Below are 71,230 nucleotides of genomic sequence, written 5' to 3'. Positions count from 1 at the left end.
GGTTTTTCTTATTTTTATTTATTTATTTTATTCTCTAAAAAATTTTTTGGCTGTGCCACGCAGCATGTGGAATCATAGTTCCCCAACTAGGGATCAAACTTGCTCCTCCTGCATTGGAAGCACCGAGTCTTAACTGCTGGACCACTCCAGAAGTCTTGAAAATAATTATTAAAAAATAAAATAATCTCAGGAGAAAAAGTATAATAACTTGGTGGTATTACCAGACACTGGCATCCCTTGACATTTTAAGATCATATGAGGACTAATTAACCATTTAAGGCTAAATGGGAGAAGCTAATTTGAAATGATCATATACTGTATGGTTCTAACTGTATGACATTCTGGAAAAGGCAAAATTATGGAGACAGTAAAATGATCAATTGATGCCAGGGGCTTGGGAGGAGAGAGAGGTGAATTGGTGTAGCATGGAGATTTAGGGGGCAGTGAAACAATTATTCTGTATGATTCCATAATAGTAGATATATTTCATTATACATTTGTCAAACCCATAAAATGTACAATGCTGAAAGTGAACCCTAATGTAAACTATGGGCTTTAGTTAATAATGATGCACCAATATCCAATTATTGGGTCATCAATTATGACAAATGTACCACCAAAATGGAAAATGTTAAAAACGGGGAAAATTAGGAGAAAGGGTGAGGGAGTATATAAGACTCTGTAATATTTGCTCTTTTTTTTTTCCCTGTAAACCTAAAACAGTTTTATTTATTTATTTTTGGTTGCACTGGGTCTTATTTGTGGCATGCAGGGTCTTTCTGGTCTTTCTGGTTCCAGAGTGCAAGAGTTCAGTTGACCCTCAGCATGTGGGGTCTTAGTTTCCTGACCAGGGATTGAACCTTTGTTACCTGCATGCGAAGGTGGATTCTTAACCAATGGACCATCAAAGAAGTCCCTAAAACTATTTTAGACCTATTAATTTTTTAAAAAGTGATGCAGAAGAGTTGAACTTTAGTTGTGAAGTTTTAGGAGTAATTAATTTTACTTCACTTGAAATTTATTCAAGTGAATAAATTTCACTTGAACACACATTAAGAAAAAGATACACATTACACATTAAAATAGTGATAGTTCAATGATCACACATTAAAAAAAAGATACACGTTAAAAATGTGTAAGATACATTTTACACATTAAAAGATACACATTAAAGAAATACAAACCTCTGAATCAGGACACATCTTAAGATAGATGGTACTTTAGATTTGATGAAACATGGTTTGCTAAAACATATATGCCAAAGAATGCTCAAACTACCACACAGTTGCACTCATCTCACATGCTAGTAAAGTAATGCTCAAAATTCTCCAAGCCAGGCTTCAGCAACACATGAACCGTGAACTTCCTGATGTTCAAGCTGGTTTTAGAAAAGGCAGAGGAACCAGAGATCAAATTGCCAACATCTGCTGGATCATGGAAAAGGTAAGAGAGTTCCAGAAAAATATCTATTTCTGCTTTATTGACTATACCAAAGCCTTTGACTGTGTGGATCACAATAAACTGTGGAAAATTCTGAGAGAGATGGGAATACCAGACCACCTAACCTGCCTCTTGAGAAACCTGTATGCAGGTCAGGAAGCAATAGTTAGAACTGAACATGGAACAGCAGACTGGTTCCAAATAGGAAAAGGAGTATGTCAAGGCTATATATTGTCACCCCACTTATTTAACTTCTATGCAGAGTACATCTTGAGAAACGCTGGGCTGGAGGAAGCACAGCTGGAATCAAGACTGCTGGGAGAAATATCAATAACCTCAGATACGCAGATGACACCACCCCTATGGCAGAAAGTGAAGAGGAACTCAAAAGCCTCTTGATGAAAGTGAAAGTGGAGAGTGAAAAAGTTGGCTTAAAGCTCAACATTCAGAAAACGAAGATCATGGCATCCAGTCCCATCACTTCATGGGAAATAGATGGGGAAACAGTGGAAACAGTGTCAGACTTTATTTGTTTGGGCTCCAAAATCACTGCAGATGGTGACTGCAGCCATGAAATTAAAAGATGCTTACTCCTTGGAAGGAAAGTTATGACCAACCTAGATAGCATATTCAAAAGCAGAGACATTACTCTGCCGACTAAGGTCCGTCTAGTCAAGGCTATGATTTTTCCTGTGGTCATTCATGGATGTGAGAGTTGGGCTGTGAAGAAAGTTGAGCCGAAGAATTGATGCTTTTGAACTGTGGTGTTGGAGAAGACTCTTGAGAGTCCCTTGGACTGCAAGGAGATCCAACCAGTCCATTCTGAAGGAGATCAGCCCTGGGTGTTCTTTGAAAAGAATGATGCTAAAGCTGAAACTCCAGTACTTTGGCCACCTCATGCGAAGAGCTGATTCATTGGAAAAGACTCTGATGCTAGGAGGGATTGGGGGCAAGAGGAGAAGAGGACAACCGAGGATGAGATGGCTGGATGGCATCACTGACTCGATGGACGTGAGTCTGAGTGAACTCCGGGAGTTGGTGATGGACAGGGAGGCCTGGCATGCTTCGATTCATGGGGTCACAAAGAGTCGGACACAACTGAGTGACTGAACTGAACTGAATGAACTGAAATATGTCTAAAGGTATTCTTTCAATACATTTAATAAAATAAAATCTAAGATTAAAACATATTGGTTCATAGTTTAATTGGTGTTGTTTTTCTTTTTAAAGTGGGACTTACAGCTGATAATGTCTCAGATTAGGTGAAATATAGTATAGGTGTACACTATAAAAACTGGATAAATAATTCATACTTAATTTATCTATTGTTGACTTTGGTGGAAGGATTAAGAGGGGATTATAATTTGAGTTATAATGTTTTATTTCTTATATTTAAAAATGCTAAAGCAACTGGCAAAATATTTACGATGATTAAACTGAGAAGTAGAAGCATGGTGTTATGTCTTTCCTGGCTATTTTTCATATTTAAAATGTTTAAACAACAAAAGTACCTGAAAAACTAAAGTTGAAGGACAACAAAAAGCTCAGAAACTTATATTATTTACTCTTAAGTGTTGGACAACTGGGGATAGTAGAGCTTGAAGGAAAAAGTTGGGCATGCAGACACAAATATTGCATGATTTCTCTTAGATATCTGCTGTTGCTTCTAAGATCCTTTAGTCGTGTGTGACTCTTTGTGATCCCATGGACTGAAGCCCGCCCAGCTCCTCTGTCCATGGGGATTCTCCAGGCAAAAATACTGGAGTGAGCTACCATGCCCTCCTCCAGGGGAAATTCCTGACTCGGGGATTGAACCTGCCTGCATCTCTTGCATTGGCAGGTGGGTTCTTTGCCACTAGTGCCCCCTGGGAAGCCCATATCAGATATCTGCTGTTACTGCTGCTAAGTTGGTTCAGTTGAGTCCAGCTCTGTGTGACCCCATAAACAGCAGCCCACCAGGCTCCCCCGTCCCTGAGATTCTCCAGGCAAGAACACTGGAGTGGGTTGCCATTGCCTTCTCCTATATCAGACATCTAACAATAGTTAAATTCATAGAAAGAGCAGAATAGTGATTAAGAACTGTACAAAAGAGATCTTCACGACCCAGATAATCATGATGATGTGATCACTCATCTAGAGCCAGATATCCTGGAATGTGAAGTCAAGTGGGCCTTAGAAAGCATCAGTACGAACAAAGCTAGTGGAGGTGATGGAATTCCAGTTGAGCTATTTCAAATCCTGAAAGATGATGCTGTGAAAGTGCTGCACTCAATATGCCAACGAATTTGGAAAACTCAGCAGTGGCCACAGGACTGGAAAAGGTCAGTTTTCATTCCAATCCCAAAGAAAGGCAATGCCAAAGAATGCTCAAACTACCACACAGTTGCACTCATCTCACATGCTAGTAAAGTAATGTTCAAAATTCTCCAAGCCAGGCTTCAGCAATACGTGAACCGTGAACTTCCTGATGTTCAAGCTGGTTTTAGAAAAGGCAGAGGAACCAGAGATCAAATTGCCAACATCTGCTGGATCATCGAAAAAGCAAGAAATTTCCAGAAAAACATCTATTTCTGCTTTATTGACTATGCCAAAACCTTTGATTGTGTGGATCACAATAAACTGTGGAAAATTCTGAGAGAGATGGGAATACCAGACCACCTGACCTGCCTCTTGAGAAATCTGTATGCAGGTCAGGAAGCAACAGTTAGAACTGGACATGGAACAACAGACTGGTTCCAAATAGGAAAAGGTGTACGTCAAGGCTGTATATTGTCACCCTGCTTATTTAACTTATATGCAGAGTACATCTTGAGAAATGCTGGACTGGAAGAAAGCTGGAACCAAGATTGCTGGGAGAAATATCAATCATCTCAGATATGCAGATGACACCACCCTTGTGGCAGAAAGTGAAGAGGAGCTAAAAAGCCTCTTGATGAAAGTGAAAGTGGAGAGTGAAAAAGTTGGCTTAAAGCTCAACATTCAGAAAACGAAGATCATGGTATCCGGTCCCATCACTTCATGGGAAATAGATGGGGAAACAGTGTCAGACTTTATTTTGGGGGGCTCCAAAATCACTGCAGATGGTGATTGCAGCCATGAAATTAAAAGACGCTTGCTCCTTGGAAGAAAAGTTATGACCAACCTAGACAGCATATTCAAAAGCAGGGACATTACTTTGCAGACTAAGGTCCGTCTAGTCAAGGCTATGGTTTTTCCTGTGGTCATGTATGGATGTGAGAGTTCGACTGTGAAGAAGGCTGAGCACCGAAGAATTGCTGCTTTTGATCTGTGGTGTTGGAGAAGACTCTTGAGAGTCCCTTGGACTGCAAGGAGATCCAACCAGTCCATTCTGAAGGAGATCAACCCTGGGATTTCTTTGGAAGGAATGATGGTAAAGCTGAAACTCCAGTACTTTGGCCACCTCTTGTGAAGAGTTGACTCATTGGAAAAGACTCTGATGCTGGGAGGGATTGGGGGCAGTAGGAGAAAGGGACGACCGAGGATGAGATGGCTGGATGGCATCACTGACTCAATGGACGTGAGTCTGAGTGAACTCCGGGAGTTGGTGATGAACAGGGAGGCCTGGCGTGCTGCGATTCATGGGGTCGCAGAGTCGGACACGACTGAGCGACTTAACTGCACTGAAGTGACTGAGTGATTACCAAGGCTGAGGCCAGAGTAGGAAGATAGGGTGGGGGGAAGGGAAGTTTTTACTGAACAGTTTGGGATGATAAAAAGTTCTGGAAATACGTAGTGATGCGGCTGTACAACGTAACATATGTATTAATACTTAATGCCACTGAATTGTACACTTGAAGTGGTAAATTTTATGTTATATGTATTTTCACACCCCAAAGCCTCCCCACTGACCACCCCCCACCCCCACCCCACTCACACACACACTAGTTAGGCAGGGGAAATCAAGAAGTTTATTTTAGCATTTTGAGTTTGAGATGCTCAAAGGTAGTTAGACAAAATTCCAGGCACAGGGGAAGTGACCATGGGCTATAGATGCAGATTTAACAGTCAGCCTGTTATAGCCGTGGGCTAGAGGGAGTGTAGGGAAGGGAAGATGGTCAATTCCAAGGCTAGAGCCCTTCATTATTCAGGAGGCACATCCAGTGAGGTAGGTGGAGAAGCAGAAGAGGGTGAGACCAAAGAAACCTAGAGTCAAAAATCTTATCAGCAGGACTGCTGGGAATGAGGGAGTGGTTGGGGATTCAGCAGAGTGTGAAGGAAGGAAGGCAGACTAAAGCGGATTGAGAAGGGAGGAAGTAGTGACGGGAACTGTCCATAATACTTTAAAGAAGGTATTTAAAAAAAATTATTTATATTTACTTATTTGGCTGACCCAGGTCTTAGTGGCAGCACATGGAATCTTTGATCTTTATTGCGTCTTGCAGGCTCTTTAGCGGCCTCATGGGGGATCTAGTTTCCTGACCAGGGATTGGATCTAGGCCTTCTGTGCTGGGAGCTCAGAGTCTTAGCCCCTGGACCACCAGAGAAGTCCCTTGAAGTTTTGCTTTCAATATTAGGTGAGGAATAGTGTAGTATCCAGAGGCAGTTATGGAGGTCTAGGGAAACTCTTCACCCTCTCTTTTTTTAAAAAGATGAGAAATGCTGGAAGATGTTTGTTTGCTTGTGGTAATGATCCAGTATTCTCATAAGAGAGAAAGTAAGGGAAGAAATAGGGGAAGAGGGAGAATGAAAAGAGGAAGGACATGAGTGACATGAATGGTTTTTGATGGACACAGGTTCTCCTCTGTCTCTGAGCAGGGTGGGCAGAGAGAGTGGGGCCTGAGGAGGAGAGTCTGATGATTTAGTGCTGGGAAGAGGATGGCGTCTGTTTCCTCAATAAAGAGTGAAACTGTGGAGAGGATGGTGTCTGTTTCCTCACTAGCTGGGCTGGACACATGAAGAGATTTGAAGACGAAGACGTGAGCCAGTCACGGCAGAGAGTGGGAGAGGCAACACCCACAGGAAGTGCAGTGTGCCCAGCAGGCAACACAGACAGCCCTGTAGCCCAGGATGTAAAGAGACCAGTGCTTAGGTGGAGTGACTCTCCCAGAAGCACTAGTTTTCCAAGTTTTCTGGGGTGTGTGCGGAGAGTGCTAGCAGGCGCAGCTAACTCAATCAATTATTCTTAAAGTGTACCTTATCTATCAGCAGAATGAGACTCACCTGGGAACTTGTTGAAAATACAAACAATTGGGTACTACCCCAAACCTATTGAATCAGAAACTCTGAGGTTCAGCCCAGGCACCTCTGTTTTTAACAGGCTTTCCAGTTTATTTGGAAAGTTTGAGAGGCTCTGAACTAGAGTTGGGGCTTCCCAGGTGGTACCAGTGGTAAGGAACCTGCCTGCCACTGCCAGAGACTTAAGAGATGTAAGTTCAATCCCTGGTCCAGAAGATTCCCTGGAGCAGGGCATGGCAATCTACTCCAGCATTCTTACCTGGAGAATCCCATGCACAGAGGACCCTGGCAGGCTACAGTCCATAGGGTCACAAAGTAGGACACGATTGAAGCAACTTAGCAGCAGCAGCAGTGAACTAGAGTTGAGGGCATGAGGGATGATCTTCAACTTGCAGGTGAGAATTACCATTCTCTGGGGCAGAAGTTTCTAGTGGTGTGAGCTCTAGAGTGCATGTGTTTCTGCTCAGTCATGTCCAACTCTTTGGGACCCTATGTACTATAGCCCGCCAGGTTCCTCTGTCCATGGGATTCTCCAGGCAAGAATACTGGAGTGGGTTGCCATGCCTCTTCTAGGGGAACTTCCCATCCCAGGGGTAGAAACTGCATCTCCTCTGTTGCCTGCATTGAAGGCAGATTCTTTACCCACTGAGTCACCTGGGAAGCCCAAGCTCCAGGGTGTCTTCTCTCTTAACTAGTGACAGATCTATAAGCAAACCTTGGAAATTACCAAGGTCAGAATGCTATATAAAGTTAAGAGCTCTGATCTTTATGATAAAAGATGATTTCACAAGGCAAACATAGCCTTCAAATACACTTTTTATTTTTCTGAGTCTGAATTTGACTGAGTTTTTATATCTTGATCTTTTGCTCCTGCCATTGTATTTTGAAAGGACCCCAGAACTCCTTTCTCTCCCCAGGTCATGTCTTCCAGGGTTGTCACAGGGATGTTCTTGAAGCCTGTGTCATCTTTCCTTATGACTCAAATCCAGCTTTCAAGTCTGTGGAGAAACAACGATGAACTGGCCATTTTCCTTTGTATGAGGACTTTTCCTTCTCCACTGAAATATAAAGACAAGGATGAGTCAGCCTCTGCCAACCTCCAGAATCTCCTAGTCTTCCCAGTGACTCAGTGGATGGTCTGTTTAGGGTAAGTGCTCCTCCCAGGAAGTTGGCAGCTCCAGCCTCCCCCTACCTGAGTCACCAGCCTTGAATGCTCCTATTAAGACACAGTTACCACTGAGACCCAGGGTTGGTGCTGCTTAGTTGCTTCAGTCGTGTCCGACTCTGTGTGACCCCATGGACTGTAGCCCACTAGGCTCCTCTGTCTATGGGGATTCTCCAGGTAAGAATACTGGAATGGGTTGCCATACCCTCTTCCAGGGGATCTTCCCAATCCAGGGATTGAACCCAAGTCTCCCACATTGCAGGTGGATTCTTTTTTAAAAATTAATTAATTTATTTTAATTGGAGGATAATTACTTTACAATATTGTGGTGGTTTTTGCCATACATCAACATGAATAAGCCATGGGAGCCCATGTGTCCCCCCATCGTGAACTCCCCTCCCCCTCCCTCTGGGTTGTCCCAGAGCACTGACTTTGAGTGTCCTGCTTCGTGTAGGCAGATTCTTCACCGTCTCACCAGAGGTGCTCCTATTAAGACACAATTACCGCTGAGACCCAGGGAGGCAAGCCAAGAAGGGTCAAGGATAAGCGGAAAAGGATAGATGAGAGATGAAAGGCTAAGATGTAGGAGGCTAAATTTGTTCTGCATTTGCTGGTGACCCTGGATGGACCAATGAAAGGTTCACTGTCCCTATACTGAATACCCTACAATATTAATAGACTCAGTAGAGGGCCCCAAATAAGAGAAGATGAATCTTCCAGGACTTTATCTGGCTGGAGACAGACACACTTTGGACCTTTCTGTACAAATAAGGGGGAGCCCTGGAGATGGCTTATCCTTGAGGACTTCTAGGACAAGCTATAGCCTGATCAGGGCCTGCAGGAGGATAGGGGGGCCTGCATGGAAGGAGGGACAGGAGGTATGATGTGGGGAGGCAGGCCCGAGGCAAGGGAGCTTGGCAAGTAGGGGCATCTCTGGGGGCACAGAGCAGCTGGTGAAAACACAGTAGCCCAAGACCTTTGTTTTGGTACTGCCTACAATGCTGGCCCTGGTTTTCTTTTCTCTGTCTCCTTCACTGCTTCCCTGTCCATTTTTGTTTTTCTCTATCCATTTCTTCCCTCTTTCCTACAATACAGAGTTGTGAAGTTTCCCCTCCCAATGGGTTGAGTTCTTCCTGGGTTAGATGGTGACTGGTATTTGCTTACCAAGGCAGCAATAAACCCATCCTGTTTACTTATTGACACAGTGGGTTGTGGTCAGCTAGGCTGTCTGCCAGCGAGGGTGGTGTGGGTGGGGGCCAGGATGCTGACACACACAGGTAGACACACACTCAGCCATGACCAGGTCAGCCTGCTCCACCAGAGCTGCGAGGTCCTGGGCTGTCCCACTCTGATGTCTGGGATCTTGTGAGACAGTCAGCTGGTCTGAGCTTGGTGTGGACTCAGAGCTCAGAAAAGATATCCTGACTGAAGTTGAGTGTGTAGTGCACAGCTCCTTGGAGGGAAGTGAAGGTCTCAGAAGCCAGAAGGGCAGCATTCAAAGGGGATAATGTAGTAGGGATCTTGCTCAGAGATCCCACTTCTGCCTCAGTTCAGTTCAGTTGCTCAGTTGTGTCCGACTTTGCGACCCCATGAATCGCTGCACGCCAGGCCTCCCTGTCCATCACCATCTCCCGGAGTTCACTCAGACCCACGTCCATCGAGTCCGTGACGCCATCCAGCCATCTCAGCCTGGGTCGTCCCCTTCACCTCCTGCCCCCAATCCCTCCCAGCATCAGAGTCTTTTCCAATGAGTCAACTCTTCGCATGAGGTGGCCAAAGTACTGGAGTTTCAGCTTTAGCATCATTCCTTCCAAAGAAATCCCAGGGTTGATCTCCTTCAGAATGGACTGGTTGGATCTCCTTGCAGTCCAAGGGACTCTCAAGAGTCTTCTCCAACACCACAGTTCAAAAGCAGAAATTCTTCGGTGCTCAGCCTTCTTCACAGTCCAACTCTCACATCCATACATGACCACAGGAAAAACCATAGCCTTGACTAGACGGACTTTAGTCGGCAAAGTAATGTCTCTGCTTTTGAATATACTATTTAGGTTGGTCATCACTTTTCTTCCAAGGATTAAGAGTCTTTTAATTTCATGGCTGCAGTCACCATCTGCAGTGATTTTGGAGCCCCAAAAAATAAAGTCTGACACTGTTCCCACTGTTTCCCTATCTATTTCCTATGAAGTGATGGGACCGGATGCCTGAGGAGGGCATTAAGACCAGAGACAAAAGAAAAAAAAAAAAAAGAGACCAGAGACAGCAAAGAGCTTGGAGAATGGATCACCCTAAACCACGTCCTCTTTATGCTCTGCCTTTCTTGACTTGTTCATGTGATTTGAGATACACGTTTTTGTTTTTCTTGGTTTCCCCAAATCCTATGCCATGGCTAATATACAGGGGTAGGCTGGGGATTGACAAGGTCTTCAGGTGTTGGTGGTATGAGTGGGGAAAGGGTGGGAGTAAGGCTAGACACGTAGGGGATAAATGTTTTGTGAAGGCATGGAGGAATCCAGGCCAAAAAGATGGTGCTCTGTTTTCAAGATGCTTGCCTGGGAACTGACTTGTAAGCTGTGAATGTGAAAGCCCAAGGAGACAAACACTGTCAAACAAAAAAAGCCAAGGAACAAAAAAAAAACACATGTAAACTGAGAGTCTAGGTGGATGCCCTATGATACTTTGAGGGTGTTGTCAGAATTCCTGAAGTCATCTGGAGCTTGCCAGCGTCCGTATCCAGGCCTGATTGCACACCAACTATGATGGTGAAGAACCAGACAGAGGGTTCAGGGGTCCAACTCCAACACTCACTACTGTGTGACTGGGGCCCATGCTTCTACTAAGAAATGACTCATTGTCTGAAACTGAGATTGAACTGGGAGTCTCACTTGATCTGGCAACACTTCCAAATCCTTCAAAAGCCAGCCTCTACCTCCAACCTGAGACAGACCCTGAATTATTTTGAAGTCTGGGATTTCATCAAAAAACTCACATAAATTTAAGTTAATCTCCATGTTTCTATCCTTGGTTTGATATAAAATATGTATTAAACTATTTGGGTTAGAAAGCAAACATATTCCACTTATTTACACCTGGTTGTGGACTAGTTAAGGCCTTGTTTTCTCCTGCACTAGCAGGCAGATTCTTCACCACTTGAGCCACCTAGGAAGCAAAGCCTTGTCATCTCAATGACCAATTTTTCAGGTGGACAGAAGGAGGCCCTGGGCTGCAAGGGGGGCCCTGGAATTCTTTGCACCAGGCACCAGTGAACTAGGAAAGGAAGAGCAGGCGAGTGGGACTTTCACAAGGTCATATTAGTTCAGTTTTAAGGACTTCATTTTTGTCTTCCTATTTTACCTTTGTGATAAATGATTGTCTCTTCTTTCACAAAATGGGAATTATTTTAGGTGAAAAATATTATATTCTCTTACTTGGTAAAATAAAGGATAGTCAGGCAAACTGAGAGCCAGAGCCTCCAGAAAACAGGGAGGAGGCAAGAGGGCACAAACCCCCTGGAAACAGCAGAGGGTGCTCTCAAAGCAGTGGCTATACATTGGAATAGCCAGGATGCCCAAGTAGCATCCCAGACCTCCTGCATCAAAATCTTTAGGGGTGGGACCCAGGGGTGGTTAATGTTTTTAAAGCTTCTTAGGTTATTGTGCAGCCAAGATTGTACAACCAAGGTTGATACCCTTGCTTTGGAGCTTTGCTACTCAAAGTCTGGCATGAAGATCAGAGGCATCAGTTTCACCTGGTAAACGGTTAGAAATGCAGAATCTCAGGTGCTATCCCAGACCTGCTGAGTCAGAATATGCACTTAACAAAGTTCCTGGGTGCTTTGTGTGCAGTCTGAGAGGACCTGCGTTAGTGGATCTGTCAGGAGCCTAGTCTTGATGGGGTGGTCTTGGCAGCAGCTGGCTTCCTTCAATGGGAACCTGAAAGCCATAGGTCCCTCCATCAGTCTGCTCAGAGTCTCCTGTTTTTGGGCATACGAAGTTGGAGACTTAAGTAATGAAACTTATGTTTGTCTGGGTCTGTTAGTGTCTTTTCATTAATGCATCACTATTACGTCAGAATAACCATACAGTGACCAAGGATGTTAGCTGAAAATCAGGGAATCCTGTCCTGGAAGAGAAACCTAAGGATTCCAAGTCAGGGTGTGTGGAGAGGACAAGCAAAGCATACAGTTTGGTTTTGACTTCAGATGCACTGTTCATTTATACCATGCCTGGTGCTGAGCCAAGTAATCTCTTATTTTCTAACTCTTTCTTCAATCAGGTGGAATGGACATCACTTGGGCTTCCCAGGTGGCACAGTGGTAAAGAATCTGCCTGCCAATGCAAGAGATACAGGTTTGATCCCTGGGTCGGGAAGATACCCTGGAGTAGGAAACCCACTACAGTATTTTTGCCGGGAAAATTCCATGGACAGAGGAGCCTGGTGGGCTATAATCCATGGGTTTGCAAAGAATAGGACACAACTGAGCACTTACAAAAGGCTAGGGGGAATGAGGATACTCTTTATTTGTCCGTCTGTATCAGCAGCTATTGCCACAATAGTGTTGTGTAACAACCATGAAACCTCAGTGGCATATAAAAACTAGTATTTATTTCTCATGTGTATGTGGGTTGACTGAGATTACTTTGTTGATCTCATGTATCTACAAGTTGGCTGGGTGCTGGGAGATCTAAACTTGCATTAGTCAGGCATTTCAAGACGATGGCCTTAGTGAGCTGGGCTTTAAGTGCTGGGTTGATCTCTGGTCTGCTTCTCTTGTCTTCACTCTGCAGCCCCAGGCTGAAGGGCAGTGATTATCCAGGCAGAATTTCTAGTGGAGATGGTGAAAGCATAAGAAAAGTAGAAACACGCAGAAACTCTTAAGACTGAAGCTCAAAACTGACACACTACCACTTCTACCTGATTTCAGTGACCAGAGAAAGTCATATAGTCAAGTCCAGTATCAGTGGGTGGGAAAATATACTCCACCTCCCTTTGTCCATGGCAATATTATGGGTACACAGTACTACATAGGAAAGTGAAGAATTATGGCCCATAGATCAACTCACTGCATCCTCTAATCAGAAACTATACTTCCTTGGGAATATGTGATCCATCCCTTCTAGAACTTTATAAACTCTCCCATGGAAGAGATTACTGGCTGTTCACCAAAAGTCACTTTCCTACCTTTCCTGGTCTTCTACCTAGAACACATTTCCCAGCCTTCTTTTAAGTTAGGTGACTATGTGACTCATTTTCATCGATGGTATATGAGTTGAAGTAGTGCCATTTGTCAAGCTAAGGCTTTCCTAAGCTGCAGGCTTTGTGCAGATAACTATAAGACTCTAATAGTCGCTGAAGGTACAAGATAGAATGGGCCTAGATCCCTGAATCACTGTGTGGATAAAGACCATTATGAGACGGGAACATTTCTTTGTCATGTGAGTAAGATATACATTTCTATTATGTTTGAACCACTGTGTTCTTGGGTCTCTTTGTTATAGAAGGCAGTATTATTGTTACTAATATACTTATTTATTTTTCATTAATATACTTCTTAAAGTCGTTTTTTCGAGGTCTCTGTTCTTTTTAAAAAACTTTGTATTTTGTATTGGGGTATAACTGATTAACAATGTTTTGATAGTTTCAGGTGAACAGCAAAAGAACTTGGTCATATACATACATGTATCCATTCTCCCCCAAATTTCCCTCCCATCCAGGCTGCCACATAACATTGAGCAAAGCTCCATATAGGTCCTTGTTGGTTATCTGTTTTAAATATAGCAGTATGTACATGTCCATCCCAAACTTCCTGACTATCCCTTCTCCCGCTTTCTTCCCCCATCCCACCACCAGCGCCCAAAAGTTCATTTTCAGTCTGTGAGTCTCTTTCTGTTTTGTAAGGAAGTTCATTTGTATAATTTCTTTTTATATTCCACTATAAGGGATGAGGGAGAAGGCGATGGCACCCCACTCCAGTACTCTTGCCTGGAAAATCCCATGGACAGAGGAGCCTGGTGGGCTGCGGTCCATGGGGTTGCAAAGAGTCAGACACGACTGAGCTACTTCCTTTTCACTTTTCACTTTCATGCACTGGAGAAGGAAATGGCAACCCACTCCAGTATTCTTGCCTGGAGAATCCCAGGGACGGGGGAGCCTGGTGCGCTGTCGTCTATGGGGTCACACAGAGTCGGACACGACTGAAGTGACTTAGCAGCAACAGCAGCATAAGGGATGAGAAACGGAGTATTTCCTGGCATGTCAGTAAATAAGTATGTCACAGTCATCAGTTATTCCAGCCCTTCAATGTGAGTTCCTGAGGGCACTCAGGAAGGAGAAGAATACCTGTGATTTAGCAGCCATCAGGCTGCAGTCACTCCCTGCCATGAGCCCTTAAGAACTAAGATGTGAAAAATACAGGATAATTGAGATACATATGAAAGGAATGATTTCTGTGAGCCCAGACCCTTCCATTCTCCCATACATAGAAAATCACTAAATTCCTTAACTTGGGATATCTGGTTTCCTTTCAGTGACAATAACCTTTTGATGTTCAGGCTACCTGACCTTTGTTGCAAAACTTCTATATTATTTGGCTCCTTCCCTCACCTCCTTGGAGGATTTCTCTCAGGTTTACTTGAGATGCTGTCTCCTGGGCTTAAGTCCTAAAAATTCTGAATAAAAACATAATTCTCAACTTTTAGGTTGTGACTATTTTTTAAGTCAACAGGGATGTCATACAATATTTCTCTTTCTCTGTCTGACTTGCTTTGCTCAGTGTGACTACCTCTAGGTCCACCTATATTGCTACAAATGGCATTATTTCATTCTTTTTAATGGCTTAGTGATATTCCATTGTATATAGGTACCATATCTTCTTTATCTATTCCTCTGTCAGTGGATATTTAAGTTGTTTCCATGTCTTGGCTATTGTAAACAGTGCTACAATGAACATTGGGGTGCATGTATTCTTTTGGATCATGTTTTTCTCCAGATATATGAAGGACTCTGTTCTCATAAAACAGAGAGATCTGACTCCCTATGATGGTGGGTGTGAAAGTGCTTAGTAAACTGTGTAGTTCTCCACACAAATGAAGTCTTACTATGATTAATGCTTTACTAATGTTTCAACTCAAAATGTAGTCTAAGTCAGCTGTATTGATGTGGTAGAGACTGATGCCATTAATTATGGTCATCTAGAAGGCTTCCCTGGAGGAGGCGATGGCACCCCACTACAGTACTCTTGCTTGGAAAATCCCATGGATAGAGGAGCCTGGTGGGCTGCAATCCACGGGGTCGCTAAGAGTCGGACACGACTGAACGACTTCACTTTCACTTTTCACTTCATGCATTGGAAAAGGAAATGGCAACCCATTCCAGTGTTCTTGTCTGGAGAATCCCAGGGACGGGGGAGCCTGGTGGGCTGCCGTCTATGGGGTCGCAGAGTCGGACACGACTGAAGCGACTTAGCAGCAGTAGCAGAAGGCTTCCCTGGTGGCTCAGATGGTAAAGAATCTGCCTGCTCTGTGAGAGACTTGGGTTTGACCCCTGAGTTAGAAAAATTCTCTGGAGAAGGGAATGGCTATCCATTCCAGTATTCTTGCCTGGAGAATTCCATGAATAGAGGAGCCTGGAGAGCTACCATCCATAAGGCCGCAAAGAGTTGGACATGACAGAGTGAATAACACACACACACACACACACAAATCCTGATAGTTTAGACATTAGTTTTTACATACTTTGTTCTTGTAAATTTTCACCCCCATCCTGAGAGACAGTCTTTTATAACTACTCCCGTTTAAAGAATGGCAAACGGGAATCTGGCAAAGCTGCTCAAAATCTCATAGAGGGTCAGGTGCCTGAACCTGACCTTTTCCTCTTGTAGTTCTGGGAGAAAACAATGAGGGAATGTCTTAGCTCCAGGTCACATTGCACCAATCAGACTCCAAAGTCTCCCTTCGGAGGAGAGAAAAACAGGTTATACCCAAGGCTGATGTGGTGGCTAGATTTGTAAGGAGCATTTAAAGTTCCAGGCACCAGTTAAAATGGCCTACCTGAAGAATCTGTTCTTGAAGATAAGAGAGAGGTATTTCTTGCACCTTCTGCTTTGTGGTAGATATCTGCAAAGATGGTTACTAAGGACTCCTGTTCCTGTATTGTATATTTGTTACAAGCTGGTTTTAGAAAAGGCAGAGGAACCAGAGATCAAATTGCCAACATCTGCTAGATCATTGAAAAAGCAAGAGAGTTCCAGAAAAACATCTATTTCTGCTTTATTGACTATATCAAAGCCTTTGACTGTGTGGATCACAATAAACTGTGGAAAATTCTGAGAGATGGGAATACCAGACCACCTGACCTGCCTCTTGAGAAATCTGTATGCAGGTCAGGTCAGGAAGCAACAGTTAGAACTGGATATGGAACAACAGACTGGTTCTAAATAGGAAAAGGAGTACGTCAAGGCTGTATATTGTCACCCTGCTTATTTAACTTCTATGCAGAGTACATCTTGAGAAACGCTGGACTGGAAGAAACACAAGCTGTAATCAAGATTTCCGGGAGAAATACCAATAACCTCAGATATGCAGATGACACCACCCTTATGGCAGAAAGTGAAGAGGAACTCAAAAGCCTCTTGATGAAAGTGAAAGAGGAGAGTGAAAAAGTTGGCTTAAAGCTGAACATTCAGAAAACGAAGATCATGGCATCTGGTCCCATCACTTCATGGGAAATAGATGGGGAAACAGTGGAAACAGTGTCAGACTTTATTTTGGGGGGCTCCAAAATCACTGCAGATTGCAGCCATGAAATTAAAAGACGCTTACTCCTTGGAAGAAAAGTTATGACCAACCTAGATAGCATATTCAAAAGCAGAGACATTACTTTGCCGACTAAGGTCAGTCTAGTCAAGGCTATGGTTTTTCCAGTGGTCATGTATGGATGTGAGAGTTGGACTGGGAAGAAGGCTGAGCGCCGAAGAATTGATGCTTTTGAACTGTGGTATTGGAGAAGACTCTTGAGAGTCCCTTGGACTGCAAGGAGATCCAACCAGTCCATTCTAAAGGAGATCAGCCCTGGGATTTCTTTGGAAGGAATGATGGTAAAGCTGAAACTCCAGTACTTTGGCCACCTCATGTGAAGAGTTGACTCATTGGAAAAGACTCTGATGCTGGGAGGGATTGGGGTCAGGAGGTGAAGGGGACGACAGAGGATGAGATGGCTGGATGGCATCACCGACTCGATGGACATGAGTCTGGGTGAACTCCGGGAGATGGTGATGGACAGGGAGGCCTGGTGTGCTGCGATTCATGGGGTCGCAAAGAATCGGACATGACTGAGAGACTGAACTGAACTGAACTGAACTGATGGGTTGGATTATATCCCTCCTAATAGATAGCTTGGATATGTTGGAGTCCTAATCCACAGGACCTCAGAATGTGACCTTATTTGGAGGCAGTGTCTTTATAGAGGTAATCAAGTTAAAATGAAGTCATCAGGGAAGGCCCTAGTCAACTGGTGTCTTTATAAGGGGGATTTGTGCACAGGGACAGGCATAGGCACACCGAGAGAATGCATGTGAAGATAAAGGGATGGAGGGGGTAATTGCCAGAGAATAGTCAGAAGCCAGGAGAGAGGAATGGAACATATTCTCTCTGTCTGATGAAAGGAGTCAACCCCTTGACACCTTGATCTCAGACTTTTAACCTCCAGAATTATGAAACTATATATTAATTAAGCCACCCAGTTTGTGTGACTTTGTTGCAGCAGCCCTAGCAAACTAATCTAACATCGTAATCCTCCCTTCAAGAGGTAGAATAAACTTATTCTTCCCTTTAATCTGAGTTGGCTTTGTGACTTTCTGTAGCCAATACAATGTGACAGAGATAATGAATTGGCAGTTCTGGGCTTAGGTTTTGTGTTTTTTATCAGCTTTTTCCTGTAGTTGATATCTATCTTATAGCTTTGTCATCAGAAAAGATGCTTGAAATGAGTTCAATTTTTAAAAATTTGCCAGGGATTGACTTATGGCCCAAGAGGTGATCTATCTTGGAGAATGTTCAATGTGCACTTGAGAAAAAAGTGTAATCTATTGTTTTGGGGTGAAATACCTGTATATATCAATTAGGTCCAACTGGTCCAATATATCATTTAGACCTTGTGTTTCCCTACTTATTTTCTGTCTGGTTGATCTGTCCATTGGTGTGAATATAGGATTGAAGTCCCCTACTATTACTGTGTTACTGTTGATTTCCTCTTTGATAGCTGTTAGCATTTGCCTTACATATTGTGGTGCTTGTATGTTGAGTGCATATATATTTATAATTGTTATATCTTCTTCTTGAATTGATCCCTTGATCATTATGTAGTATCCTTCTTTGTTTCTTGTTAACAGTCTTTAAGTCTATTTTATCTGATGTGAGAATTGCTACTACTTTTCTTTTGAGTTCTGTTGCATGGATTATCTTTTTCCAGCCCCTCACTTTCAGTCTGCATGTGTCCCTAGGTCTGAGGTGGTTCTTTTGTAGACAGAATATATGTTTTTGCATTCATTCAGCCAATCTGTGTCTTTTGGTTGGAACATTTAGCCCATTTACATTTAAGGTAATTTAATTATTGATATGTATGATCCTGTTACCATTTACTTTGCGTTTTGGGTTTGTTTTATATGCCTTTTCTTTTTGTGTTTCCTGTCTGGAGGTATTCCTTTAGTGTTTGTGTAGATGTGGTTTGGTGGTGCTGAATTCTCTTAACTTTTGCTTGTCTGTGAAGCTTTTGATTTCCCTTTTGAATATGAATGAGATCCTTGCTCAATAATCTTTGTTGTAGGCTTTTCCCTTTTAATCTCTTTAACTGTATTCTCCCATTCCCTTCTGGCTTGCAGAGTTTTTGTTGAAAGATCAGCTGTTAGCTTTGTTCGCTGTTAGCCTTGTAGCTGTTAGGGATCTGCTTGTATGTTATTTGTTGCTTTTCCTTGCTGCTTTTAATATTTGTTCTTTGTGCTTAATTTTTGTTAGCTTGATTAATACATGTCTTGGCAAGTTTCTCCTCAGGTCTCTCCTGTATGGGACTCTCAGGGCTTTTTAGACTTGGCTGGCTATTTCCTTTCCTGTTTTAGGGAAGTTTTCAACTATAATCTCCTCAAATATTTTCTCATGCCCTTTCATTTGTTTCCTTCTGGGATCCCTATGATTCAAATGTTGGAGCACTTAACATTGTTCCGGAGATCTCTGAGATTGTTCCCATTACTTTTTATTTTTACTGTGTTCATTTCAGTTATTTCCACCATTCTATCTTCCAAGCTCACTTATCTGTTCTTTTGCCTCAGTCACTCTTTCGTTGGTTCCCTACAGTGTATTTTTAATACCAGTTATTGTGCTGTTCATTGTTGATTATTTACTCTTTTCTAAGTCCTTGTTAAACATTTCTTGCATCTTTTTGATTCGTGCCTCCAGGCTATTTATCTGTGCCTTCATTTTATTTTCAAGATTTTGGATCATCTTTACTAATATTACTCTGACTTCCGTTTCAGGTTGATTGCTTGATTCCTCTTCATTAATTCGGTCTTGTAAGTTTTTAACATATTCCTTCATCCACTGCATTTTTCTCTGCCTTTTCATTTTGTTTAATTTACTGTGTTTTGGGCCTCATTTCTGTAAGCTGGAAGGTCACAGTTCCTCTTATGGAGTCTGTCCCCCTGGCTGGGATTGGGCCAGGGCTTTGTGATGGTTTCCTGGTTGGGAGGACTTGTGCCTGTATTCTGGTAGACGGGGCTGGGTCTTGTTTCTCTGGAGGGCAGTGCTGTGTCCAGTAGTGTCTTTTAGGGTGTCTTTGGGTTTGGTATGGTTTTGGGTAGCCTGCCTGCCATATAGCAGGGTTGTGCCCCTATTTTGCTGAAGGATTGGTGTGGGGCATCCAGCACTGGAGCTTGCTGTCTTTGGGGTATTGCTTGGCCTTAGTGTTGAGATGGAGGCCTTTGGGAGGGCTCGTGCCTATTAATCTTCCATGGGGCAAGAGTTCTCTGGTGGTCCAGATTCCTGGACTCGAGTCCCTTACAGTAGCATGAAGACTTCCCAGGTCACACAGCACAGAAAACAAAAATCTCTAGACTAACAGTGAAAAAAACTATAAATAGCCAAGAACTCCCAAGGAGATTCACACACTTATATAGGGAAACAAAGGAGGAAGAAGAAAAAGAAAAAAAGATGGGTAAGAAAAGGAGTCAGAAGACAGCAATCAAGATTATTATCAAACCCCTAAGTGCAAATTAATACTAAAAATTATACTCTCAAAGATACAAAATCAGAAACAAAAGATCAAAAAACAAAGATCAAAAACATGGGAAAAAATTAGACTCAAAAATACAAAATCAAAAACAAAACATCAAAATCAAAAATAAAAAGTATGGAATTTATTTTAAAAATAGAGTGTTTTTTTAAAAAGGAAGAAGTAGGTCATAAAAAATTAAGAAAGTAATAAAGAAACATATTAGGACAATATGAGAAAAAAGGGAAAGGGGGGCGGAAATATATAGATAGCAATAGTGAGAGGAATATGAATGAGCGTGTTCACTTTCACTTTTCACTTTCATGCATTGGAGAAGGAAATGGCAACCCACTTCAGTGTTCTTGCCTGGAGAATCCCAGGGACGGGAGAACCTGGTGGGCTGCCGTCTATGGGGTCGCACAGAGTCGGACACGACTGAAGCGACTTAGCAGCAGCAGCAGTGAGAGGAATGACCAAGTGATTCTTCCATTTTCCTGGTCCAGTTGATTTGCCTAATTGATTTGGAGGACTCAGAAAGTCCTCCAATATACCTAGGAAGGTCTCTGGATCTGTTGTGGGCAGTGTGGGATAAGTTCAGAATTAGATCTTCCCTTGCTCCAGCTTGTACTTGTTCTCAAAGTCTACAGTTGTCCCTGAAGTACAGTCTTGGGCTAATTGCAGGAATTTAAACCATTGCACCTGCCACTTCCAGGGTGGTTTCCCCTGCTTTCCTTTGCTTACGCAGCCCTTGGTATTCTGCTTTGGTTTTGGGCCTACCTCTACTTGTAAATCTCTCTCTAGTGTCTGTTCTCTGCCCAGACATGAAATGGGTGAAGGTAGCTGCTTATTAGGGATCACTTGCTCAGTTGTGCTGGGAAAGGGTAGAAGTACAGCAGATGCTGCTAGGGTATGTGGGGTGTGCTTGCCTCAGTTGGTCCTTGCGGGAGGTTGCCACAGTCTGAGGTGGGTCTTGTGTTTCCCTATGGGAGTTGGTCCTGGGTTGTGACACCCTTGGCAGAGCTGAACCACCTGGGCTCCCAGGAAGAACTGGGTAGCAACCCGAGGCAGCTCAGCTTGGCGGTAATTGTGATTTCTGGGGTTGGGACCATAGCGCTGCCCTGCCTTCTGCCTCTGGCATTCTCACCAGCTACTCTGCCTCTGGCTCTGTAGACTATAGCTGGCTCGCCCCTCTTTAGGCATTAGCTAGTACAGGGTTCCTTTGTTCTGTGAGCATGTGGAGTTAGAGTACTGTGTTAAAGCCTTCCTGCAGGAATGATCTTTTCCTCCTCGGGTGGTTTTCCCTGGTCTGCCTCTGCAGTGTCACAGTAGCCCTCTCAGAGTATTTTCATGGCAGTCAACCTTGGTCCTGTCCCTATGGACCGACCCCTGAGGCCTGAGCCTCTGCACTCAGCCCCCACTCGCTGTGGGCAGATGCGAGCATGTAAGCTGCTTCTCAGCTGGGAAGTGCCATTTGGCGTGATCTCTGTGGTGAATTTTCTCTGTTTTGCCTTCAGAGCACCTGACTCGCTGTGCTTCCCTCTGAGGTTCTGAAGTTCCCCTCTGACCCTGTCTCTGAGTGAGTAGGAAACTAGGAAAGTGTGTGGAAAGTTTTCTTCCTTCACAACTCCCTCCCTGGGGTGCAGGTCTCTGTCCTGAACTTCTTTGCCTCCCTTTTTTTGGCTTTATCTTTTGCCCTACCTGATTCTGAGGAGACTGGTTTTTTTTTCTGGAAGTCTGGGGTCCTCTGTCAGTGTTCAGATGTTATATGGGAATTGCTCCACACGCAGATGATTTTTTGATATATTTGTGGGGGAGAAGGTGGTCTCCCTGTCCTATTCCTTCACCATCTTGCAGGTCCTCCTGGGCCTAGGTCTTAAGAAGCCTAGCACATTCCATTTTCACCCTCTGGGAAGTCAAGCTGCCAGGTTGTTAGTATATTCTGTAGAGAGAAGCCATTTGGATTGTTTGAGCTCCAGACAAGCTTTAAGTTTTCCCTGGTCAACACTGAACGCAACAGAAAATATTATCTAGCTGAGCCCAGTGAATCCAATGAATTCTGAGGAAGAAATCATTGTTTTTTTAAGCCACTAAGTTTTGGGGTTGGTTTGTTACACAGTAATAGACAATTGCACCAGGGGCTTCCCTGGTGGCTCAGATGGGTAAAGAATCCACCTGCAATGTGAGAGACCTTGGTTTGATCCCTGGGTTGGGAAGATTCCTTGGAGGAGGGCAGGGCAACCCACTCCAGTATTCTTGCTTGGAGAATTCCATGGACAGAGGAGCTTAGTGGACTCAGTTCAGGCAGGGCTCAGCTTCCATGGAAGGCTTGACCCCTTGGACTGAGACTCTGTCACTACCAGGAAGCCCTGCAGATGCTCACAGGATTAAATAGAATGAAATTGTCAAAGACACTCCCTCCTTCCCGCCATCAAAGTAGAGCAGTGAAAGACTACCAGGGAGCAGAATCTCAAGTAGAAAATAAATGAACAAATAACCTCAAAATCTTTGGGGGTTTTTGTTTTTTTTTTTTGCTCTTTAAGGAAAAACTGACCCTCACACTTAGAGTTGCTTTGGGTTTTATTAAATCGAGGATGAGGCAGTGGATAAAAGCGAAAAATATTTTCTTACAGAGGCCACTTCCACTCAAGGTCATATACTGTGAAGGGACAGGCTGCAGTGATTTGAATGCTCCCCCTCCCACCCTACTTTCCTCTTCATGCAGTTAAACGTTCAAGATTGATACTGTGCAGGGTCCTGTGGGGCTTCTGGACACAAGGTCTTTCTGTGTCCCCCATTTCTTTGATTATAGTAAATAATCTTCATGCAGCCTCCATGACCTTCCCTGAGTTCCAATGGGTAAATTCAAACAGTTGATAATTAGGAAAGGGAGGAGGAGTGAGACCTGGGAGAAACAGTCAAGAGCAGCCTTGGGGCAAGGTCTTGTTTCCCCATCAAGGGATTGTTGTTGTTCGGTCACTAAGTTGTGTCCAATTCTTTGTGGCCCCATGGACTTCAGCATGCCAGGTTCCTCTGTCCCCCACTGTCTCCCAGGATTTGCTCAGACTTATGTCCATTGAGTTGGTGATGCTATCTAATCATCTCATCCTGGGCTGCTCCCATTTTCCTTTTGCCTTCAATCTTTCCCAGCATGAGGGTCTTTCCCAATGAGTTGGCCCTTTGCATCATGTGGCCAAAATATTGGCGCTTCGGCTTCAGCATCAGTCTTTCCAATGAATATTCAGGGTTGATTTCCTTTAGGATTGATCTCCTTGCATTCCAAGGGATTGTCAGGAGTCTTCTCCAGCACCACCATTGGGAAGCATCAATTCTTTGGTGCTCAGCCTTCTTTATGATCCAACTCTCACATCTGAACATGACTACTGGAAAAACCATACCCTTAACTGTGTTGCAGGGAAGAGCCAATTCCGACTCCATGATGTATCTGTTTCTTTGACTTTAAACTTTGTTTTTCGTTGTTTTTGCTATTATAATCATACATAATGATCTGCCTTGGGGAACCTTGCCCCTCTGCCTGAAGAGATTAATACATCCCTGGGCTTCCTTTGTGGCTCAGCTGGTAAAGGATCCACCTGCAGTGTGGGAGACCTGGGTTCAATCCGTGGATTGGGAAGATCCCCTGGAGAAGGGAATGGCTACCCACTCCAGTATTCTGGCCTGGAGAATTCTGTGGACTATATAGTCCACGGGATTGCAAAGAGTCAGACACGACTGAGCAACTTTCACTTCCACTTTCCCTGAGGTTGGGGCTTCCCAGGTGGTGCTAGTGGTAAAGAATCCACCTGCCAATGCAGGAGACCAGGTTTGCTCCCTGGGTCAGGAAGATCCCCTGGGGGAGGGCATGGTAACCTACTCCAGTATTCTTGTCTGGATAATCCCATGGACAGAGGAGCCTTGCAGGCTCTTGTAGCTCCATTGAGTTACAAAGAGTCGGACTCAGGTGAAGCAACTGAGCACAGGCACATACTTTCTGAGGTTGGCCATTCCAGCAGATATTTGCAAGATTGGAGAAGGCAATGGCACCCCATTCCAGTACTCTTGCCTGGAGAATCCCATGGACGGAGCAGCCTGGTAGGCTGCAGTCCATGGGGTCACTAAGAGTTGGACACGACTGAGCGACTTCATTTTCGCTTTTCACTTTCATGCATTGGAGAAGGAAATGGCAACCCACTCCAGTGTTCTTGCCTGGAGAATCCCAGAGACGGGGGGAGCCTGGTGGGCTGCCGTCTATGGGGTCGCACAGAGTCGGACACGACTGAAGCAACTTAGCAGCAGTAGCAGCAGCAGTCTTTACTTTAAGTAAGGCTTTCTAATCTCTCCTTACTATTCCTACTCTTCTTACTCTTCTTACTATTCTTTGGAACTCTGCATTCAGATGGGATAGCTTTCCTTTGCCCCTTTTCCTTTTGCTTCTCTTTTTTTTCTCAACTATTTGTATATATTGTGTTTCTTTTTCTTGGGGATGGTTTTGGGCACCACTTCCTGTACAGTGTTATGAACCTCTGTCCATAGTTCTTTGGAACTCTGTCTATCAGACCTAATTCTTTGAATCTGTTTGTCACTTCCACTGTATAATCACAAAGGATTTGATTTAAGTCATACCTGAATGGCCAGTGGTTTTTCCCTACTTTTTTCAATTTAAGTCTGAATTTTTCAGTAAGGAGCTCATGATCTGAGCCACAGTCAGCTCCAGATTTTGTTTTTACTCAGTGTATAGAGCTCCTCCATCTTCGGGGCTGCAAATAATGTAATCAATCTGATTTCGGTATTGACCATCTGGTGATGTCCATGTGTAGAGTTATCTCTTGTGTTGTTGGAAAGAGTGTTTGCCATGACCAGTATGTTCTCTAGGCAAAACTCTGTTAGCCTTTGCCCTCCTTCATTTTGTACACCAAGGCCAAACTTGTCTGTTACTCCAGTTATCTCTTGACTTCCTACTTTTGCATTCCAACCTCTTATGATGAAAAGGACATCTTTTTTTGGTGTTAATTCTAGAAGGTCTTGCGGGTCTTCATAGAACTGTTCAATTTCATCTTCTCTGGCATTAGTGGTGGGGGTATAGACTTGGCTTTTACTTCCTCAATTCCTCCCCCATTCTGTCCTATAAAGAAGCTGGAATCCAGACCCCCAAAAGATGGTTATTTTGAGACATTTGTCAACCATTTTCTTCTGTCAACTGGCTTTCTGAATAAAGTCATATTCCTTGCCTCAATAGCTTGCTGCTGGGTTAACTGGCCTGTCATGCTGCAAACAGACCAAGCTTGAAATTGGAAACAAATATATTGACTTTGTTGGCAAAGTGATATCTCTGCTTTTTAATTCCTGTCTAGGTTTGTCATAGCTTTCCTTCCAAGGAGCAAGGTATCTTTTAATTTCATGACTGCAGTCACATTTGTAGTGATTATAGAGCCCAAGAAAATAACATTTGTCATTGCCTCTACCTTCCCTCCTTCTATTTGCCAGGAAGTGATGAGATCAGAGGCTGTGATCTCAGTTTTTTTTATGTTGAGTTTTAAACCATCTTTTTCAATGTTCTTTTTCACCTTCGTCAAGAAGCTGTTTAGTTTTTCTTCACTTTCTGCCATTAGAGTGGTACCATCTGCATATTTGAGGTTGTTGATATTTCTCCTAGTCATCTTGATTCCATCTGTGATTCATCCAGCTTGGCATTTTGCATGATGTACTCTGCATATAAGTTTCATAAGAAGAATGACAATATACAGCCTTATCGTACTTATTTCCCAGTTTTTGAACCAGTCAGTTGTTCCATGTCTAGTTCATCTCAGGAGACAGGCAAGATGGTCTGGTAGCCCCATCTCTTTGAGAATTTTCCACAATTTCTTTTGACCCCCACACAGTCAAAGGCTTTAGTGGAGTCAATGAGTAGCAGCACATGTTTTTCTGTAAATCCTTTGCTTTCTCCATGATCCAACAAATGTTGACTATTTGATCTCTGGTTCCTCTGCCTCTTTGAAATCTAGCTTGTACATCTCGCCTTATGTACTGTTGAAGCTTAGCTTGTTGAAGTATTTTGAGCATAATCTTGCTAGCATGTGAAATGAGCACAACTGCCTGATAATTTGAACATTCTTTGGCATTGATCTTCTTTGGAATTGGAATGAAACTGACCTTTTCCAGTCCTGTGGCCACTGCTGAGATTTCCAAATTTGCTGGCATATTGAGTGCAGCACTTCAGCAGCAGCATCTTTTAGGATTTTAAATAGCTCAGCTAGAATTCTGTCATCTCCATTAGCTTTTTCCGTAGTAATGCTTCTTAAGGCCCACTTCACTTCACACTCCAGGATGTGTGACTCTAGGTGAGTAACCATACTGTCATGGTTATCTGGGTCATTAAGATCTTTCTTGTATAGTTCCTCTGTTCTTGCCACCTCTTCCGCTTCTCTTAGGTTCTTTCTGTTTCTGTCCTTTATCGTGCCCATCCTTGCATGGAATGTTCCCTAGATATCTCCAGTTTTCTTGAAGAGATATCTAGTCTTTCCCAGTCTATAGTTTTCCTCTATTTCTTTTCATTTAAGAAGGCCCCTTTACCTCTCCTTGCTATTCAAGAGATACACACAACAACATCTTTGAGATATTTCATAGATACTGAAACCTGCTCCAGGTGGGGCAAGTTAATGATTAATGATGGTATGCTGCCCACAAGCAGGTAGACCCCAGACCAGTTGGACCTGAAGGTTAATGATGCTGACTCCTAGTTACCTCACCACCAGCCCAGAAGAAGAATGTCCAGGAGCTGATCACGCCCTCTTTAAACAGTTAACATAAAACTTCTCACTACCTTCCCCAAATTGAGACCCATAGTTTTGAGGGCATGAGCTAGCTGTGGCCTGCTTTGCGGGCAAAGCACTAAAGCTATCCTTTCCTACTTCACCCAAGACTCTGTCTCTGAGATTTGATTGGCACCAGTTACAGAGATGCTGAGATTTCCGCACCAGTATTAATGTGAGGTGGCATGGGAAGGGGTGGTGGTGGCTGGGTGTGAAGTGGTGTTGCACACAATCTGAGGCTAGAGGAAGCCCCTTAGGGACCCCCCGTCCCCCCGCCCCCAACTGAGATCCAGTGGATCTGCGGAAGTGAAGGCAGCTCTGGGAGGAGAGAGAGGTTCCTCTTCCTTTCGACGGTAGGGTTTGGAGTTCTGCAGGTAAACTGAGTCCAGGGGCCTAGCTCTGCTTGTTGCCTGGCAGGCTCCACCTTATGCCCAAGCACAGGGCAGGCAGGGCTGGACTAACTGCTTTTCTCTTGGGGGGCAGGTGGGAACGTTAAGTGCCCAGATTGAGGAGGGGACGTTGGAGCTCAGGTGGGGAGCGCTGGGTCCCGGTCCCTCTGCAAGAAGGGACACAGAGGTCCTCTGCCAACGCGGCCTCCAGCCTCCCCGCCCCTGTCCAGTTGAGCCCGGGAGGAGCTCGGCGCGTCCCCGCCTAGAGGCGGAGCGGGGGCTGGGCCTGAACGGATTGGGCGGGGTTGGTCGGGGACGTGAGGCTGAACGGGGCCCCACACAGGCCGCGGCGGCTGGCTCGGGCCCCTAAGGTCCCAGCAGCGGCTGGAGGAGGAAGCCAAGCGGCTGAGGAGAAGGGGAGGCGGAGGAGGCCGAGGTGGAGCGCCGCTCGCGGAAAACTCTCTTCCCCGGCTCAGCAGGGAAAGGTACAGCACGCGCCTGCTCCCCGATCCTCGACCCCCGGCCGCCGGCCCCATTCGGGCGCAGGCTGGGGCTGAGCCGACCGCGGGAGGGTGAGGGGCACGCAGCAGCCCCGAGGGCTCGGCCGGTCCGGGGCTCCGGCAGCTAGAGCGGCGGTCGTGCGGGAGGGCGAGGGTGTCCGGTGTTCCCGGAGGCTGGCGGGGGCGGTGGGTGCCGCGCCCCTTTGCTCGTGTTGCGGGAGGCGGCGGTCCGAGCCGGTGGCGGTGGTTCCCGGGGCAGGGGCTGCGCTGGGGTGGAGGGCAGGCGGGACCCTGGGGCTGCGTGCGACAGGAGAGCACCCCGTGCGCCCGGCGGGCGTCCTCGGTGGGAGCAGACAAAGCCGGGCGCTGACGCCCCGCGACTGCTCGGGCGACCCAGAGGGTGGGCGCTGGGGAGGGAAGAGAAGGCGCCAGGGCGATGGTCGGGACTCTGGAAGAGGCTGGGCCGTCCTCCCAAAGGGCCTCCAGGCAGTCTCCTCGCGGGGGGTATGGGAGGAGTCCCCCGGACAGGGTGGGGAGCAGCTCTCTCCGAAGAGCCAACTAGGGGCTCACAGGCTGCTGTAGGTTAGGCTCCCTACCTTCTCGGAAAGGGGTAGGGAGTGTTGAGTGCTCAATTTGGGGGAGGGGCTTAGAGATAGAGCCGGTGAGAGGCCTGGGGACCCCCTCGGAGCTTGCACCAGGAAAAGGCATGGCCCGATAAGACAAGCGCTGTAGCTGGCAACTGCGGTGAGTTGTGCCCACAGGTTGGTTGCAGGATCTGCCGGTGGTGGCACATCCCGTGCTAGACCGCGAAGTAGGTGGGTAACTTGTCTGTGTCTGGAGCAGGCAGCAAAACGGCAGGTGTCTAGAGGGGGTCACTGGAATGGGTATGCATGCATCTGAAAGTGTGTAGCGAAGGACCCACATCTGCGATTTGCGTCTTTGCCCCTCCTCCTCTTTCCTCTAGTTAGCTGGGGTCGAAGCATCCCAGTTCCTGCCTCTGGCTAATGCCTCCACTAGGATTCCAACGTAGTCTGCTCCCTGTCCCTCATTCTTCAGTTACCTCTCCTCTTGGATCATTCACAACAGTACCTTCTTAACATGCTTTGGCACGCCCCCCCCCTCCATTTTATGACCCTCGCCCACATTTTTTTCTTCATCCCTCATTCTCCTCCAGCTACAGATGACCTCACTTCCCTTCACAGTAATACTTCTCCAGAGAGCCGCCTGTACCTATGGTCTCTCTGTTCTTCAGCTCACTTGACCTGGCTTTGGTCCCACTGCTTCATTGAAACTGCCCTAGTAAAGGTCTCCAGTGGTTTATACTCCCCTATAAGCAGATCTTCCTCGACGTCCCTTGGTCTAGATCATTCTTTGTAATGTCCTGTCCTGACTTTTGGTTTTCTTCCTCACAAACCCCCTTTCCTCCTACCAAAGCCCTTCCTTACTTGTTTTTAAGGATGACTCTTTCACACAGTCGTAAATGTTGGAGGATCCTGGGCTCTGTTCTTAGCCCCCTCCTTTCTCCTGAGTCCCTTCTATTTACGTTCCCCTCAAGCTCTCATTTTTTTCTTATAATTTTTAAAATCATTAATTTCAAACATTAATTTACAAGCACAAATCTTAAATGTATATCATTTTCATTCTCATAATTTTATGTAGCAACTTTTATCTTCAGTTCTAACCTCTCTATCCAGCCACAGTCTAATGATTTATGATGTTATAGGTATGAAAACTTAATATGGATGAAACAGAGTTCTGACTGCAGTCCCCAAGCATGACCCTCCTGTGGCCTTCCCATCTCAGTAAAGGCCCAATAACCCACCTGCCGTCAAAGATAGGAAACTAGGTGGCATCTTTTTCCTTCTCTCCATAGTTGGTACTACAGCAAGTTCTTTTGCCAAATCTATCTCAGGCCTATTCCTCATACTCTGACTCGTGCTACTGCCCTAGGCTACTGCCCCAGGCCAAGCTATCTTTTCTGTCTTGCCTTAATACTGTAGTAGCTTCTGCCTGCTTTCTCCAAGTCTGCAATTGCCTCCTCAAATCCGTTTTAATAGCAACAAGAACAATTTAGAAAAATATTGAGTAGTCTCATTCTTCTAAGAGCCTAAACAGCTCCCTTTTGTACTTGGAGTAAAATTTCAAAGCTTTCCCCTGGCCTTTCAGGTCTCCCATGATCTGGTCACTGCTGACCTCCCCTAGGCTAATCCTGACCACTGTCCCCTTTGCATTTTTCTGACAGCCACACCTGAATCACTTCTGCCGTTTGAACACTTAAGCTTTTTCCTGCCCTGTGGCCTTTGCCTGTGCTGTTTTCTCTGCCTAGAATGTACTTCCAATGTTTTCTACTGGACTGGCTCTGCTCCTTCTTATTTTTCAGGTCTTACCTCAAATATGCCTTCCCATCATTCTTTGTAATTCATCATAGCACGTGGTTTACTTTCTTCATTGTGCTTATCACAGTTCATAACCATTTGTTGCAGCTGTCTGTTTACTTTGTGTAGCGTCCTAAGGACTGGCCCACTGTTGCATCTGGAGCATCTAGCAGAATGCCTGGAATGTAGCCAATACTCAGGAAATCTTCAGCCAGGTGGGAAGGTCAGGCAGTGCAGGAGCCCCCTGTAAATCTCAAGTGATCATAGGACTTTTATTTTCTTTCCTTGAAAGCAGTTGTGCAAATCACTGCAAGAATCTGAGGGGGCCAGTGGGAAAAGGGAAGTAGAGACGGTACAAATGGCTTAAAGGCAGGCCTGTACATGTAGTGGCAGATTGGATGGATTTTGGGGGGTGTGGAGTTGATGTGGATTGCTGTGGGTTGGGGATCAATGATTTCCTTTGCTCCCTTTGGTGGAAATCCAGATTAGATCAACAGAAGGGTATGTACCTGTGTGCTTGTTTATGTTTTCTAACTCAGGAACTAGAGATGGCCTGGGCAGCCAGAGCCTTATTTCAGGTTACTTTCTTGGGTGACTGCTGGGTACCCAGCCCTGGGGGCAGAGAGTTGAAGGGGAGGAAGAAGCTGAGGTCTGGGGGTCTCTAGTCTTTTATCTTCCCACCCACAGCTCTCCTCTTTGCACAAAGGAGCCCAGCTGAGAAATGAGCTGTTTGGCTAGTGTTCTCAGAATGAAGGGCTAGGAGTCAAGGGTCCTCAGATCTGGGGGCGGGAAGCGCAGCCTTAGTCAGGGAGACTGGTGATGGACCAAGATAACACTGTGAGGTGAGTGCTAGACCTAGGGGCTTGGGGTTCAGATCACAACTGGACTGGCATGCCTAGGAAAGGCTTTGAGCTGGGATAGAACGGGGAGAAAAGAGGGTGTCCTGGGTGGGAGAAATTGAGCAGAGGCCAAGAGGCTAGTCCAGGGCCCTGGTATACTCACTGAGTGCCAGGCAGTATTCTAAGGACTTTGCAAATATTAGCTCCTTTCATCCTCTTAACAGCTCTACAAGGTAGGTCTTATTCCCATTTTACAGATTGGAAGACCAAGGCATAGTCATCCAGCTCAATAGTCACAGAGGAAGGATTTGAACTTAGGCAATCTGGCTTCAGAATCCATGCTCTAAGTCACTCTACTCTGTCACTTCTTTCTTACCTCTCAGACATGTGAGCTGAAGTCTTTTTACCAAGTGTTTTTTTTTCCTGCTCCCAAAGGTGCTTGGCCTTGGGGCTGGAGAGGTAGGAAAGAAGTCAAACCCTCTAAGGTAGAAGGGGTCCTTACTCAGAGTGGGTGGCTGAGTCTGTCTGTTTCATGCCTCTCCTTTTCTTCTAGGAGGGGCATTGTGCCCAAGCCAAATAGGGTGTCATGCATAATGCGATTTTGGGGAGCTAGGGAGGACATTTTCTTCTGGTACAAAAACAGCTCTCTGCTTGAGATGCCACCATTAGAATGTCACGTCTTTGATTCAGCATTGCCCCATTGCCCTCTTCATCTGCCTGTGGGGACTCCAGAGAGGTCAGATAGGAGCTCTGCAGATAAACTAGCCTATTCTGGATTCAATCTAGGATGTTATGAGGTGGAGGTTCAGACTTGACCTTGGGAAACCTGGATGGGGGTCTAAGTAGAGCTGGGTTGAAGGTGGGAGCAGAGCTGGGGGAACAGAGAAATGGGAACTGAAAAGAGCTTACTCTACTTCAGTATTGGCCCTGTCCTTACTTCTTTCTGTGTCTGTAAAATGAGAGTCCAGAGACTTTTTTTCTTTGATCCCCAGAGGCTGTGGAAGCCAGGAACTCCTTGAGGTCCATGCTTGAATACCTTCTTGAAGACCCAGGGCAAAGGAGCAAGGACTTCTCATGGGATGCCAGCCTGCAGGAACTGGACCAGAAAGGAGGGGGTGGGCAGGAGGGTGTGGCAGCCCTGTCCTTTGAGGCTTTTCTGTTTGGTCATGAGGATGCCTCGGGGAAGGTGACTTGGCCTTCCAGGGGCCTGGCTAAATAGGCAGAAAAAAGGTTTGTTGACCACACAGGGATGGAGTCTCCTTGCTCCACATTCTGACCCCAGGTTTTAGGGGATCTGCTTGTCTATCTCAGTCCCCCAGGAAAAGAGGGAGATTTGGAGGCATTCTCTTCTGCATTTTCCACATTGTTGCTGGAAGCTCATTAAGCCCATGTTTCTGAGGAGTGCTTCTTCTCTGAAGTATGCAATGGGCTTGTCCACCCTGCCCGAGTCCTTGTCTGCTGAGTTGAGGTGAAGACAGGCTAGAGCTGAGTGTGGACTTCCCAATAACTGGCCCTGGGCCTTGTTACCTGGAACTGGCACCTGACATCTGTGCCCCATCCTGGTGCTTGGAGCCACTGGGAACACAGGACTGGGTCCCCACTCATCAGGATATAAGAGTGAGCCAAGCCAGATGTGATATAGTGGAACGTGGTTCAGAACAGCTTCTTGGAGGAGGTGGTGCTTTAAGGGGCCTTTGAAGTCCTGGGTGGCTTTGGCCAACACAGGATGGGATGGTTTTCCTGAGGTGGAGCAGGAGCCCAAGCCTGGACAAGTCAGCTGAAGCACTGATTGCCAAGTCACTGAGTCTAGACTTGATTCACTAGGCCCCCAAGGAGCCGTCGAAGCTTGCCATGAATGCAAGGACTTGATTACATCAGTGGTCTATAAAAGTATTTCTCAAACTCTAGCATACATGTGGGTCATCTCAGCAGCTTGTTAATAATAGTTAGGTTCCATTTCAACAGGTCTGGGATGGGGCCCAAGATTCTGCATTTCTGACAAGCTCCTGGTTGGTGTGGTGCTGCTGGCTTATGGGTTATCTTTGTGTAGTGAGGGTTGAGACTGGGGACTTTGGGCCAGGCAGATGCAGGGATGGGCACAGATCAGGTGAGACCTGAAACAGGTAAATGAGACTGTCTTGGCTCCTGCGGACTGTGTTGGGGGAGGTGTAGAGACTACTTGTATGAGGGTAGGGCAGAGGGGAGTTAAGAGGGTATGGGATGGAGGGGCTACTCTGTTGGGAGGTGGGGCCAAGTGAGGGGCTTCTGGGAACTTGGGTCTCAGACTGGGAACACAAGCCTGATTTCTAGGTTGCCAGACTTTGAGGAGCTCCCGAAACCATGAGAAAGTATCTTAGGTGACTGCCGCAGGGCAAGATGACATGTGGGTAGCATGTAGCGCATCTTATCTCTCCCCACAGCCAAGCTGGCCTATGGTTAGCCAATCTGGGGTGAGCACCCTTCCTCTAGCCAGGGTGTGGCCAAGGAGATTAGGGAAACAGCTGACTCCAGCCCTAGACATGCCATCTTCTCCTCAAAGCCCCGAAAGTCTCCCCAGTTGCTGAGCCATTACCCCCCAGCAAGTAACCCTTATCGCCGCCTGGCCTGCGTGAGTCCTTGAAGCTGCCCTGATGGTTGCATGAGTTGCTGTTGGGCCACGTGGGTGTGGGGAGGCGTGAATACTTCTCTCTGCTCTGCCCCTGGCTGGGTCACTACAAGCAAGTGTCTGCTCTGCCTTGAGGCCTCAGTTTCCTGTCAATTGAGGGATTCAGTCTCCTCCCTGGGGAGCAGTGGGGAGAGTTGCAGGGTTTGTTGAATGGAACACTGCATCTTCCCAGAATGGCAGCTTAATACATTTTAATCCTGGATTACTACTGAAGCTCGTGTGCTAAAGATGGAGTACAGAGAGTGATTTGCCTAGAAGAGCTGTCCAGCTTGATTTGGGGGAGTCTCCCAAGACCCCTTGCTCTCTGGGCTTTGCATAGCCTGAAAGGTAGTATCTGAGGCCCCTGGTCAAAGGAGGTCCCTCTAGACCCTAGCAGAAGTGTAGGTAGTCACCTAACCCAAAGGAAGGTAGGAAGTTCAGTTCAGTCGCTCAGTCGTGTCTGACTCTTTGTGACCCCATGAATCGCAGCATGCCAGGCCTCCCTTTCCATCACCAACTCCCAGAGTTTAACCAAACTCATGTCCATCGAGTCGGTGATGCCATCCAGCCATCTCATCCTGGGTCGTCCCCTTCTCCTCCTGCCCCCAGTCCCTCCCAGCATCAGAGTCTTTTCCAGTGAGTCAACTCTTCACATGAGGTGGCCAAAGTACTGGAGTTTCAGCTTCAGCATCATTCCTTCCAAAGAAATCCCAGGGCTGATCTCCTTCAGAATGGACTGGTTGGATCTCCTTGCAGTCCAAGGGACTCTCAAGAGTCTTCTCCAATACCACAGTTCAAAAGCAGCAATTCTTTGGCGCTCAGCTTTCTTCACAGTCCAACTCTCACATGCATACATGACCACTGGAAAAACCATAGCCTTGACTAGATGGACCTTTGTTGGTAAAGTAATGTCTCTGCTTTTGAATATGCCATCTAGGTTGGTCATAACTTTCCTTCCAAGGAGTAAGGTAGGAAGAGCAGACACTAAAGACACTGGTTCTGCTGCCCTGGGCAGTGCCAAGAGAGGCTTTCAGGCTGAGCTCCCAAAGTGTCACTCATAACTCCTAAAAGGGGACCCCGTGCTCCCCTCCTTGATTCCTACCCATGGTCTCCCTGCTGTGCAGGCTGTCCTGAAGGGTGGACTGTTGCACTTAGTCGTCGTGTCTAACTCTCTGTGACCCCATGGACTGTAGCCCGCCAGGCTCCTCAGTCCATGGGATTTCCTAGGCAAGAATACTGGAGTGGGTTGCCATTTCCTTCTGCAGATGGAACCTGCATCTCCTGCTTTGGCAGGCTGATCCTTTACTGCTGAGCCACCAGGGAAGCCTGAGGGGTTGGGAGGAGGAAGTGTTTCTCAAAGACTGTTCTGAGAAGCCTCAAGGTTTCAGGGGACAAACAAGGGTAGAAACTGGAAAAGCCACTCTACAACTCTGTGGGAGATTCAGAATGCATTTAAAAGACTCTGACAAGTCCTGTAGAAAAGAAACTGGTATTTCCTAAACTGATTTGATCATAGAAAGAAAAATTTTTTGAAGACATCCTAATAATGACTAACTGACCAATAAAACACCTGATGGGAGGGGCTGATGTGGGAGGATGTTGTTCCATGAGAGACTGTAAACATGGGTGATAGGTGGGCCCAGAAGTGCCAGGGAGGGGAGGTAGGATGGAGCAATAGCTTCCTGGGAGAGGTGGACTTGGTGGTGTGGGTTCAGTTTGGACAGTCAGTGGAAGAAAAGAGCACTGTAGAGGGAGGGATGGCCAGGAGGGGACTGGGGCCCAGAACCAGTCCTGGGTTCTAGGACTCGGGTTCTAGGAAGCTTTGCTTCACTTGGTGGGTGGGCAAGGGACCCAACAGTAGCCAGGCCTGAGTCTTAGGGATTCTGGGAGGGCCTCCTACCCCATCATACCCTGCTGTCTTCTTGCCCTACAGGTTCTCTCCCATCCTTTAATCTCAGAGAGTGGGATTGTGATTCCTGGGCAACAGGCTAAAACCTCTCTATGCCTCAGTCTCATTGGTACTGTGAGGATAATGCTATCTCCCTTTTAGGGTTGTGTAACACCCAGATTCTTGTTGCCTGCTCTTAGTGTGATTGACAGGGCTGCAGGCAGTGTCTCCAGGAGGATCCAGGGAAGCAGACTGTCAGAGATTTGAAAGGCACAAAGGTCAGGAAAAGACTCTGATGCTGGGAGGGATTGGGGGCAGCAGGAGAAGGGGACGACAGAGGATGAGATGGCTGGATGGCATCACTGACTCAATGGACATGAATCTGAGTGAACTCCGGGAGTTGGTGATGGACAGGGAGGCCTGGCGTGCTGCAATTCATGGGGTCGCAAAGAGTCGGACACGACTGAGCGACTGAACTGAACTGAACTGAAGGTCAGGAGAGAGCGTTGATAGGGCCCACATGGGGTTTCATTGTTGATGGCTCATTATGTTGACCTCGCAAACAAAGAATAAAATCACAGTGATCCTTGAAATGACCAAATTGCCCAAATGACATTCTGTTTTCTCACTGGCCTACCTTCTCAAAGCTATGAGACCACCAGATTCCAGACCTCTGGCTACGTGACCACAGGACTCAACTACAGGCTAAAAATTAACCATCCCTTCAGAGAATTTTTCATTGGTGGGGTATAAGAAAGACCTTGTCAGAATTCTCCTTAAGGGCCAGTCACCCTCTCGTTTCACTCTAATAAATTTCCCTTTTCTTGCCTGACAGTCCGGCTTGCTCTCTTTTTCTTTGCACTCACCTTGAGGCTTGGGGTAGGGTCTTGATTAGAACAGAAGAGTGATCTGTAAGGGCGAGAGAAGGAGTGAGTGAGGACTGGCTTTCTAGGGGAGTGGCTAGCAGGGTGGGGATATCTGGGCAGAAGGTGGAGGTTTCACATGCCCTATGGGCCAGGTCTGGGTGTGGGAGTCTTGGGGTCCAGTGGGTGTGTGCAGAAGACAAAGGGCCTGAGGGCAGGGAAGAGGTGTCAGGGACCTGTCTTCATTCATTAGGCCACTGGGAACCATTGAAGGCTTTTGGGCAGTGCAGTGGTTTGATCAGAACAGTGTTTTAGTGAGAAAAGTGGCTGGGTGTGATGGTGGGTGAGGCGTACAGGACTCCCTACTGGGCTTCCTAAGAGAATTGCTGTGCCCTTTCATGTCTCAAGCATGGGGCCAGGGATGAGTGAACTGCTCATAGTCATTTTCAGAGCTCTGAGTCATTTTCCCAAAAGGTTAAGAATCTCGCTTTTGTCACTTTCTTGAAAGGGGTGTCTAAAGTGTAAGACAGGGAGAATCCCTGGGCCTGTGCTCCTCCTGCCTCTCCTGTAGCTGGGAGAGGAGGTCAGTGAGGTCACCCTTCCTTGCCCCTTGTCACACCTCATTTCCTCTGAGGTGTGAGGACTCTGTTCAGCAGCTCAGGTGGAGGTGATGGAGGTGATGGTATGGCATTTCAAACAACGATCCAGAAATTGCCATAATAGTGCATGTGGGTAAGAGCCCTGCTTGCTGACAACAGCTCTCAGGGAGGCCCTGGGTGCTCAGTGAGCTTTCTTACCCAGTTCAGCTGCACCGTCTTCTTCCTTTGCCCCTGTTTCTTTCTTCTTCAACTAGGCAGGAACCCAAGGTTTCTCCTGCTCTCTCTAAATCAGGAGTCAGTAGGAGGGGATGAAGAAAAACATTTGGATTCAGCCAAACCAGGGTGGCTTAGCTGTGTTGGGGCAGGTAAATTCAGTACCTGCCTCTCAGTCTAGATTCCATTAAAAAAAATAACTTATTTATTTTTGGTTGCACTGGGTCTTCACTGCTGCCGTGGCCTTCTCTCTAGTTGTGGTGACTGGGTGCTAGTCTGTAATTGTGGTGCCTGGACTTGTCGTTGTGGTGGCTTCTCTTGTTGGAGCAAGGGCTTTAGGCATGCAGGCTTCAGTAGTTGTAGCTCTTGGGCTCTAGAGCACAGGCTCAGAAGTGGTGGCATTCAGGCTGAGTTGCCCTGTGGCATGTAGGATCTTCCCAGACCAGGGATTGAACCCATGTTTCCTGCACTGGCAGATAGATTCTTTAGCTGCTTCTTGGGGGAGGGTGTTAAGGAAGGTTTAAGACCAAGAGAAGCAGCACTTGGAAATGAGTTGTAATTTATTAGGAAACAGAACAAAGAACCCAGCCACCTTCTGCAGCCTTGTCCAAGGCCCTGATGGACACATAATTCCTCTCCTTGTGGTGCATGGGGCATGAGCTATTTCCCAAAGATGGGAATGCTGGCAGTGCCAGCAAGTAGCATGATTGGGTCTCAAGTCTGGGTTCTAGGACATCTGGTTTGATGTCCTTTTCTCAAGCCACAGACCCCTCGGAGCCTATCTCCACACCTTAAACCATGTCTTCCTACCCACAACCAGACCTATTCCCCAGGCCAGTCCAGCCCAGCCCCACCCCAAACTACTGACTCCAGGGAGAGAGGGCTGATGGGTGCTCTCAGTGGATAGGCAAATAGCTAGACCTTAAGTCAGCGAAGTAGGAGACACACAGGACCACCAGTGGGCAAATGTTCATAGCAAAGATTTTTTAAGTGAGGTCTTTAAGTGTTGAACGCACATATCTCTTTTACTTTCTTCTGTTTTGGAAAATTAAAAAATCATATACACTTAGTGCAAAATTTTGAGTTAATCTGAGAAAGTAACTCAAGAAAAGATGATGAATTTGATTCATTCTCTGGCTTTAAGAAAGAGTAAAATCTGAGCCTTAATATCTTAGTATATTTTAGATTGCCAGATGACAGGTTGTGGAACCTCTCTGAAACTCACTCAGTTTTGTCCTCTGTAGAAGGGGGATATTGACATGATTAACCTAAACATTCCATGCCAAATGCTTGGCATTGCCCTCTGTACCTCAGACATACTCAGTGAAAAATAGTGGTAACAGCGATGATAGAATTATGAGAATAGACTTTTCTTGATTCTAAACCTGGTGAGTTTTTAAGTTTGTCTTTGAACTCAACAAAAGAACTTGAAGAATATGTTTATTGTCTAAGCTCAGTGTTTAAACTCTGTAGGTGTTTTATGGATTAAATCATGGGGCCCACATATGCATTTTGAAATGAACACCATTGGCTTTTCTGACTTAGTTCCAGCTCTTTCTGAGGCTGGCAGGTGATAGCAGGGGTGGAGGGTGGTGGTGTTCTGCTTCAGGGTTGAACTTTATGAAGAGCTCTTTATTGGGTGATCCTGTATAAGGAGAGCACAGTTAAACCACCTTGGAGTTACCAGGAGAGGAAAATCTTGGGCCAGAGAGAAGAGGTGACTGTTTAGAGGGAATTATCATTTAGCCGCTCTTAGAACTTTCTTTTGTGCTACCAAAATCACTATCCTTGTCACTATTTATGGAGGGTAAAACCAAGGGCAAAGGGCTGTGGTCTGGCAAGCCTCAAGTCAGTCCCCATGGGACCCACAGCCCACCTGACTAATGCCTTGGCCAGGAGGCGTGTGGCCTCTGGGCAGCAAGTTTTGGCAGTGTAGCTAGCCCTGGGTGCCTGGTACAGTTTGTACAGTGCCACTGTGTGGGGAGGGGTAAGACAGAAGTGCCAGATCGAGGACTGTCCTCAGGCCTGCTGCCCCAGGAGACTGACCGAGGGCCTGAGAGGTGGGCAAGTGCAGGGTAGAGAGCTGAGCTGGGCATTGACAAGCCTGCTTTGCCCTTCACTCTGTCTGGGTGTCCTCTGTCACACCTGTGAACGTTTCTGAGCCTGTTTCCTCATCTTTTAAATGGGCACCAGGGTGTCTGGGAGGATTAAATGATGCCATGAATGAAAAGTGCCCAGCACAGGGCCCGGCACACGAAGGGCTCAATAAATAGAGATTTGCTCTGGGATTTATTTAGTAACTGGATGGTGGAGAGATGTTTTCTTCATGATCATGCATGCCACCTGTGCTCTGTGATAAACCATGTTGAGTTTGGGGGTGATGAGCAGAGAAGAGGGAGCTTTGCAGGAAGGGATCTTTGCAGGAAGGGAGCTTAGAATGAAGGGGAGCCTCTTCCTGCAAATGCTGCCTGAACTAGCAAAAGCCTTGGATATCTCTATGCCATTAGGAGCCTGAGTCCTGCACTGAGTAGAATGGGGACCCCACCCATAGCTTGGGAGCCCCACCTGTGGCTCCAGAGCCTCTCTTAGAGAGGAAAATCTTTCCTTGAGAGAGCCATGAGTGGGGTCCCCACTCTACTTAGAGAGCCCCCCACCCCCTCGGGGCTGGAGCTGAAGCACAGATCGGCTTTGTGCAGAGTCACGAGGGGCAGGCAAGGGGGAACTGCGCCTGGCTGAGCTGTCTCACAAGCCTCAGTTCTTGTCAGTGATTTTGAAAGAGTCATTGGAAACTGCTGACTGTGCTGACTTCCTTCCCTCCAGAACTATGAGGCTGCGGCTCCTGGCAGGGAGAGGGGAGAAGCCCTGCCGGGAGGCTACCTCTTCATCTGCCAGCTCACACCTCCTTGGCCTCAAGTGCCCTGTCTTCTGAATGGGTGGATCTCCATGTGGGCACATTAGCTCAGGTCAGGGGCTGGGTAAGGCCACGCCTGCAGGTGATGCCTTATGCAGTGGGGCTGGGAGAGGGGCCCTCGGCTGTGTGGGGGCAGGCTCAGCCCTGCGATGGGAGGTGGCCCGGAGAAGCATTCCTAACTCTCCTGAAGCCCCAAGGAAAGAACTGGGCTCTGGAATCAGGCCACCAGGGCCCTTCTCTTGCCTGTGGGTCCCTGAACCAATTTTTGTCTTTCTTACTTCACAGGCTTGTTGTGAGGGGGAAAGGAGACGACCCGTTGACAGAGAACTTGTAAGGGTTGGTCCTGGTGTCATGACTGGCCACCCAAGTCATCCTGACTCCATCCTTGCTCTCACTCCCACATTCCTTCACTCAGCAAATCCGTAGGAGGTCACCACAGCATTTGTAGGCTCTGGCCCCCTCTTGCCTCTCACTTCCTCTGCTCTGGTGTCACTCTGTCAGAGAGGCTTCCCTGACCTCCCCATACGGAGCAGCTGCCTCTCCCCTTATCTGCTTCGCTCCGTGGCACCTGTCACCCCTGGCGACTCAGACAGTAAAGAATCTGCCTGCCAGTGCAGGCGATGTGGGCTCGATGCCTGGCTTGGGAAGATTCCCCTGGAGAAGGAAACGGCAACGCATTCCAGCATTTTTACCTGGGAAATCCCATGGACAGAGGAGCCTGATTGACTACACTCCACGGGGTCGCAAAGAGTTGAACACGGCTGAGTGAATAACACAGACACACACAGACACACACACACACATGCACACACATGCATACACCTGTCACCCCAATCCCTGACGGGGAGGCATCTGGCTGTTTCTGTGCAAGAGCCTGTCACAGAGTAGCACTCACTCAACTTTATTGTTGTTGTTTTTATTGTGGTAAAATACACAAAAAATTTGTCACTTTATCCATAACATGCAGCTCAGTGGTATTAAATATATTCACCTTGTTGTGCTACCATCACCACTAAAACTGAAATTCTGTACCCTTTAAACACTAACTCCGTTTTCCCCCACTCCCCTGTCCCTGACAACTCCCATTGTACTTTCTGTCTCTCTGAAGTTGACTACTCTTCGTACCTCACGTGAGTGGAATCATATAGTATTTGTCCTTTTGTGACTGATTTATTTCACTTAGCATCATGTCTTCAAGGTTCATCTATGTTGTTGTGTGTATTAGAATTTCCTTCCTTTTCAAGGCTGAATAACATTCCATTGTATGCAGTTACCACATTTTGTTTATTCATCCATTGATGGACGCTTGAGTGGATTCCATCTTTTGCCTATTGTGAATAATTCTGCTATGAAGGAGGGGGAAGCTACATCTTGAGGGAAGCAAAACATATATCCCTCCAAAAACTTGAGTGGGAGCCCAAGATCCATTAGAGAACAGATGTGATGACAATACCCATTTTGCAGATGAGAAAACAGAGTCTTCCCTGGGTCACTTAGAGTTAGACCTCATCCCTGCACTCTGGGTCCTTTCTGAGGGTTTTTCCTGTGAACCATGGTTTCCATGAAAACCATGGTGTTAAAGGTAGTCCCAAAGGAGGAAACTATTTAGCAGGCTGAGTCATCAAGGGAAACACAAAAGTGTGTGTGTATATGTGTGTGTGTCGGGGGGTGTTGGGAACAGAAAGACAAAGGAGGATGAGGAGAGAAACAAAAGGTGTCTTCCTGGGGTTCCCCAAGGGCCATGGTGACTTGGCTGCCTGAGAACAGGGCTGGTATGGTCTTGAGGCTGATTTTCTCTCCCCAGATTCAGCCCTTCCCAGGGTAGTCAGTGACTATGCGTACCATCTCCCATCAGCCCTCCCCTGCCCATGGCCTGATTCACGTCACCAAGGGCAGTCTCACACCAGTGTAGTCACTGGTGTAGTAACCAGCTCTGTGGTCTCTTATACTTCTGTAGTTAATCGCTTCCTAGAGGGGTGGTTAGAGTTGGGATGTCAGGTCCTGCTCAGAAGGAGGGAAATTCAGGCCATGGGGTCTCATCCTAAGGGTTGCTAAAGGGAGCCACAGTGAAACCTGTGCCTTTAGGACTTTGCTGGGGACACAGGACACTGGCTAATAGGGTCCGGGGTCCTGGCTGGCCTCATTCAAGGTACGGGTTGCGGATGGTGGCAATTTGATCTCTGGCAGTTCGATGTCAGAGCAGGATCTCTCATTTTTGCTGAAGGTGGGCGGGATCTCTAGGATGGATTCCCTGGTTCCACTGCCAGCTGAGCTTTATGCCCATCAAAAAGACCCTATCCCTACCCTGACTTCTCCCCTTCCTTTTTTCCCCTCCTCCACCCCTTCTCAGGTAGTCCCTGGTTTGTGTCTCTGCAGGCAGCTATAAGCTGGGTTCTTAAAACAATTCACTTAGTCTATCCCACCTTGCAGAGCATCAAGGGAAATATGAACTAGCCAGAGCACTCACCTCCCCAGTAATGCCTTCCTGCCTGCCCACCAGTGCCTTCGTGGGTCATGCCTTTGGCTCTGACAACCCCCCAAACACTGAGTTTAGGGCTGTCTTTTTGCCATGCAGTGCAGGCTCCCCACTTCTCTTCTGAAAAAGGCTTACAAGGCCTTTTAAAATTGTGCTTTTAGGGACTTTACGCATTTGGTTACAGGAAAGAAATGTGGCTAATAAAGACATTATGCTTGGAGAAAAGTCTAAGTGCCAAGAAGGAAGATGTGGCCCCTAGAGCCCCTTCCCCATGTTGGCCTGGGAGGGGCAGAGAACACTGCCGGTGGGAGGGCTCTGCAGAATGCAGCTCACATGCTTTGTCTCTTTCATTGATTGAGCTTACAGTTGGCAAATGGCCACCATATCTGATGCCTACTCCCCACCCACTCCCTGGCAAGACTGGTGGGATAGTCAGGCTGAGTCAAGGTTGGGGGTCGGTCATACACAGGCTGTGGGATAGTCTGGTTGATGCCAAGGCTAAGGTTCACCCTGATATTAGGATTGGGGTCAAGGTTGAGGCTAAGTTCAGATGAAGACAGGTTCTTCTATACATGAAATGGAGCTCTGGGCCCTAGAAGAGGTGGCTCCCTCCTTTTCTGTACTAGTCTCTTTGGGGATCATCCTCCCCTTCCCTCCCTGTCTGAGGTGACCTTGGCAGGTGGCCCCACCTTTTTTCTGTGCTATGATTGAATTCTCCCAGCAGTCCCACCAGATAGCTGTATCTATCCCCATTTTACAGAATAGAAACTTAAAGACTGAAGGAGGCAGGCATTTACACATCAGATGGGGCTTAGAAAAATATGTCCAGAAGACGGGGTACAGGTGCTATGCCTTTGGGGTGAGTTCAGAGGTATTTGTACGTGAAACCCAGAGAAGGGAAGACACCAGTCTTAGGTCACTGCCAAGAGAGACTGAGCTGGCGCCTGAATCCAGGTCTCTGGGTTCCCGGGCCAGTGTTCCCTCCATTCTCCCTGTGTCTTCTTGGGTCACAGACTGCTCTTGCCTTGTCCCCACATTGACCCACCCCAGCCTACCTTCCGTGACTGGCCAGGCCTGGCCCAGCAATCCTACTTTTTTCACTTCCTGGCTGGCTAGCCTGGGTGAGGAGGGCTGGAGAGGGTCTGGCTAGGAGGAGTTCAGGCTCAGTCCTTCCCTGGGGTTGAGGGTGGGAGGAGCCTCATGGGCAGACACAGAGCCCCATTGTCAGGGCCGCTGTGCAAAGCAGCTGGTCTGGGATTTCTGGGCGTTTTTTACATTTGAAGAATAATTGCATTGTCTAGGGGGCCCTTGAGAATCCAAATCCCTCCCCAGACCTGTCAGGCAGTCCAGAGAGATTCCTCAGGACCAGTATCCCAGCTTCCCTCCCACTCCCTCCCTCCTGTGAGGAGCCTGAGGCAGAGAGGGGTTCCTTCAGAGAAACCGAGGTAGGGTTGCTTCTCCAGGGCACTAGGAGTATCTGTTGGGAGGAGACCATTTTAAGTCCCTGAGTTTGCTTAAGGAAGGTACAAGTGGCCCCTAAAGCTCTGGACAGAGCTCACACGAGCAAGCATGTGGCGTACAGAAGCCTGCTTATTGGAAGGGGTAGGCCCATTTTGGAGTGCGTCAGCTGTTGGGAGTCTGGACTCTAAAGGGTGACTGGAGGTGAGCCAGGTGGGCTAACCGCTTTGGTCATACAGTTGTCTGGGGTATGGTCATTCATCCTGGGATGACCCTGAGAAAAGGACAGGGAGACAGACACATTTGGGAGCCTGAGCTTGTATTCAGCAGGGAGCCAAGGATAGGCAGGCTTTTGTTTCTTCTGAGAGACAATTCTGGAAGGGTGAGGGGCTCCTGGGAGCCCGGTCCCTTGTGGCACTGTTTTTGTTGCAGTGTTCACTACTAGGGAGGGAATTAACCTGATAGGCTGAAGTGGGCTCCAATACTGAGGGGGATGGGGCGTCCTGCACCAACCTGGGTCATTGACATTCTTTGTGATTCACTCCCAGGGCTTGAGGAAGGGGTCACCAGTCTAGTCTGGGACCTCAGCCCTGCTCAGTGATTGTGGAACTGCAGTCTCACTTGAGTAATAGGCAGCAGGAGTTCCTGGGGGTGAGATGCTCATGCTTCGGGAACAGGCTGGGGTTGGGTGGTGATGGCTGCAAAGAACTCTCATTTCCAAGATGTCTGTAGCTTCCGGAAACATCAGTGGAGCAGGCCTTGCTGGTGGTTCAGTTAACACAGAGTCGTGCAGTCACATAGTTGCACAAGCTCTGTGTCCTTCACAAGGCTGTACATGTGTTAAGAGAACCCAGAGCCCCCTTCTGTAATGTGTGGGGAGGAGTGTTTTCCATAGGCCTTCAGAGAGGCTAGGCTGGGGATACTTGAGTCTTTGGTGAAGTTGGAGTATGTGTATCTGTTTGGAGGGGGCAGGGAGTGTGTGTGAGTAAAAACTGGAACCAGAAAGAACAGCTGGGTTCATAGGGGTCAAGGGTTGACATGCTGAGGCCTTCCCCATAGAAGTACATAGTAGATGTTCACGAATTGTTAGATTTAATCCCTGGCTGTGCTTGTCTTGGTTGGATGGCATCACTGACTCAGTGGAATGAACTTGGGCGAACTCTGGGAGATAGTGAGGGACAGGGATGCCTGGTGTGCTGCTGTCCAATGGGGTCATAACGAGTTGGACATGACTTAGTGACTGAACAACATGCTGTCTTTAAGGGATGGAACTTGGAATAGGCCCAACAATTCTCCAGGAGTGTGGTTCAGTCGGAGGAGGCAGGCAGGCAGGCACCTGGGGAACAGTGATATGGGGTGTGGGGTTGACAAGATTTGACCTGAGGGGTAAGGGCAGAACTTCTGCTTAGGATGTTTTTGAGCCTTGTGAGTGCGCTGGCACTTCAGTGGTTTTACTGTGGTTGAGAAAGCATAAGGAGATGCATGGTGTCCCCAGTTCAGTTCTGGGCTCAGCGAAGTGGCTCAGCAAATTTAGATGTTGGAGGCCTGAACTAAAACATGCTTTTAGTATCTGGCAATTAGAAATTCTTCTTGGAGGGCTGGACAGGACTATCTCTTTTATTTTTTTAATTTCTTGGAGGGTAAATTTCCGAGGGTGACAAAATGAAACTGCTGAGTATGTTGGGAGAAGGTGGGTGGGAAAGTGGCAGTGGACATATGCTCGGTGGCTAGTGCCCATTCTTGGCACCTGGCCTTGTAGTTTTCACTCATCCTTCTTTGATGACCCTGCCATGGGACAGGGCCTTTCTTCCCTTTTTCCTCTCTTCTGTCTGCTTTCCAATTTGGCTACTTGGGTGGGTTCAGCTGGGGCAGTGTTGGCTCTGGCCTGCAGGGGGAGGTGGTGGCCTGTAGGCCAGAGAAATGGGAGTGAGGGTAGGAGGGGCTTGGGGGTTGGGTGGGGAGGCAGTGGGGCATCTGGATATCTTGAATGGGGGTGGAAGCTACTAGGCATGGCCTGCCTGGGGACATGGGAGCCCTACCCTCCTTCCCCTGTTTTGCCTTGGAAACTGGAGCAAGAAGGCAAGAGTCTTTCACTCTGTCCCTGCTCCTTCCCCCGCCTTCTCCTCCCCCTCCCCCTCCCTGCCTGGCTGAGCCAGCACTTTTTTCTTCTCTCCTTTATCTGCTCGAAAAGTACAGGGTGTTCTGTTTCTCCTGTGCATACAGATCAAGGAAGGGTATGTTATTTATTTATTCATTTACTGAAGGCAAGAGAAGGAGAGGCAAGCATCAAGGAGCATTAAGTGATTTTTCTTCCTCAGGAAGGCATTTTCTCATAAAATTAAAAAAATTTCAAAGGAAGAGATGGCACAAACCAACAGAAAACAAATGTGCTCCCTCCCAGTCTGAGATAACAGAGGGTCCAAAAGTCCAGTTCAGCATTTAACTGAGGGCCCAGCACACAGTAGGTGTTTCTAGGTATAGTTTTCTCTCTTCGCTTCAGTTTGGATCCCAGGGTAGACTGACTCTATGGGAAGATGGAGATACCTCATTTTGCCATCTACGGACAGTGCTTGTGACTTCTCTGGCTTAGGGGCTCCAGGGGTTGATAGGCCCATCTGGGACAAGGCTTGTGGAGACATAGAACTAGGGTTAGCAGTGAGAGCCTGTGGAATAGGTGACTGACATGGCCCCTGTTTACCTGTTTCCACCATGACTTCCCTATAGCTCAGATGGTTAAGAATCTGCTTGTAATGCAGAGGACCTGGGTTTGATTCCTGGGTTGGGAAGCTAGGGAATGGCAATCCACTCTAGTATTCTTGCCTGGAGAATTCCATGGACAGAGGAGCCTGACCATGGGGTCACAAACAGTCAGACACGACTAAGCAACTAACACACGCGCCATGGCACCCTATGGGTGATGTCTCTTTAAGCTGAAGGTCTCCGATATGGTGGGAACGTCCTTTCTGTGTTCATCTTAAAGGCAAACTGCCTGCCCACATTTCCCACACTCCATTCCTGAAGCCTATACCAAAGGCAGTCTAATAAAAATTTAGCTATTATCAATTTTCTAGTTTTTGTATTAGATGATGCGTTCTTAGATGCTTATTTTAAAATAAGTAAATACAGACAATCAAAATAAATAAATAAATAAATAGCTTAAAAAAAATTTAGCTACAGAACTTTACCAATGATTTTCCTGGACAAGGCTCTTAAAAATGCTGACAATCTCTAGACATCCAAATAAGGCCTTATTTAACTGTCATAATAACGTATGTTAGGACACGCTGGACCACTTGAGAGAGAAAGAAATGGAGATTGGAAAGCCAGGAAGTTTAGGTATCCCCTACCCCAATGTGCTGCCCCAGGCGTTTCTTCCCTTTACAGGCCTCCCAAGGCTGAAGTTATCCTACTCCTCCACGTTTTCAGAGTTGGTGCTCCAGGCAGCAAGGGAGTTCTGCCATGAGACCTTAGCGACTTGAGGGAGTAGAGAGATCCCGTTTCATCCCAGTTACACCTTGGTCTCCCCAGGAGCTTTTCGAAAAGGGTTACATCTGTAAGGTCTGAGAACCACTGCAGTAATCCCACCCCTTTACAGCGTAAAAGTAGTTGTTTTTGGGGGGCAGCCTCAGGTTGGGGGTGGGGCTGGAGGCCTAGGAGCAACGCCCAGGCAAAGATCCCCAGTCTCGGAGAACTGAGGCCTCGGGGCAGCATAGCAGGGTGCTCAGTGTGGTGCCCATCGGCAGCTGCCTGCGTGTTTACAAACCTGATGTAGATCACACTTCTTGCCTGCGCTGCGGGGCGGACTCTTCCTCTCTGTCGGCGCTGGTACAGGCAGCCACACCCTCACCTCTAATTTTAGTCCTCCCAGGGAGAACCTAGGGAGGAAGCGGAGGGCGGCAGAGGGGGAGGGGAGGAAGGGTAAGGGGGAGGGGAGAAAAGGGCTCGAGCCAGCTCTGACCTCCTCGCTCCCAGGAGGCGGAACCGAACATCACTGCGGTGGGGGTGGGCGAGACCGAAGACGCACGAGGAAGAATGTGGAAGCCGGGATACAGGTTCTCCTAGGAGGAGGGGAGCCCCTGCCTCTGAAGGTCTCCGTGTCTCGGGCGCCACCTTCCGGCCCTCTAGGGAATAGGTCCTCCACCGAATCGGGCAGCATGGGGATGGGAGGTGGGGTGCAGTTTGGAGAGTTTGGGGGCAGGAATGGGGTGACACTCCTGTCCGTGCCCAGGTGTGATATCGGCAGGTAGAGTGGGAAGAGGAGTTCAAGGAGCAGCTTCTCAGCCTAAGCATATTTAGAAAAACAACTCTTTTAAAATCTGTGATAAAAAAATAGTAGAGGTGGGATGGAAACGTAAGTGGTCAGACCTTGAAGTGTGGGAAGAAGGTTGTTAGTGCACAGCTTTTATTTTCTACAGTGAGCCAGGAATAGTTATAGAGGTGTTTATGCATACATATGTATAGTGGCACTAACCACCATTCATAGAAAGATACATTTCTTTCCAGACCGGAAAGTTCCCTTCTGACCCTTTCACTCATTTCCCTCCTCCCAATCTCTCTTCTATCATCACAGATTCTTTTTTACCGCTTCATGAATTTCACATAAATAGAGTGATACAATATGGTGTTCTTTTGTCTCTGGCTTCTTTTGTCAGTGTAATGTTGTTGAGAGTAGTTTGGCTCTATTTATTGCTGAAGAATATTGCCTTGTATGAATACACTACAAATAGCACAATATATTTCTCTATTCTTCTGTTGATGTGTCTTTGGGATATTTGTTTTTAGCTATCATGAAGAAAGCTGTCATGAACATTCTAGTGTATCTCTTTGGTAGAGTATACCCTGTTTCTCTTGGGTGTTTTCTTAGGAGTGGAATTGCTGTGTCGTAGGAAGGATTTTTCTTAGCTTTATTAGATTTATATGCCCTCTGTCCATTGCCCAGCAGCTACTTTCCACTCATGAATTCACTTCCCTGTTGTTAGGTCTTGAATACTATGGATAGTATGGTTAACTAGACAGTATGCAACTTCTGCCTCTGAAACCTTAGCCAAGGCAGCTTGGGTCAGGAAGGAAGTAGGGGCAGGATCAGAGCTGAGTGGCCCCTTGGGATGGCCCAAAGATACCTTCAAGCCCTTGTAGTCACTCTGGGAATAGAAGGGCAACCTCTCCCAGCCCTGGGGCCAGATTCAGGGACCCTTTGGGCCTCTCATCAGCTCCCTAGACTGGCGTCTTTGAGCAAGCTGGCTTAGCGTAACTGTCAATTTGATGTCTGGCCTCTGGTGCCACAGGTCCTCACGGTCCACTGTTTCCTGGGCTCTTTGCTGCTTTGTGGTGACTGAGGGGCTGGGTGGCCTGGGACAAAAAAACCGGAGACCTACCCGGAATAGCAGAGGTTCATCCAATACCAGCCTCGTGGCGCTTTCTTGGGGGAAGGTGGGACTGTGTCCTGCCCACCAAATTACCACCTCGTTTAGGCTCTGAAAGACTAACAGAAAGCAAGAGGAGAAGAGAAGACAGTGCAAGGGAGAGCGAGGGCCAGGGAAGGGCCAGGCCAGGGAGGGAGAGCAGAGGGTCTGGTGCAGTGGGTACAAGTATCCTGGGGTTGGTTCCAGCACCCTGAGGTCTGTACAGCATCCTGGGGTCCATGTGAGCATCCCGAGGTTGGTGTGAGCTGGACCACAGCAGTGATGCTGGGCTGTGCTGGGTTGTGCTGGTCCGGGGTCAGCAGGACCAGGGTCAGTTTCTCCTGCTTTTGACCTTCTTGATCATCCTCTCTTGCTGACTCTTGTCTCATCCTTGAGGAAGAGGCAGTACCTAGTTGATTTGGGGTGGGATTGATGGATTTCAGGGGTTTGGGGTGGGCTCTCAGCTCTCCTGTTTGCTGATGAGGGTGCACAGTACATAACCTCCTTCCTATTTCCTTCCTTATATCTCCCTCTTTTCCTCTCTCCCCACATCCTTTGGAGATGGCTCTTCTTGTCCAGATCCTCAGAAGAGAATGAGAGGGCTCAAGGTCCCCCCTTGAGGGCAGAGAGCATCTCTTGGGGCAGGTGGGAAGTGAAGGCAGAGCAGGTGAGCTGTGACCCCCTCCCCCCTTCAGGTTCCTAGGAGGCGAGTGTGGACGGTATGCAAAGTTGTGAATCCAGTGGCGACAGTGCGGATGACCCTCTCAGTCGTGGCCTGCGGAGAAGGGGACAGCCTCGTGTGGTGGTGATCGGTGCTGGCTTGGCTGGCCTGGCTGCGGCCAAAGCACTTCTGGAGCAGGGCTTTACAGATGTCACTGTGCTTGAGGCGTCCAGCCGCATCGGGGGCCGCGTACAGAGTGTGAAACTTGGTAAGTGCCTCAGTCACCTCAGTCCATCATCTCCCAAGGCCACCTCTTGTCCCCCAGTGCCCTGGCCTAGCCTGAGATCTTGTTATTTTAGCTTTTTCCCAGGGTTTAGTGTTCTGTCATGCATGCTGCCTGGGCCTATTCCAGAAGCTTCCTTTGCCCCCTCAGCACCCTTCTGAGGTGTGCAGAATGGGGAGTCTGGTCTCTGTTTTTGGAACAAAATCTAGGGTTCACAGTGTTTAGGTGGGAGAGGACACCCAGAACCAAACTGTCTTTGTAGTGGGTAGACTGGTTTCTATTTCACAAGAAGGGGAATTGTGCAAGATTCTATTAGTTGTTAACTTTTGAATATGATTTAGTATACCATTAGTAAGAGCTAGCCCTGGAACGATAGGAGCTCAGCGCCCTGGAGGTGGAAGAAGACTTTGGGCGTCCTTGTGAGTGATGGGCAGGTCTTAGGATTATCTGGGAAGAGGATGTGTGTAGGTGTCAGAGTATTAAGGCTTCTGGAGAAAGCAACCAGTTAAAAGACACACCCCAGAAGTGGGCACATTTTGCCAGGGGTCCTAGAAGGTGGGGGATAGCCTGAAATGCAGCCAGAGGTCAGGGTTTCCTAGACATGGGGTCTGACAATGAAAATGGCCCAGTGGGACTACCCATGGTGGCCTGGCGTATGTGGGCTACACTGACCCTCCATAGGATTTTGTGTCTATTGTTACTTGGGCTACAAGGCCAAGCAGATTCTGTGTATTTACTTTTGATGAATGGGGCAATTGGTTCAGAAAAGTAGCTGGTCAGGCTTAGAACAAGCAGAGGTTCAGGAGACATGGAAAACTTTTCATGTTTAAAAAAACTTTGATCACATTAAAAGTCTTCCTTAGAGCATCTCCTAGAAGGTATATGTGAAGTTATATCTGTCTTCCCCTGCAGACACAGGAGTATGTGTTGGCAGTGAGGATGAAAGTGCGTCCCAAGGCACACAGAAATCTGAGGACAGTCAGCTGGGGGACCTCCTGGGGGAAGCCTGGAGACTCTGCTCAACACCTGATTGGCTGGCTAGGAGCCTTAGGGATTGGCTGGCTAGGAGCCTTAGGGATTGGCTGGCGAGGAGCTTTAGGGAGGGGATGGCTCCATTTGTGATTCTCAAGTCTTGATGAGATATTCCGGGTCTGACACAAAAGCGGGATGGGAGGACAAGTGGCCCAGTCTCAGTGGTAGTTTGCCAACTGAGATGTGCTTTGCAGGGAAGTTGGTAGAGGGAGCGAAGCGGAAGGGATGGGGCTACAGGAGGCTGAGGAGATGCATGTGGCTGGAAGCCTTCCTTGGAGGGGAAGGAGCTTGGGTGGGCGTGGGTGATGAGGGGAGTTGGATAGGTAGTCAAAAGAGGGAACGGATGATGTATATGAGGAATCAGATCAAGGCAGACTCTGCTAGAATATGGGAGAGCAAGTCCAGACAAGCGCGTATGTGTTGTGTGTGCAGACACCTGGGGCTGAAAGCCCAGGCTGCAGTTGGACCTGCGGCAGTGTGACATGCTAGCTGTGAATCCCGGTGGTAATGGCAGCAGTGATGACCAGAAGCCCCAGGGACACTGTGGGGTAGTTGAGATGGTGCCCAGTACCCTGTGGTTACAAGGACGACAGAGGTGAGAGGCCTGTGGGGGACGACAGGAAACATCCTAAGACTGAGGCTGCTCTGGGCCACCCCACCTCCTTGTAAAGCTTGAGGGATAGGGTGGAACTCTGATGTTGCTGACCTTGAGCGGCTCACCTTATTCCTGCTTATGCCTGGATACCCCATGCCTGGATATTGCTGCCCAGTGACGATGACTTGGAACTCCCTGGTGTACCCTGGGAAGGGTCCATGATGCAAGCCCCTTTTGCTTCTTTTGGAAGCTCCAAAGAAGCAAAACAAAAACAAAAACAAAAAAATATCTTGGGGAACTTGAGGCTCTAAAGGATAATTAGTGATAAATGTCCCCAGTGACCAGCCCCCCTCCCTGAACCGTGTGGAAGAAGGGCACTGGGTTTCCAGCTTTTCCTAACCTCTAGTCTGCCCACTTTTCCTGGACAAAGGGACCCATACATTCCTTCTCTTGATTCCAGAGTCACCAGGAAGTTCTGTCTTACTGGCTGTGGTTTGAGGCTGATTGTTTTTTCTCTTGCTCTGTGTTTGGCACATAGATGCATATAGGGCTAGCCTTTTTTTTTTTTTTTTTTAATGATGGTTTAATTAGAAGCAGCCCAGGAAAGAGAAAGCACAAAAAAAGAGGAATGCCCAATTCCTGGGGTGAGGGGTGATTGTTGTCTGTTATGGTTTATAAGATAGCTATTGCTGCATAACAGACCAGCCTGAAATATTAGTGGCTTAAAACAACATCATTTTATTTGCTGATATTCTGTGGCTCCAGAAATCTGAGTTTCTCTTCATGGTGATCACAGTCTAAGAGGGTGAGGATAGAAGGCACAAGGTTTCTTGAGGCCTAGCCTCTGAAGCCACAACATTGCTTTGATTGCATTCTATTAATCAAAGCAAGTCACAAGGCAAGCCCAGATTCAAGGGGTAAGGAAAGACTCCATCTCTTGATGGGAGGACTGACAAAGTCAGATTGCAAAGGGCCATGTGGGTAAGGATAGGAGGAATTATTGTGTCCATCTTGGCAAAAAAGTTATCATACATGATGTCTTGAATTAGGCCTCCAAAAACAAAACAAAACACCAAAAAATGTTCCTCTATATTTTCCTTTCTTTGTTTCAACTTTCCTGGGAGCTAGGCAGGGGAGGAGACAACTGTATCACAGGCTCTGCAGCATAAGAAAAGGAAACTGAGCCCCTGAAGAGGAAATAGGCCCAGGCACAGTGGGAACTTGCCTCAGAGTATCTGGTCCCTTGGCTATGGATGGGGTGGTAAAATGAGCCACCAGCCTTGGACCCAGGATTTTCCCTTGCCCTAAACAGTCTCTTAAGGTTTTGCCGCCTGTGCCGTAGATGAGAAACTTAGTTTTCTCTGGAAGTCTGTTTTAGACTGCCCTGGGGAGGAGTCTTCAAAACTGGAATGTTTTCTCTTTCTTTTGCCCTAGACTGAGTTAGGAGTTGGCCATTTTCCATCTGGATGAGTGGCTTAGATTCCTGAACTACTGGATTTTGAGGAATTGGAATAAGGCCAAATGGGGACCTTGGGTCTGGAAGGCTGGGCCTCCTCACTGGGTATTTCAGGTACCTGTACCATGTGGTACCCTCTGGTACCATAGAATTTCTCCTGAGAGGGAGGCACCAATGAGGAGGGAGGGCCTACTGTCTGATGTTATCACAGAAGGAGAATCTTCTACTTATCCCAGTGAGGCGACTTGGTGTCGTCAGAGTCGCTGAGGGTGGAAGTTACCTCATTTATAAAGTGGAATCCATTTTGTGCTGCATATGGTTTCTTACTGGGAGCTTTTCACTGAAGACTTTGGTTCATTGCCAGAGGGGGACCTAATCCCCTTCCTTGCCCTGTTGTTGGGGATGGAAGGATCCCCTTGGAGAAGGAAGATGAGGCAGTGTCCTGGCCCTCTTTGAAGAGTCCTTGCTGTGCTAAGAGCCTGTTGTTGCCATCAGGACACGCTACCTTTGAGCTGGGAGCCACGTGGATCCATGGCTCCCACGGGAATCCTGTCTATCATCTAGCAGAAGCCAATGGCCTCCTGGAAGAGACGACGGATGGAGAGCGCAGTGTGGGCCGCATCAGCCTGTACTCCAAGAATGGCGTGGCCTGCTACCTCACCAACCGTGGCTGCAGGATCCCCAAGGATGTGGTTGAGGAATTCAGTGATTTATACAACGAGGTGAGGTATTACGGGAATAGTTGAGCACAAGGGTGTGGGGGACAGGGAGCACACTGGCACTGTGTGTGTGCGTGTGTGTGTAAGATGGAGGTCGGGGGCTCGGCAACTTGCTAGGGTTTTCTGTGATCCTGGTCATGTCTGTACATTCTCTGGGCCCCAGTTTGAAGGTAGAAAGAAGACAATGAATGGAGAAGTACTAAGGAAGAGATTATTGATACTTAGGATTAAATATTTCCCCAGGAAGTCCTTAAATATCTATTAGATTTGTTACTAGGTAAATGTGTATGATCGTTGTTGTTAATGTTCTTAGACACTCTTGTAAATGATAATTTTAAAAAAAACCTTATTTTCTAATTGTTCCTGGTATATAGAATTATAACTGATTTTTTAAAGTTGAAGTTTAGTTGATTTACAATATTATACTAGTTTCAGGTATACAGCATAGTGATTCAACATTTTTATACATTATACTCCATTTAAAGTTATTACAAGATAATGGTTATATTTCCCTGTGCTGTACAATATATATTTGTTGCTTATTTATTTTTTATACATAGTAGTTTTTGTCTCTTAATCCCATACCCCTGTTTTACCCTTCATTTCTTCCTTCTTTCCACTGGTAACCACTAGTTTGTCCTCTATATCTGAGTCTATTTCTGTTTTGTTACATTTGTTTGTTTTATTTTTTAGATTTCACATATAAATGATGATAAAGTGTATTTGTCTTTCTCTTTCTCGCTTATTTCAGTAAATATAATACCCTCTAAGTCGATGCATGTTGTTGAAAATTGCAGATTTTCATTCTTTTTTATGGCTGAGTAAAATTCCAATGTGTGTGTGTATATATACATATATATAACAATATAGTTTATATCTACCTATCTAACATGTATATAAAACATGTGTATGTATACTACATATATAACTATGTTTTATATCTATATCTATCTAACATCTTCTTTATACATTCATATGTTGATGGGCACTTAGATTGCTCCCATAGGTTGGCTATTATAAATAATGTTGCAGTGAACTTTGGGGTACAAGTATCTCTTCAAATTAATTTTTCTTTTTCTTTGGATATATGCCCAGGAGTGGAATTGCTGGGTCATGTGACAGTTCTATTTTTAATATTTTGAGGAACCTCCATATTTTCCATAGTGGCTGCATCAATTTACATTCCTGGCAACAGGGTAAAGGGTTCCATTTTCTCCATATGTTCACCAATGTTTGTTACTTGTGTTCTTTTTGATGACAGCTCTTCTGACAGGTGTGATATCTCATTGTCATTTTTAATTTCTCTGATGAGTAAGTGTGTTGAGCATCTTTTCATATGCCTGTTGGCCATCTGTATTTCTTCTTTGGAAAAATGTGTATTCAGGTCTTCTGCCCATTTTTTAATCAAGTTGATAGTTTTTTTTTTTTAATTGAGTTGTATGAGCAGTTTATATATTTTGGATATTACCCTTTATTGGTCATATTATTTGCAAATATATTATTCCATTCAGTAGGTTGTCTTTTTGTCTTGTCAGTGATTCCCTTTGCTGTGCAAAAACTTTTAGATTAAATTAAATTTGTTTTTGCTTTTGTTTCTTCTGCCTTAGGAGAAAAAAAGTGCTTCAATTTATGTCAAAGAGTGTTCTGCCGATATTCTCTTCTAGAAGTTTCATGATTTCCATGGTTACATTTAGGTCTTTGGTCCATTTTGAGTTTAGTTTTGTATATGGTGTGAGAAAATGTTCCAATTTCAGTCTTTCACATATGGCTGTCCAGTTTCCCCAGCACCACTTGTTGAAGAAACTGTCTTTTTTCCATATATATTCTGCCTCCTTTATCATAGAGTAGTTGTGTGTGGGTTTATTTCTGGCTCTCTAGTTTGTTCCATTGATCTGTGTGTCTGTTTTTGTGTTAGTACCATGCTGTTTTGATTACTGTAGCTTTGTAAGTCAGGGAATATGCCCTTGTTTTATTTCAGCTTAAAAAAAAGTTAATATTTTTAGAAACTTTGCTGTGAACTGCAAAAAACAAGCAAGGTAACTTGTAGATCTTGCCTTCTGATAGCTTCCATTTATAGCGTAATGACCCTTCACTTTAGGTTAGTAAACTGGTCAACACTTACCTAATATATATTTTTTATGTCTCTTGTGCATAGGGAAGGAGAAATGACCCTTGCTTTGGGGTTGTCTCTGCTCCATGGAAGGCAGGAACACCCATTGTCTTATGTGTGTGCACTCATACAGTATGCTGTGTACAATCCTATAGTGTTGCGTGTTCTCACTCAATATTAAGCAAGTAAGAATTAGCATTCTTGAAAGTAGACCTTCTTGGTGTACTGAGAATCAGTCATGTCCTCATTCCTATGTTACTGTGAGTGCTTCAAGCATGGATGCCTCTTGAGAATGATATTCAGGGTCCAGGACTTACTTGTTCTTTTAAATGTTCCTGAAGGTAGATCATCATCAACTTCTGCTTGTGGGTCTGATTTTTGAAAGCCAAGTGTGTGAGTCATGGAAAGTAGGATAGATAAAGGTAGGTTATCATTGGTGAAGGAAATGGCCACCCACTCCAGTGTTCTTGCCTGGAGAATTCCATGGACAAGGAGCCTGGTGGGCTACAGTCCATGGAGTCGCAAAGAGTCAGACATGACTGAGAGGCTAACATTACATTATTATTATTATCATTCTAAGTGGTGCTGCTTTGAGTCAGAAGGAAAAGGTGTTAACCATGAGGTCAAAAGAGAGATTTCCTTATATAGCTCTTAGTGCTGGAGACCATTCTGAAGAGGTGTGCTCTAAGCATGTGAAGCCTTGCCTGAGGGTGGCTTCATAATAAATATGTAGCCTCCCTCCCAAGGCAATGACTTTGAAGGGCTACTCATTTGAATGTGTTATATTTGCTAACAAATAGATGAGTTTGTTCGGTAGTTATCATATAAAGCTTAATCTCTGGAGCAAGATTGCCTTGACTCAAGTTCTACCATTCATGGAGAATGGTATATACCTGTATATTCATGAGCTAGTTATTCAGACTCTCTGAGCTTTACTTTCTTCATCTGTAAAACAGACACAGTTATACCTACTTCATATTGTTATGAAGGATAAATGAGATCCCAGTGAAAAATGCTTAATGGGAAATGGAGTGAATATTGTTAGCTCTTACAGACCCGTCCCATTTCCCTTGGGTCATATTAGGAAGATGTCATTTAACCCAGGACAGGAGACTACCCACGTGACAAATGTGTGTTCAATTACGGCAGTCCTAGTCAGTGGTTGACACAAAGAATCATGTGAATCTGTTAGTCCTCAGCTGGGCATTTTGGCCTTTAGTTAACATAAACTGACTGGCTGGCTACTCAGTTGCTTATCGCCAAGGGGAAAAATCTAAGGGGGAGGAGGCAAGTTGAAAGCCTGACTCCTTGGCAATGGTACTAGGTGAGGAATTTGCTGAGGACTTCAGTTAAAGCCAAAAACCCAGCATCTTGTGACTGTTGGGAGAAGAAAAAGGAATAATTTAACTTGCGTTCTTCTTTATATTCAGAGAAATGTTTAATTTATGTTTCTGTCTTAAGTAGAGGCTTTTCCCTTGAGGGAGTAGTGGGGGTTGGGCCATACCACCTTTCTTCCTCAGCAGTCCTAGAGCTGGGTTGCAGGGTAGACACATTGCTGTCAATGTATGGGCCCCTTTTGCTCTTTCCCCTGCAAAACACCAGCCAGGACACAGCTCTATGCTGCCCTCCTGGGAGAGGGTGAAGCAGATACACTTGGACAGGAATGTCAGGGGAGAGTCTGTGCATTTGGTTCTTGAAAAAGGGTTATCTGTGTAGACGTTGGTTCTTTAGTGGGCGGTATGCTTGGCTATGTAGAGCACTTGAAAGGGCAGTTCCTTTCCCACACACTGTACAGGCACCAGACATTTCACTTTGTTCTAAGCAGGGGTTCAGTAAGAGTTTCTGGGGCCCATCCCACCTCCTGTGTCTGGAGGCAAGGAAGCTGACTGCCCAGGTTCAGGTTGCCATCCCCAAACCTCCATTTTGTTGGTGCAGCCTCAGTACAAAACTGAGTACCACATTAATTCACCAAGGAAGAGGTGCCATGTGCCCAGCATATCCGGGAACACTTTGGAGATGGTGAGCCTGAGATGGAGATGGGATGAGTGAATGTGTTTTCAGTCTCCTGGGATCTCTTTGCAGGTCTATAACTTGACCCAGGAGTTCTTCCGGCATGGTAAACCAGTTAACGCTGAGAGTCAGAACAGCGTGGGGGTGTTCACCCGAGAGGAGGTGCGCAACCGCATCAGGGATGACCCTGATGATCCAGAGGCCACCAAGCGCCTGAAACTCGCCATGATCCAACAGTACCTGAAGGTATCTTTGCCATCTCGGAGCTCTGTTGAGTACAAATGCCAGAATGAGAAAGACTGACCCTGGGGAAGTTGGGTCCGAGGAGGGCAGCACTGCCCTAAAGTCCTGCTTCTATCCCTGCCCAGCCTTGGCGGTCACCTGGCTCCCCTCTGGCTCTTCCCACAGGTGGAAAGCTGTGAGAGTAGCTCGCACAGCATGGATGAGGTGTCCCTGAGCGCCTTTGGGGAATGGACTGAGATTCCTGGTGCCCACCACGTCATCCCCTCGGGCTTCATGCGGGTTGTGGAGCTGCTGGCTGAGGGCCTCCCAGCCCACGTCATCCAGCTGGGGAAACCCGTCCGTTGTGTTCACTGGGACCAGGCCTCATCCCGCCCGCGGGGCCCTGAGATTGAGCCCCGGGATGAGGGTGACCATAATCATGATGCCGGGGAGGGCAGTCAGGGTGGAGAGGAGCCCCGGGAGGAGAGGCAGGATGAGGATGAGCAGTGGCCAGTGGTGGTGGAGTGCGAGGACTGCGAGGTGATCCCGGCAGACCATGTGATCGTGACCGTGTCACTGGGCGTGCTCAAGAGGCAGCATGCCAGCTTCTTTCGGCCAGGCCTGCCCGCCGAGAAGGTGGCTGCCATCCACCGACTGGGCATCGGCACCACTGACAAGATCTTTCTAGAATTCGAGGAGCCCTTCTGGGGCCCTGAGTGCAACAGCCTACGGTTTGTGTGGGAGGACGAGGCGGAGAGCTGCACGCTCACCTACCCGCCCGAGCTTTGGTACCGCAAGATCTGTGGCTTTGATGTCCTCTACCCTCCTGAGCGCTATGGCCATGTGCTGAGTGGCTGGATCTGTGGGGAGGAGGCCCTTGTCATGGAGAAGTGTGATGACGAGGCAGTGGCCGAGATCTGCACAGAGATGCTTCGGCAGTTCACAGGTGCGTCCCTGTCTTGTCCTGCCGCCGGCTCAACAGGTCTCGCTCTGTCTGTCCTCCTCCTCTAGACCCTCTGAGTCTCCTGAACCAGTACTAGCATCCTCATCCCCAGGTTGTGAAACTGAGGTGGTACACCCCTTGGGAGAGATACTGTAGGGCACTGTGTCTTGGCTTTGGCCTCCTAAATTGCAAGCTCTCTCCATTTGGAATTTGAGACACTCAAGATCACAGGGTCTGTGTTTCTTCTCTGTTTCTAAGGCTGATGGTGAAAAACTCAGATATCACCCCAAAACCTCAGATTGCCCACTTCCTACTCATGTTGTCTTGCTAAGAGATGGATTTGTGGTGGTTTTGTCTGATTTTTAGTCGAACATGTTTCCTGCACTATCCGAGAAGAGCCCCACAAGAACGCCTGAAGTTGGAAGGGGGAACGTGATTATCTGGGATGTTTTTCAGATAGGAAAATTAAGGCCCACAGAGAGGAGGTGTTTTCTGGGGATTACAAGGAGACATTGAGGGGTATATACCTTGAACCCCAGCCTCCCTCCCTCCCTTCTTCATGCCTGGCCTTCCTGGAGCCCCCGAGGTACAATGGGAGTTGTCTGCTCAGGAGTGTCTTCTGTGTGCAGCCATTTCTTATCCTCCTTCCCCTTGGCTCTTCTCACTCCCCAACAGGGAACCCCAATATCCCAAAGCCTCGGCGAATCCTGCGCTCGGCCTGGGGCAGCAACCCCTACTTCCGGGGATCCTATTCATACACACAGGTGGGCTCAAGTGGGGCAGATGTGGAGAAGCTGGCCAAGCCCCTGCCGTACACGGAGAGCTCCAAGACAGCGGTGAGTGTGGGTGTGCTGGGTATGTGAGGGGCTGCGGGGTGAGGGTTCTTTGAGGGGTGGGTGTTTTGTATGTGTGTTTGGTCCAGGGGAGGAGTGCCAAGGTAAGATAGGTGGAGTAGGACCTGTAATGATGGAGAAAACAAGAAAAAGTGCACTTAACACCTGGAAGAACAAACAGAGTCAAACTAGGATATCTTAAATGCTTTCTTACAGTTATAAAAATAACAGACTTTTAATTCTGTGCTGTCCACTGTGGTAGCCGTTAGCCACATTTAATTTAATTCAAATCCAAAGTAATAAATACAACATTTTGTTCCTCAGTTGCATTAGCCAGCATTCTGTCTGTTGGGCAGCACTGACCCGGTACGTTTTGCTTATTTCCCCCAATTTGTTTTAGGAAATAAAACAAAATACTGACCTTCCCCCAAATTATAGTAACTATATAGTAAAGCACATAGAAAAATAATAAATTGAAATTATCTATATATATTTCTGCTCCTATAAAGTAGATTTTGAGTCCCCCCCACCAAGCATACCCATACAATAAATGTTAAAACCCCAACAAAATTATATTTAAAATAATTCTCTGGTGTAATTGATGAGGAAGATTGCAGAGCAATGTGTTGTGCCTGTCCTGGCTGTGCTTAGGAAGGGCTACTGCTATAGCCATCCTCCTTCTCTTGTCCCCTGCATCAGTTAGGATTAGCGCATATAACAAAAAGCAAAACAAACTTTGATTTAAACAAGACAGAAATTTACTTAGGTCACACAAAAGGAAATCTGGAGGTAGATGTTGGGGCCCAGTATCAGTAGATCCTGGCTCCATCTTCCAGGCCACCTTGTGACCCAAGAGGGCTGTGGAGGCTGTTGCTCTCGTTCTCCTGTCTGTGACAGGCTGATGAGTGAAAGAAGGGAACCCTTGGGAAGAGTCAGTGTCCCTAAGCAACAATGCACTTGAAGTTGATTGGCTAGAATGTAGTCACATGACTCTACCAGCTGCTAGAGAGACTGGGATACATCTTTTTTTTTCCCCCTGGATGGCAGTGGTGGTGGCTTGGTCGCTAAGTCATGTCCAACTCTTGCGACCCCATGTAGTCTGCCAGGCTCTTCTGTCCATGGACCCAGTTAAATGTCAGGATTTTTGTTACTGAGGAGAAAGAGAAAGGATGTGGAGCAGGCGGCTTGCCCTCTGCCACAATATGTGCCTCCCTTTCAGCTTAACCACTTCTGCAGGCTCTTTATTGGTGGGTTAAAACCTCACTACTCAAGATGGGTGGTCCATGGACCAGCAGCACTGGCACCATGTGGGAGCATATTAGACATGCAGACTTGCAGCTCACCCCAGACCTGATGAATGAAAACCTCATTCTACAAGGTCCCCAACTGGTACCTGACACATTCAGCTTGAGGTATATTGGAGTAAAATCCAAATGCAAGCTTGGAATGCAAGCATTTGTTCTATGCTTGGACCCCACCTAAACAGCCTGCTTTCTTGATGTTAAGCTTGGCTCTGCCAAAATTTTCACCATCTCCTAGACAAGGCCTAGGAGATGCATTTTTGCCCCCATTTTTCCTTCTTCCTGAAACATCCTTTGCCTGTTTATTTATCCAGCATCTTCTGAGAAGAAGCCCAAAGGTCCTGTCCTCTGGGAAGCTTTGTGTGATCTCCCTGACAGAGGGCCTCTTTTCTGGGCTCTCAGCACCTCGCCCAAACACCCATCGCGTCACGTATGATGCCATTTAGTAATTGGGTTTCGTGTCTGGCTTCCCCACCAGCAAGGAAGCTCCTCAAAGCAGCTGCCTGGTCACCTTTTATCTTCCAAGTGCCCAGAACAGTCCCTGGAACCTAATAGGGGCTCCATAAAGGTTTGTTAAATTACTGCCTAACTTTATCGAGTTCTTATATTCTTTCAGGTTCTGAGTCCTTTAGATACATCATTTCACTTAATCCTCACAGTCACCCTCAGAAGTAGATGGTATAAACTCATTTTGGAGATGAAGAAATCAAAGCTTAGGGAGGTTAAATCATTCCCCAAGTTCACTAGTAAGAGGCAGTGTGAATTTCTGAAACTGTAGAGCCAGGACTCACAAAAACCTCAGAGGAAAAAGGACTGAGGCCGGATGTTTGGGGAAGAAGCAGGGGAAGATGGGCAGGTGGGATGGACAGCTCCTCATCCTGTGGAAATAGCAATACCTGCATCTCAGATGCCCGCCTATTCCTTTCTAACTTGTAGTATGGATGGGGATTCTGGGGCAGACAGGTAGCTTTTCTTGCTCCTCCATCTTCACTTCCCTGTCCCCCTGCCCAGCCTATGCAGGTGCTGTTCTCAGGTGAGGCCACGCATCGCAAGTACTATTCCACCACCCATGGTGCTCTGCTCTCTGGCCAGCGTGAGGCTGCCCGTCTCATTGAGATGTACCGAGACCTCTTCCAGCAGGGGACCTGAGTGCCTCATTGCTGCCGAGCGTGTTCCTTAAAGAACCACTAACTCGTGACTGCCAGCCCTGCCCCTCGCTGCTGTGTACTCCTCATTTCTGAATCCTCTGTAGAATGGATTTGTATCTTTTGTAGAGCTAGACATCTGACTGGCTTCAGACCTGGCCCTATAGCTTCTTCTTTTCTCCTTCCTGGGTGGCGACCAGGGTGGGGTCCGTTGACTTACCTCTGTGCTCTGATCTCTGACCTCCCTCTGCTTCCCCTCATCTCTAACCTTGTTATTGTAAGTGCCTTCAATACTTTGCATTTTGGGATAATAAAAGAGGCTTGCCCTTCCTGTGCTCCTCAGCTTCTCTCTTCCATTTTTCTTAGCCTCGTGTGTGTGCGTGTGTGTGCATGTGTGTGTATGTATGTCTTTGTGTGTTTGTCATATCTTCTTCGAGGGGATAATGGGGCCAGCTGTGGTCTGATTATACCCCTAGAAAGGAAGATGCCTGCCTTTAGTGGAAGGGGCATCCTCTCACCCCAATCTGTTTGTGATTGTTTCCCTTCCTGCCAGTGAGACTCCTTAGGAGTAAGAGCCCCTCATTACCCAGCCCCAACTCCTTCAAGATAGGCCTGGGTCTGCCTGCTGGCCTTTTGTTGGACTTCTCAGAGCCTGACTGGGTAACATAGCCACATGGAGTGAAGGTGAGTTTTATGGGAGGGGACACCTGTTGTGGCTCCATGCCAAGCTCAGATGTGTTAATTATTAATCAATGTCATCTGGCCAGAAGGCCCTGGTTCTGCCCTTGGGATGCTCCAGTTGACTTCTGGGAAGCTTTTTCCCAGAAAAAGTTCTGGGAAGTACAGAAGTACAGCCATTTTGGTGGGTGAAAACACACACACACACATATACACCCCTTATATATCCACACACACATATATCACTCCTACACAGATACACTACCCTACACCCTCACACCTATACACAAGTACAACTATACACACGTGCATAAAACCTTAAAGAACATCTAGTCATTTTCTTACTCCAGATTTCTAGTGACAGAATTCGAATTCTACAGAGTTGAGGGGTTGGGTGGTGGAGGATGTGATGAAAAGCCGGGTGTACCCCCTGGTTTAACTGTGTGAGTTTAGGTTGGGTTAGCTCTTCAGAAGCTTAGGGCACTGCCTTTCATATGACTCTATATCCTTTATTCCCTTATCTTAGGCTGTGATGAAGATGTCCAACACATGGATATGCCTCTACACTCCTCCCTGTACCTGTCTGCACACCCCTACATGCACACTCACCTACATGCACATACACGCTGCCACCACCCCCCACCCCACCACACACACCTACATGCACATGTCAAAGAGGTATCCTTGTTTTGTGAAGGTTGACCTACCTGACATCCCTCATGGAGTTTATGTTAGGGATTCATATTCACCTCATGGGTAACTTGAAAAATTGTAAGTATATGTATTAAACTATTTTTTGAATAGAGGATCTATCACTGTAGTTCATGCTCAAAAGTCATAAAAGGATACACTGAACAACCTCCTCCCACAGCTGTCCCCAGTACCACTGCCACTCCCAATGGCAGGATTATTATATTGTATATATTAGTATATTGTGTATCTATTTCTAGATATGTTATTATAAATATATACCCTTCTCTCTTTTTATGTGAAAGTGACAAAGTATCCATCCTGTTCTGCATTTTGCTTGTTTTAGTTAACATAATGTGTCTTAGAGATCTTACCATAATGGTACTTAAATGGACAATGTAAATTTGGATCTTACTTTGGTCGAAGAGTGTCTGTCTCCTTCCTGGCTAGAGTTGTGTTGCAGGAAGCACCTCCTATTAACTTCACCTTTGGAGGCACTGATCCAGTCTTGACCCCTCCCCATGTCCTGGATTTTCCCCACTAACTGTGCTGGGATGGACAGAAGTGGCCCATCACATAAGTATGAAGGATGAAAATAATATGTAGAATTTCCAGGTCACAACTGTAGGAATTTAAAGAACTCTAGGAGGGTGAAGTTTATTTGGTGATTGCAAGTTGGAGAGCTTCAGATGTGGGCAAGTCAGGAAGGTAGTCTGACTTGCCCACACTTAAGGGCTAGACATAGAGTCTCTTAATTTAACATGGATGACACCTCAGACTAGGGAGGGTGATTCATCCTAGTGAGGAAGCAAAACCTCCAGAGGGTTATGTAATGCAAGTAAAGCACCTAAGTTCACTCAGATAGGTGGTGTGAGACTTAACCCAAGGTCTTTTGGTGCTACATGCATGCTAAGTCGCTTCAGTCATGTCTGACTCTTTGCAACCCTACGGACTGTAGCCTGCCAGGCTTCTCTGTCCATGAAATTCTCCAGGCAAGAATACTAGAATGGGTTGCCATTTCCTTCTCCAGAAAATCTTCCCAACTTAGGGATTGAACCTGCGTCTCACTGGCAGGCAGGTTCTTTACCACTAACTCTACCTGGGAAGCCCTGATGCTACAGTGAAGGATTATTCTAGTTATTGTGTGATAAAAAGAAGAGGCTGATGCCATTTAAAAAAAATCTCAGGCCATTATAGACAGGATGCAACTGGGCGCAAGCACACTAGGAGACTCTGTGGCTGATTCTACTAAAACTGGCCTTGTGCCTGGCAGCATTTCCACTCTTGGCTATACACCCAAGAGAAATGAGTGGATATGCCTGCCTGAAATATGTACCAGAGAGATATACATAGGATGAATTCCTTGCTGTGACTAGGTTTCTTAAATAGCTGTGGCATTGATTGATACTCAAACGACTCTATTAGGGGTGTCTAGTATGGCATGCTCAGGCCAACACCCTGTGCCAAAACTGCTACACAATTCTTGTCACTTGTGGGAGGTCACTTGAGAGGGAAGTTCTTTCCTGGCACTGGATTCTGTGTGGAACTGGTTGCATGGTTTCTTGAGGGCATCCGTGAGTCCACGACCAAGGTGTTTGGTTTGTGGCTTTGTGGAAGCCTCTGAAATGTTCCTTCAGGTTCCCTGGGGTACTTGGCAAGTACTCTTTCTACTTTTGCCGTTCTGGAACAGGTATTCCTCTTCACGGGAGCCACTTGGAATGTCTACCCTACCTACACACAACGGTAGGAGTGAAGTGCCTCTGGTTTGAGTCACTCTGAGTTTGCTTGGGCCTGTCAAAATGAGCCCATGGGTGATCCCAAGGTGCAAGAATGAAGTGGGCTGTTGGTTCCGTTCTAGAGAACTGCCTGTCTAACTAATGGTCTGCCAAATGTAATGGTGGATTCACATGAAGTGTGTTTTCTCATACTGACCAGCGGGTGTCCCTTCTTCCATGCTTGGCCCTTTTAGCCTGTTCTCCACACAGGAGCCTGTATGATCCTTTTACCAACATGAATCCAGTTATGTGCTTCCCTAGTCGAGTGACTCCCGTTATACTGAGCATAAAACGTGATTTCCAGCATCCTGTGTGACCTGTTCTTTGGCTCCACTTCCCTTCCATGGCCCCCTTCTGTTGGCCCTGGCTGTCCTGTTTATCTGGAATGCTTGCCCCCAGTAATGCAGGTCTCGTTCCCTTGCTGCATTCAGCCCTCTAATCAGCTGTCACTTCTCTAGGAAGATTTCCCTAAACACCCCATTGACAGCACTCTCAACACTCCCTATCCTTCCCTTTGCCTGTTTCTTCATAGTCCTTTTCTTTCCATGATGTCATATTTTTTTAATTTATATGTCTCTTTATTTGTCTATCTACTCCCCTTGCTCCTTCCCCCAGGTTGTAGCTTGCATTGTCCAAAATAGTGCCTGGTATAGTGGGTTATCCGGAGAAGGCAATGGCACCCCACTCCAGTACTCTTGCCTGGAAAATCCCATGGATGGAGGAGCCTGGTAGGCTGCAGTCCATGGGGTCTCGAAGAGTCGGACACGACTGAGCGACTTCCCTTTCACTTTTCACTTTCATGCACTGGAGAAGGAAATGGCAAGCCACTCCAGTGTTCTTGCCTGGAGAATCCCAGGGACGGGGGAGCCTGGTGGGCTGCCGTCTATGGGGTCACACAGAGTCGGATGCGACTGAAGCGACTTAGCAATAGTGGGTTATCAATGAAAATTTGCAGAATGAATGAGCAAGTGAATGAAGAGGCTGAGCTGAATAGTGTTATCCCCCAGACCCATCTTTGGTGCTGGCCAGCAGTCCTTATGGGCTTCCCTTGTCGGCACCCCTTCAACGCTGACACCTCCCCTCCCCTACCAACCGGCAACAGGCAGAATGGTCTCCTGCTTCACAGACAAAATAGAAGCCACCTGGAGCCAACTTCCTTGACAGATCTACAGACTGCTAGCCTACACACCCATCCTTATAGACCTTTCCCAGACACAGTGAAAGTGTGTGATCCATCACTTGTGTAGTCCATGCCCCAGACTCAGGGACTTTGCTTGTCATTTCCTATCCCATTCTGTCTACTCTATCCTTCCCACTTGAATTTCAGTTTCCCCATGTCTTTCCCATCCCCAGCCCTCATCTTACTCCCACTTTTCCTTGCCTTTTTTTCTGGTCAAGCATCACACTAGCATTTTCTACACTTGCTCTCTCTGCATCCTCACTATCCTCACTCTAGCAGTGGTTGGTGGGGGTCCTCAGGCCACAGAGGGAAGGACTAGGCTGGCTCTCCTTTCCATGGCTGGGAGAGGTAAGGAGGACTCCTAAGGTTTATGAAAGGACAACCTCATGGGCTGAACCACATCCTCTGGTGCCATCTGCTGGCCATGTCAGAATGCAGCCCTCTTGCTGCACAGAGAACATCTGTGTCTGGGATTCTGTGACCTTTTCTGAATTAAAAAATTTTTTCAATAAATCATAGAAAACACCTTAAGTTAATACTGAATAAAGTTAATAAAGTAATATTGCAACTTATTCCAGAGCATCATTTATTTTTCATTCTTAACCTTTTGTAAAAAGAGGCTTTGTTGGCCTCCAGGATGAGACCACCTTACCTGCCTCCTGAGAAACCTATATGCAAGTCAAGAAGCAACAGTTAGAACTGGACATGGAACAATGGACTGGTTTAAAATTGGGAAAGGAGTCCGTCAAGGCTCTATAAATTGTCACCTTGCTTATTTAACTTCTATGCAGAGAACATCATGAGAAATGCCAAACTGGAGGAATCACAAGCTAGAATCAAGATCACCAGGAGAAATATCAATAACCTTAGATGTGCAGATGATACCATTCTAATGGCAGAAAGAGAAGAGGAACTAAAGAGCCTCCTGATGAAGGTGAAAGAAGAGAGTTAAGAAGCTGGCTTAAAACTCAACAATGAAAAAGTAAGATAATGAAAAACAACCCCCAGAATGGGAGAAAATAATAGCAAATGAAATAAGTGGCAAAAGATTAATTTTTAAAATATATAAGCAGCTCATACAAGTCTATATCAGAAAAACAAGCAACCCAATCAAAAAGTGGGAAAAGACCTAAACAGACATTTCTTCAAAGAAGACATACAGATGGCTAACAAACACATGAAAAGATGCTCAACATCGCTCATTATTAGAGAAATGTAAATCAAAATTACAATGAGATATCACCTCACACCAGTCAGAATGGGCATTGTCAAAAAGTCTATAAACAATAAATGCTGGAGAGCATATGGAGAAAAGGGAACCCTCCTGCACTGTTGGTGGGAATGTAAATCGATACAGCCGCTATGGAAGACAGTATGGAGATTCCTTTAAAAACTAAAATTAAAACCACCATATGAACCAGAAATTTCACTACTAGGCACATACCCTGAGGAAACCAAAATTGAAAAAGACACATGTAACCCAATGTTTGTGGCAGCCCTATTTATGATAGCTAGAACGTGGAAGCAACCTACATATGCATTGACAGATAAATGGATAAAGAAGCTGTGGTACATATAGACAATGGAATATTACTCAGCCATTAAAAGGAACACCTTTGAGTCAGTTCTAATAAGGCTGATGAACCTAGAGCCTATTATACAGAGTGAAGTAAGTCAGAGAAAAACAAATATCATATACTAACACATATACATGGAATCTAGAAAGATGGCACTGATGAATTATTTGCAGGGCAGCAGTGGAGACACAGACTTATAGGCACAGTGGTGGGGGCAGGAGGGGAGGAGGTGGGAAAGGAGAGGAGAGGATAGGATGTATGGAGAGAGTAACATGGAAACTTACATTCAGTTCAGTTCAGTTCAGTCACTCAGTCATGTCTGACTCTTTGCGACCCCATGAATCGCAGCACGCCAGGCTTCCCTGTCCATCATCAACTCCCGGAGTTCACTCAGACTCATGTCCATCAAGTCAGTAATGCCATCCAGCCATCTCATCCTCTGTCGTCCCCTTCTCCTCGTGCCCTCAATCCCTCCCAGCATCAGAGTCTTTTCCGATGAGTCAACTTTTCACATGAGGTGGCCAAAGTATTGGAGTTTCAGCTTTAGCATCATTCCTTCCAAAGAACACCCAGGGCTGATCTCCTTCAGAATGGACTGGTTGGATCTCCTTGCAGTTCAAGGGACTCTCAAGAGTCTTTTCTAATGCCACAGTTCAAAAACATCAATTCTTCGGTGCTCAGCTTTCTTCACAGTCCAACTCTCACATCCATACATGACCACAGGAAAAACCATAGCCTTGACTAGACGGACCTTTGTTGGCAAAGTAATGTCTCTGCTTTTCAATATGCTATCTAAGTTGGTCATACCTTACCGTATGTAAAATAGATAGCCAATGGGAATTTGCTGTATGACTCAGGGGTGGGATGGGGGAGGGAGGTTCAAGAAGGAGGGGACATGTGTATACCTATGGCTGATTCATGTTGATGTTTGGCAGAAACCAACAAAATTCTGTAAAGCAATTATCCTTCAATTAAGAAAAAAAAAAAGCTAAGATCATGACATCTGGCCCCATCACTTCATAGCAAATAGGTGGGGAAAAAATGGAAACAGTGACAGAATTATTTTCCTGGGCTCCAAAATCACTGCAGAAGGTGACTGCAGCCATGAAATTAAAAGATCCTTGCTCCCTGGAAGAAAAGCTATGACAAACCTAGTGTATTAAAAAGGAGAGACATTACTTTGCAGACAAAGGTCCATATAGTCAAAGCTATGGTTTTTCCACTAGTCATGTACAGGTGTGGGAGTTGGATGATAAAGAAAGCTGAGCACCAAAAAATTGATGTTTTGAACTGTGGTACTGTAGAAGACTCTTGAGAGTCTCTTGGACAGCAAGGAGATCAAACCAGTCAATCCTAAAGGAGTCTTGAATATTCATCGGAAGGACAACTGAGTAACTGAACAAGATATTTTCTTTTTTGTTCCTTCATTCCATCATTCATTGATTGTTTCATTCATTCATCAGACTTTTTTATGCCAGCTTCTGTGCTAAGGAGATTTAATTATGTTTCAGTAAGTAAGTTTACTAAATAAATAAATAGGAACTATGAACTTATTTTATTCCCCAAGTGAAGATGAACTGTATGATTTCAATTCTTTTAAATTTGTTGAGGTTTATAGAGGGATAGGAGGTGGGAGGTGGGAGGAAGATTCAAGGTTCTCCTGCCCTCAATCTTTCCTAGCCTTAGGGTCTTTTCCAATGAATTAGCTCTTCCCATCAGGTGGCCAAAGTATTGGAGCTTCAGCATTAGTCCTTCTGATGAATATTCAAGACTGATTTCCTTTAGGATTGGCTGGTTTGATCATTGCATACCTAAGACTGATTGATATTGATGTATTTCAGAAACCAACACATTGTAAAGCAATTATCCTTTAATTAAAAAGAAATAAAAAATTTTGTTCAGGTTTGTTTTATGGCTCAGGATATGGTCTGTCTTAGAATATGATCTATGGTGCTTGAAAATGATGTGTTTCTGCTATTGTTGGGTGCAGTATCCTACAGATGTTGATTAGATCCTATTGGCTGATAGTGTTGCTGATTTCCTCTATATCTGCTGATTTTCTGTCTAGTTCTTTTGATTGTTGAGAGAATAGTTTAAGTGTCTAAATATAATTATGTATCTGTTTATCTGTTCAACTCTATCATTTTTTTGTATTAATAGCTTTTTTTTGTATTAATAGCTTTTTAAAGAACTGTTTTAGACTTATAGAAAAAGTGAGTATTTAGCCTCTACCCCCATTTTCCCTATTAACATCTTACATTAATATGGTATATTTGTCATAACCAGTGAACCAATGTTTTAACCAGTGAACCAAAGTTCATAGGTTAAACTAAGGAAAGATGAATAAACTAATGTCTTTTTCTGTTCCAGAATTCTGTCCAGGATGCCACGTTACATTTAGCCATCATGTTTTGTTAGATTCTTCTTGGTTGTGATGTTTTCTCAGACTCTGCTTATCTTCAGTGATCTTAACCATTTTGAGTTGTATAGTCAGGTATATTGTAGGATGCCCCCTATTGGAATTTGTCTGATGTGTTTTTCATGACTAGACTGGGATTATAGGTTTTTAGGAGGGAAACCACAGAGTTAAAGTGCCATTTT

At 46.4% G+C, this 71,230-nt stretch overlaps 1 protein-coding gene across 5 annotated transcripts; it reads left to right on the top strand.

The window, feature by feature from the left end:
• Positions 27,520 to 63,092, top strand: SMOX (spermine oxidase). Of its 5 annotated transcripts, none has more exons than XM_018057378.1 (8): positions 27,550 to 27,736; positions 50,115 to 50,348; positions 53,942 to 54,168; positions 58,358 to 58,531; positions 58,694 to 59,453; positions 60,126 to 60,286; positions 62,063 to 62,152; positions 62,596 to 63,092. In XM_018057378.1, exons 2-8 carry the CDS (start codon positions 50,141 to 50,143, stop codon positions 62,731 to 62,733), a joined length of 1,758 nt encoding a protein of 585 aa, XP_017912867.1. In that variant the 5' UTR covers positions 27,550 to 27,736; positions 50,115 to 50,140; the 3' UTR covers positions 62,734 to 63,092. The 5 variants fall into 5 exon arrangements, with proteins under 5 accessions (XP_017912868.1, XP_017912867.1, XP_017912870.1 ...); XM_018057381.1 differs by having other exon boundaries at positions 59,099 to 59,453; positions 62,596 to 63,071; XM_018057379.1 differs by lacking the exon at positions 62,063 to 62,152 and having other exon boundaries at positions 27,520 to 27,736.

This window comes from Capra hircus, chromosome 13 (assembly GCF_001704415.2).
Source record: "Capra hircus breed San Clemente chromosome 13, ASM170441v1, whole genome shotgun sequence".
Taxonomy (NCBI): Eukaryota; Metazoa; Chordata; class Mammalia; order Artiodactyla; family Bovidae; genus Capra; species Capra hircus.
This window is presented reverse-complemented; position numbering and strand designations above follow the sequence as displayed.

Bases quoted from the DNA above. Each gene is read 5' to 3' on its own strand.
- SMOX (XM_018057378.1), top strand. From the start codon at position 50,141: ATGCAAAGTTGTGAATCCAGTGGCGACAGTGCGGATGACCCTCTCAGT. The intron at 54,169-58,357 runs GTGAGGTATTAC...ATCTCTTTGCAG, and splicing joins TCAGTGATTTATACAACGAG to GTCTATAACTTGACCCAGGA. The intron at 62,153-62,595 runs GTTTGTTAAATT...CCCCCTGCCCAG, and splicing joins CTAATAGGGGCTCCATAAAG to CCTATGCAGGTGCTGTTCTC.